Source organism: Dendropsophus ebraccatus, chromosome 6, assembly GCF_027789765.1.
Source record: "Dendropsophus ebraccatus isolate aDenEbr1 chromosome 6, aDenEbr1.pat, whole genome shotgun sequence".
NCBI classification, from domain to species: domain Eukaryota; kingdom Metazoa; phylum Chordata; class Amphibia; order Anura; family Hylidae; genus Dendropsophus; species Dendropsophus ebraccatus.
Window position 1 is genome coordinate 57,991,347 of NC_091459.1, and position 66,259 is coordinate 58,057,605.

The following is a 66,259-nucleotide window of genomic DNA, read 5'->3' on the forward strand; positions in this document are numbered from 1 at the left end:
AATGCTGTAGTTGAACATACTCAAACAGGTGTCTGGGCAAGGGGGGTGTGGAGGGGAGAATGTCGGATAAGGGTAGCAGTGCTCCCCGTTTGACCACGTGATGAAAGCGGAGAGGGGTGTCCCTAGGCACGCCCAAAAAGGTCCGGGACATACCTGGTTGAAAGTCAGGGTTATCTGTGACGGGTATTTTTAATTTTTTTTTATATTTTTTATTTTTAAATTTCCCCTGCTTAAATTTCAGCAAAACACCTAAAGGGTTAATAAACTTATAAAACGGTACTTTGAATACTTTGAGGGGTGCAGTTTTTACAGTGGAGGGATTTTCGGGGATAACTAACATACAGGCCCCACAAATCCACTTCAAAACTGGACTGGTCCCTAATAAAATGAAAATTTGAAAAATCACTGCAAAATTTCGAGGCCCTAGCAAGCAAAAGGAAGTTCACCAAATGACGTCACCATAAAGTAGATATGTTGTAGATGTTGCAGTAATAATAGGTTTATGTGGCATGCCTATCTTTCTTAGGAAAAGAGAATTTTGAATATAAAGAAATGTACATTTTTTGCGCAAATGTGTTTTTTTCCCAAAAAACCTTCTGAGTGTATCAACCAAAGTATACCACAAACATAAAGAGGAATATTTCACGAAAAAACAATCTCAGAATAACCATGATAGTTAAAAGTATTGCAGAGTTATCACTACATAAGTTAGATTTGAAAAATAGGCCCTGGGCATTAAACGGGTCGTGTGGCGGTAAACAATTATTCACAGAATAACACACATTACAAAGTTATACAACTTTGTAATGTATGTTATGTCTGTGAATGGCCCCCTTCCCCGTGTCCCACCACCCCCACCCGTGTACCCGGAAGTGTGGTGCGCTATACATACCTGTCACGTGCCGACTCGTCTCCGATCTTCAGTCAGCTATGTCGTCTTCGGCCGAATCCCTCCGTCCGTCCTGAGTGCCGGACGCCCTCTGCCGCGTCATCGGCTAACTGCTCAGCCAATTATAACTGTGCTCAGCCGCGATTGGCTGAGCCAAACTGTGCTCAGCCAATCGCGGCTGAGCATCTGATGACGCTGAAGGGGGCGGCCGGCACTCAGGACCGACGGAGGGATTCGGCCCGGCCGTCCAAAGACGACATCGCTGACTGAAGATCGGAGACAAGTCGGCACGTGACAGGTATGTATAGCGCACCACACTTCCGGGTACACAGGTGGGGGTGGTGGGACACGGGGAAGGGGGCCATTCACAGACATAACATACATTACAAAGTTGTATAACTTTGTAATGTGTGTTATTCTGTGAATAATTGTTTACCACCGCACTACCCCTTTAAGGCCAAAACAGGCTGCAGAGGCAAGGGGCTAAAGGGGAATATAACCTGCTGATAGCCCCCTATTGCTATATCTCTTACCTTCTCCTCGGCGCCGTTCTTTTGCTGTTAGCAGTGTAATGCTCGGTCCAGAGCACCGTTAGGAGCACTGCCCTGCCCCCAGAGCACTGATCCAGGTCTACCCGCTTCATTGATTATGATTAGAAGGAGTGGGCCGGCTCGGTTCTGTGGTGGTGGGGCGCTCCTGACCGACAATTACACTGCTAACAGCACAGGAATGGCACAGAGGAGGAAGGCAAGAGAAATACCATCTTTCTCCACGCCATGCCTAATAGGGGGCTATCAGCAGGTTAGTTCCTCTTTAAAATGTGTTGTTGTCTTGTAGACACCATGGTTGACAAATGATAGGGACTGGTCAAAATGTGTTCCTATGTATGCTGCATTACCATAATGCTAGGCCTCTTTATCTTTTTGCAGGATTTTTTGGGATACACTCCTCAGCCATGTGCACCATTTCTTCACCAAGCACCAATCTACTATTAACAAATTTGAAAAGTATAACAAAACAATAACAAACTATGACAATTTGCGCATGGCTTCTCTACTGCACCCTCTGCAATAAGACCAGTGGTCAGTGAGCATGTATGCGGTCGCACAAGGACACAAATGAGCACAGATCAGTAAGAGCAGTGCTTGTTTGCAGTGCCTTTTGACAGCACAACAATCAAGCAGCCATTTAAACTGACAGCACAGAGACAGTAATTTACCAGATAACACAGCAGTATGCACTTCTCATCAGCACTGCTGTGTGATTCGGCATACCGCTGTCTAGCTGTCCCATCCTGCTGTCTGGCCTCCTCTGGCTGTCAGTCATTCTGGAGGAGGCGGTGGCCTGAAGATACTGACGGTGGCCAGAGGGCAGGATGCCAGATCACACAGCAGCGCTGAGGGTAAGTATGTACTGCATGTGTGATCTGGAAACAGACAGCACAGATCTATGCATGTCCGCGCTGTCGGTTTCCCTTTGCTGTTAGCTGCACATCTGTTTACACAAGAAAAGTCTGCCCGAAAAATGTGATCAGCCGAGGATCGGGCGATTTCCTTCTCCTCAGCTGATCATTGTCACGTTTACATGGGACAATTAACAGCCACGTTAGCGTTTCTAATAAGCCTGTACCTCCCATATTCCTATGGTGTACAGCTTCTGATAAAGTCACAATGTAGATCTGATGCAGTGTAACCATAGAATAACCATAATACAGCTACTCCTCAGCTACTTGTGGTTTGGTTTTCACATTCGATTTGTATGGAAGAATCGTTCTAGAGGAAAGATTGACACTGACCAGAGCTGGATCTTGCCCTCTTTGTTGTATGTATGGACAGGAAGGCTCGCCCATGTGATAAGACTCCTCGCTTGCTGTGACTTCATTACTAGAGGAGCTAATTAGGTCTCCCAGGGTCGCACTGACTGTGCAGGAAGGAAAGGCCATGACGTAGTTGTTTCCACTGTAAGAAAAAAAACTTGTCCTGTTCTAAATCTCTTTGCTTTCTCTCAATACGACGGCCGAGAAGGTAAGAATTATCCTTTGCTCTAGTTACTAATGATTGCCTAACATATATTACAGGATGGAAATAGGATGGGATATGTATAGATGAAGTATGGGCTAAATGTGCTTTATGTACAAAAACAAGGATGCTGATAGATACAAAGGAAAGTGCTCAGTAAGTCATGAATGATGGAAGTACTTAAAGACTCCTCTAAACTGTGGATGAGACTATCCTTTTTTCTATCTTGGATATAGATGCCCTAACACATAAGGGCCCACCGAGGGCAATAGGTTTTAGAACTCTTATACATTGGTTACCAGATGCCTTTTTTACATTTTTATGTTATTTTTTTCCCTTATATATATCAGTTCTCCTTGCAAATATTGGGAAACCTGTGTGTCACCCAGCTCTTTCAGACCTTCAATGACATGCACACCTTTGTTGGTCCATCTTATGCTATTAGAAATGCAGATTCAAAAGGCATTCTGGGTGTGCAGAAAGCTGGGTGGTAGATTAATTTCAGTGGAATACTGTTTTTTAAAGACATAACATGTTCATACTTTGTGGCTTGTAGCATTTTGTATTGTACGGTATTTCTTTGTTATGTGACAGGTAAAGTAACAAATAAGGCGAAAGCTACAATTATGTTCTCCCTCTGTCAGGGGTGGACACAGACTGCATAGGGCCCAGCATAAAATGTGCCTGGGCCCCCTAAAGCACACCACACCACCACACTCCTCCCACACACAAGCATATATGAAACTATGCTCATCTAAATGTGCTCAAAAATGGCCACCTTTGCAGTGTTTTATGCATGAGTATTGTGCAAAAAAATCTGACTTTAACACTGGTTATCTGCACTGGCATCACAATGCATAACTTAGATACTCTAGTATTACATAGCATGGCTTAGATAAACTAGTATCACACAGAGGTGGCTTACATACACGAATATCACACAGGGTAGCTGCCTATGGTGGGGACCAACTCCCAAAGACGCACCCTGACACACATGTACACACACAAATACATACACACAAACATTCATACATACATACATACACACACACACACCACTGACAGAAACATATATACAGATACATCACTGACACACACACCCATTTGGGCCACATCCACATGCCGTTTTATATATATATATATATATATATATATATATATATATATATTATATTTATTTTACATTTCCAATACAAAATCATCCTCAATACAAATCCAACACAATACAATACAAGTATCAAACGATCCATCAGATTACAATAATTTATGCTGCGTTTACACAGACCGATTATCGTGCGAATTTGCACGATAACGATTGAATTCGAACGATAATCGTACGTGTAAACGCTGCGAACGATCAAACGAGAAATCGGTCATTTTGATCTTACAACATGTTCTAAAATGGTCGTTCACAAAAAATTCGCATATTGTTCCGTGTAAACAGTCGTTCATCGATTTTTCCTATGTGCGATCTCAAAACGATCGCAAAACAAATTTTCCGTACGATATATCGTACCGTCTAAACGCTGATCGTTCTAAAAAAAAATTGTTACTCTGACATCATTAATCGTACGATCGGGCGAATTATCGTTCCGTGTAAACACAGCATTACATTTATAAATTCACATTTATTTCCAATATCAACATATTAATTTAAGTGATTTATTCCAACTAATGTGAATTTCAGTTACTAAACATAGTATACTTTAATATTGCACATAATCCCTCCGCACCCGCCCCCCGAGTGCCAAGGGAGAAAAAAGAAAAAACTTTATAAGATCACTACCACTTGTGCCAATAAAGATGAAACATTGCTTCCGCCTTTATCACCTTTAAACAATGTTACACCATTCCTGTATTGACGGTGAGCCAAGGGAAAGCCAATTTCTAAGAAATGTCAGTCTGGCAAAAAATAAACACTTAATAACAAAACCAGCGTCAAACACATTTGGCAGGTTCGGGGTTCCCCCAGAACCGCAATATATATGGAGAGAAAAACAACTTATTTTCAGTCTTGTATTCTAATATTTTGAGTACCTCGCACCAAAACCTCTGAAGCTCTGTACATGTCCATAATGTGTATTAAGTCTACCTTCCTCTATTACATCTCTGACAGTGATCATTATGTCAAATTTTTTTTCTGTTTATTACATATCTTTCTAAATTCAGGAATATAAACGTTGTCCCAGAGTGGAGTGTGGACTGAGTAACCTTACATCTCTTTTTTACCCCGGTCCAAACTTGGTCCATGAGTTGACATATCGTATTATCTACAGCATTACCCGTTATTACTCTCTCTCAATCTGCTGGATTCAAGTAACTCAAATATATTTGAGGTGATAAAAATATAATTATCAAGTGTTTGTAAAGGTCTATAGTATGACCCTTCATCATACATGATAATTGTGTTGCCAAAAAACGTTCTCACGTTAGGGAGCGAATATCCCCTCTTATCTCTATGTGCACTAAGGATACTATATTCAAGACAGACTCTTTCCCTTCCCTAGATTAATCCTAATAGCACTTCAAATCGCTTAATGCAACTCCAATCCAAACAGGAGAGGCACTAAACATGAAGAACATCTGAGGAAGAACCACCATGCTAATTATTGCCACCCTATCGGCCATAGATAGTGGCAGTTTCTTCCAGATAGCAATTCGTTTTTTCAGGCTAAATAATAGTGGGTTTAAGTTCATTGCTCCAAAATTTTCTCCTCTCGCTGTAGTTCTAATACCCAAATAGTCTGAACATTTCGAAATGCGCAAATCCCCCATAGGATGTGTAATTTCCTGATCTATAGGTAATAAACAAGATTTCCTCCAATTAATTGCCAATCCTGGCATAGTCCCACATACATCTAACACAGTGTTTTTCAAATCCAGTCCTCAAGACCACCAACAGGTCATGTTTTACGGATATCCCATACAATGAACAGCTGGGGCGGTTACTAGTGCACTGACTATAATTATTTCACCTGTGAAATCCTCAAAACATGACCTGTTGGTGGGTCTTGAGGACTAGAGTTAAGAAACACTGATCTAACATTTCTATTATTTTGGGGATAGCTCTCTCAGGTTCCAATACAAACATTAAAATATCATCCGCATACATCAGAATATTATTAGATTGACCTCTAACCCCAAATCCCTTTATCTCTGGGTCTTGCCATACCCACGTTGCCAGAGGCTCAACATACAAAGCAAATAAGAGAGGGGTAAGTGGACAACCTTATCGGGTCCCCCTACTAAGAAGAAACAACTGTGAGGGAGCATCATTAATCAAAAGTCTAGCCAGCAGGGAATTATACAGCGTTCTTATCCCACCCACAAACTGCCTACCTAGTCCTACCTTAGCCAAAACTTCCTAAAGAAAATCCTACTCCACCCTGTCAAATGCTTTAGTGGCGTCCAAGGACAGGATGGAGCAGGAAAGCCTCCTTGCTACGGACCCACTATATCTGTTATCACTTCAGCTAACCGCCTGGTAATTACTTTTGCTAACAATTTTACGTCTGTATTTAATAAAGATATGGGCTGGTTGCCCCCCATGTCAGTAGAATCTTTATCTTTCTACCTTATCAAAATTATTTGAGCTTCCCTCATAAATAGTGGTAACTTCCCCCTCTGGCAGAATTCATTTAGAACCTCTAGCAGCATCGGCAGGACAACACCCAAGAGCAACCTATAGACCTGAAAGGGTAAGCCATCCCCACCGGTGCAGAGTTCCCCTTACAAGATCTCAAAGCATCCTCCTGCTCTTGAAGAGTTATATCCTCCTCTAATAAATTCCTTTTCTCCTCTGTAAGGGGGGAGAGATGGACACTCCTCAAGAAAGCATCAATCTCTCCCACCTCAATCCTGCTCTCTGAGCTATAGAGATCCGTAAAAAAATTCAAAAATTCTCGTTCTATCTCCATCCTGTCCTGAACCAGCTGGCCCTTACTTCCTCTAATCGCCAGTATCTCCTGTTTACTCTGCTGTTCTTTAAATATATTCGCTAAGATTTTATTAGGCTTTCCCCCAGCGACAAACCTTGTCTGTCCCCGAAAGAGTCTTGTGCTGGGCTTTCTCTTTAACATAAATTTCGTAGTTCTTTTGTGCCTGCTGCAATAGTGACCATTGCGTTTGAGTTCCCAACTGCTCGTACAGCACTAATGCTTTGTCTACCTCAGATACAAGCTCGTTCTCCCTTTAAGCAAATTGCTTTTTTTCTTCAACAGATCTGTTTAAAAAGAATACCTCTAAGAAAGGCTTTAAGGGCATCCCAAACCACCAAGAGATCAGCAGAATTTTTATTGATCGCCCAAATAGCATTTAGTTCTTTCTTAATACCCTCAATATCTAACATAGAAAACCAGTACAGATTTATTCTCAGGGTAAACAAACCTGTACCGAGTCTCTGTTGAAATCTCTACCAAAATAGGAGTGTGATGCAAGATAGTCTTTGGCTCCATTTTAACGTTCTTGTGTTTCAAGGCAAAGCTGTTACATAATACTAGATCAACTCTTGATGCTGTGTTATATGAAGCACTATAACATGTAAAGGCAATGTTACCAGGGTTTAATTTACGCCGTACGTCCACCCATCTCATTTTTCTACAAAATCTCATTAGCGGGGAGGTCACCTGGTGATTACTGCTCGCTGGATGTCTTTTCCTATCTAGAGCCTGGTTCACTACACAATTGAAATCCCCTATAACATAAATAGCCCCATGTTCCTTGTTTTTAGTTAACTCTGCAAGGGTAATTAAAATATAATTTTTATACAGTGGGGCTATATAAACTGATGCCAAAATAGTCAACCACCTGTTCGCCATATAAAAACGAGAGAAATAATTTGACAACAAGAAACAATATATGCTTGGGAGCATTTTATTTTAGTGATACGTTCTCTTATAAGAGCCTGACATTAATAGAAGCTGCTGTAGAACATCTTTAGAATCAAACCTGTCAATCACTTGTGGCAACACCAACATACACAAACACACACACACACACATACACACCACTGTCACAGACACTGCTGACACAAAGATACATACATACACACACTTGGCTGACACACATACAGTAGACACACACACACTGATATATGTACACACAGATACAGTACATACATACACACACTTAGGCTGACACACATACAATAGACACACACACTGACATATATACACTGATACAGTGTAAGGAGAAGTCCGGCGAAATTTTTTATTAAAGTATTGTATTGCCCCCCAAAAGTTATACAAATCACCAATATACACTTATTATAGGAAATGCTTATAAAGTGCTTTTTTCCCTGCACTTACTACTGCATCAAGGCTTCACTTCCTGGATAACATGGTGATGTCACGACCCGACTCCCAGAGCTGTGCGGGCTGTGGCTGCTGGAGAGGACACTGAGCATCCCTCTTCTATCATCCTCTCCAGCAGCCACAGCCTGCACAGCTCTGGGAGTCGGGTCGTGACATCACCATTTTATCCAGGAAGTGAAGCCTTGATGCAGTAGTAAGTGCAGGGAAAAAGCACTTTATAAGCATTTCCAGTAATAAGAGTATATTGGTGATTTGTATAACTTTTGGGGGGCAATACAATACTTTAATAAAAATTTTTGCTGGACTTCTCCTTTAAGTAGGCATAGCCAGGAGTCCACTGTGCCCTGCCACTCTTCTGTGCGCTGGTCCCTCCTCTCCCTGCCTGCACATGCGCTGCTGTATATAATTATTGCCAGTGTGATCATTGCTGCCTGCACTGCAGTTGGATACAGCGGGATGTTAGCAGGGTTTGGCAGTGTAAACAATATACAAGAGGGCAGGCATCTGGCACACAGGGAAGTTACAGGCCTAGGGACAGCGGACCCTAGGGCACGCCTGTTTGACACGCATATGAGCCATAAAACAGCAATTTTTGTGAAAATGAAGCCAGGGACAGCATGTATAAAAGCATAATAGGCATCAGTTTGTTGTACTTTATACATCACTGTTGGCATTTTACCACCATCATTGTGGGTGATAGATTTACTTTAAATAAAAACCAAAAGGAAACTGGGCACATGTTTTATATTTTACTGATGCTTTTTTATTGTATGTGTATAGAAACCATGCAGAACACCTATTTTAAAGGGGTACTCTGGAGAAAGAAATTCAGATCAACTGGTGTCAGATTGTTATACGGAATTGTAAATAACTTCTTTTTAAAAATCTCCATTCTTCCTGTACTTATCAGCTGCTGTATGTCCTCCAGGAAGTGGTATATTCTTTTCAGGCTGACACAGTGCTCTCTGCTGCCACCTCTGTCCATGTCAGGAACTGTCCAGAGCAGGAGAAGTTTTCTATTGGGATTTGCTACTGCTCTGGACAGTTCCTGACATGGACAGAGGTGGCAGCAGAGAGCACTGTGTCAGACTGGAACAAAAAGAAACCACTTCCTGCAGGATATACAGCAGCTAATATGTACTGAGAGACTGGAGATTTTTAAATAAATCTATATAACTTTCTGACACCAGCTGATTAAAAAAAAAATCTCTTTGAAATTCAAATGTTGATAAAGAGTGTAACCCTTTTTGGCTGAACATCACATAGCCTGAGCAGGTTTTCTTCAGTTGTCTTCCGCACACATATAGCAATTCTTTAGGGTATGTGCACACTGAGTAATTTTGACGGAAACTCTGTTGCGGAATTCTCAGCTCGCTCCTGCTCGCGGACCGTGGTGGGTGTGAGCTGAGAATTCCGTAATGGAGTTTACGTCAAAATGACTTAATGTGCACATACCCTCACATAGTATATACAAATGGTATGTGTAAAATCATTCTTATTCTTCCTGCCATTCTAAAACAGATGAACTATTATTGATGTATCTGATTTCATCTTACAGGATATCCAGCTGCAGAACTATCACAGCCTCTTATCTCTGCCTCACAGAATGCAGATTCTGCTAGATTGTGAGCAGGGAGTCGTTTAACTATTATCTGTCTAAATAATTCATGCAGCTTTTTTGCTATAATCTTATGCTAAGAAACATAAAGGGACAGATTTATCATTGTGCTCTAAGAGAAAACCTCAAAAAAATTGCATGTGGTGTAACCCATCTTTTTATCACAGTTGGCAGTGGCCAGAACAATCATTTTGCAATGTAAATAGGTTTTCTGCCTGCCAGCACAGGCTTAGGGTATGTTCACACAGAGCAAATGTGGTGGAGTTCCGCCGTGGAATCAGTGTCAGACGGCATCTCTATGTGCCCTCTGATAGAGAAGCATTCTGACACTGAAGCAGGCTGGATTTCACGGTGGAACTCCACCACATTTGCTCAGTGTGAACATCCCCTTAATAGGGCACTCCAGTAAAAAATTTCTTTTTAATCAACTGGTTTCAGAAAGGTTGTATAGATTTGTAATTTATCAGCTGCTGTATGTCATGCAGGAAGAGATGTATTCTTTCCAGTCTGACACAGTGCTCTCTGTCCTCTGTCCATGTCAGGAACTTTCAGAAAACCTCCCCTGCTCTGGACAGTTCCTGGCATGGACAGAGGTGGCAGCAGAGAGCACTGTGTCAGACTGGGAAGAATACACCACTTCCTGGAAGACTGGAGATTATGAAATAAAAGTAATTTACTAATCTTTATAACTTTTTGTCACCAGTTGATTTAAAAATATTATTTCCTTTCCTCTGGAGTACCCCTTTAAATATATATTTTTTTATCTGCATAACCCCTTTAAGTTACAGGATAGCTATTTCCAATAGGTGACACTAGAGAGACAGTTTTCTAGAGGAGACATTTTTTACAGGGTTTTCCGGAAAGAGAAGTCTGAAGAAATCTTATATGAATGAATGAACTAATGATTGTGCGTACATACAATTATTATTTTACAGATTGTTTTCTATACAATGCAGTGAAACACAATTGCTTATACTTGTAATGTATTAACAATAACACTGTAGCTGCTGAACAATCGCATTGAACGATCTCGGATCAGCAGCACAGCCGGTGCAGGAGAGCGGACTGACTTTCCGCTTTTCAGACTGTTGAAAGAAAAACCTTTTCAGTTGGTCTGCAAGCTGCGTCTGGTGAATGACTCCACTTAGCTGCTTGCACATTATATCATTATATTCTTGGCACATTATCAGGAGTAAGTGGTTATGTTTCCCACAGCTGCATTATGTAGCTCAATTTAAGAGCAGAAATAAGCTCAAGTTAACGACACAAAACTACTGCGCTTTCTTCTCCGCTCTGAAAGGCTCATCATAGTCTCTTTTTGATTTACAGAACATGTTTGGCATTTGGCTGAAGACACCTGCAGCAGCTCATATTATCTAATGGCCTGAGCATAATGCTAGAAGAGACATAGATAATCAGGATCTGGCAGTAGACCACTCCAGTGTCCTCCCATGTGACACAGTTGTTAGACATTCATTTGTCCTGTGTGTACTGATGCTGTGGAAGTCGTGCCTCATATATCTGGCTACTCTTTCCTCTGTCCACTGTCAATAGATCATTACGTGAGAAGTCAACAAGAAGGGCTGCGCTACTGGTGGACGGATCTCAGGACTTCTCAGGAGATGGCTCTTGACTTCAATCTTAGCTTTCTCAAGGAGCTTGAGAGAGAAAGGGTTTTGGAGGTCCTGTACAGAGACCAGATTCTTCAGAAAGCAGAGGAAGAACGAATAAGGTAAAGTGAATCCTCCTATTCTAATGTTTTTGGAATGTTTTAGCCCAATTGTAAGCTACTACTGTGTTTCCCCAAAAATAAGACTGTCTTATATTAATTTTTGCTCCCAAAGAAGCACTAGGTCTTATTTTTCCATGAAGAAGAATTCACATGTCAAATGCACACCAGGGACAGAGCATATGGTGTGGCTTCTTCAAGCCACCAGGGGGAGCTCACCACAGCACACTCGTACAGCACAGCATAGACAGTGTATGGTATGGTGGCAAGTGACGGGATAAGGGCAGACTGTGTGCAGCACTACATCTGGCAGTAGGGGAAAACAGGTATAGTGGCAGGGGTCAGGCCTCTTGATGCCCTGCCTGCAGATTTACAAGTGGCAGCCGCGAAAGGGAACATCTGGGTTGGCGGCATGTGACGGTCTTCATGGCCTGCATACAGCTGCTCTGCAATTGATGGTGAAGGTAGGGGACAACAGTGGCAGTCTAAAAAGAATCACAGCTGAATGCCCTGGTGTTCTGTTTGGCAGGCATGCTTCTTAACAAAACCTTTGCTATGTCTTACTTTCAGGGGAGACCTTATATTTAGGAATTCAGCAAAACCTCGACTATGTCTTATTTTCAGAGAAACAGGGTACTATCATATTATCATATCATAGTATATTAAACACTAGATTGTGTGTGAGTGTTCTATGGGAGAGTTCAGTCCTAAACAGTATAGACTCATGTTACATAGTACAGTGAAACTTTGGATTACAAGTAACTTGGTCCGAGAGCATTTTACAAGACAAGCTAACTGTATAAAAATTTTAACATGGTAAACTAGCGAGATTTGGTAATATGAGCACATACCCCTGTGTCCCATCCTGTTACTGTACTGGGTAAGAAGCCCTCTCATTTAACCCACTGCTACCTGATCGATTTTACCAGTAATTAGACACCTTCTGGCTCTCCTCTGATGCTTGTCACCATCAGGGACCCTGTAGAACTTTGAAGATCCTCCTGTGGAAGCGAGCAGCTCGGCTTTATCTTCTCTCCCTGCTGCCGGAAGACTGGGTATAAATTAGGCTGCGGGCAGAGGAGATAAAGGCTTTTAGAACTCCTACTCCAGTGTTCTGGCAGTGGTATTTATGAGCTGGTATTTGATTTTTTTTTAAATATAATCTGTCTGTTTTGATTATTTGTCTAAATATTTGCATAGTCCAGGATTTTTGTGTTATTTATCATATGCACAAAAATTTTAAATTCACATCTAGTGGTTCAGGCCTACGTCTGTGAACCTGGTGAATACTTTTCACTTGTTAGATAAAAAAAATGCAGTGCACAGTTGTTCATAAATTCACCAAGCACAAGGAAAAATACTAATGACTAAAACTGGTTAGGAAAATCGCAGCTTAGACTCAACAATAAACTTCCCCCGTATGCTTTTATTCTTATAGCACCAACCAATTCCACGGCACTTTACATAGTTTTGTCAATTTGGGACCTTGTCCCCATTAGGGATCACAATCTAAATTCACCTTTCTGTATGTTTTGGGAGGAAACCCACACAAAGTCAGAGAGAACATACAAACTCTTGCAAATGTTAACCACTGAGCCACTCTGTTGCCCTTATTCTCCAGTTAAAGATATTAGCAGTCAATATTTATGTAAAACTTTCTTAATATAACTTTTGGCAGCCTTTTATGTATAGTATGGAATCACCATGCAATAAAGTACTAAATATTACAGCTCTGCAAGCAGTCCAGTGTAAATCTCCTAAATACCAGGGGGAAAATATTGTCTGCTGCTGCTGAAAGGTAACTACATTAAAATAATACTTAGGAGAATGGAAGGACAGATGGACAGCTTTATTTACATGTTTCAGACTGCAAAAGTATCACTCAGCTGCAACCCAGCATTCCCAGCAGCATTCTCGGAATGTATCATCACTTTGCTATATTTCAGATTTTGCAGTATCAGCAGTGGTCTCGGAATGTATCATCACTTAGGTATATTCCAGCTTTTCCAGTATAAGCAGCGGTCTCTTAATGTATGATCAATGAATAGTAACCCATAGCATGTCAGTGTCAGAACATATCATTAGATATTCCCAGTCAGTGTTGTCATCTCAGAACATACCATTAATAAGTTTTCTCTCAGCAGCAATCTAGTACATTCACAAAATCACATTCAGGTTAGGCTATGTTCACACAGTTTTTTTGGCACTCATTGTTCATTTGAGCATGTTGGACCTTACATATGTAACATAACAATGTGATACCAACTGCTAGACTGTCCCTGCGATGAGAAACTGGTGGTATCAAGATAATGGTTTGATAATGAAGTTGGGGTATGAAAAGGAATCTAGAGACTCAACACCCAAAGGGACTCAAGACACGAGAAGTGGCTCAATAAAGGCTTGCAGAGGGAGGTCTCTTAACTTGGAGAGTTTGGTAGCTCTGAGGGTGCCGGGATCTCTAAGACAGAAAGATTTGGACATGTATAGAAGTAAGATCATTTGATCTGGGACAGGGATACCCTTCAAGTGAGTCAGGCGCAGGTGTAGACATCAGGTGCACAATTAATCCAGGCGAATGTACACTTGTTCACCTTATCCTCACTCACTAGAAAGTGCGCCTTCTCTCCTTTCTTTTTCTTAACCAATGAGAGCAGTCCCTAGTCCACTTTCTGCTAACATACATTGGGGTGGACCTAAACCAGTCTTAACCGGGCTGAACCTGGCATCTGGTCAGTGCACATGTCTGCTAGTCCCGCTTCCGCTGGTCAGGCCATCTAGCCAGCCCTTAAAGTGTCACTGTTGTTTTGCAAAAAGTCATAGAGAGTGAGGTAAAGGGAAAATTACCATATATTTTAACTCCCAAGCGTATAAGCAGGATCTGCTTTGTGCTTTACCAGACTATGGGCGACATGTATCATCACCAAAATGCGTATTTTTCGGCGGAAATGGGCGATTTGCGAATATTTTATTTGCAAAACGGCCATTTGCGAATAAAATATTCGCAAATCGCCCCTATCCACCGGGTACGCCGGGGTGGCGGGGAGGGGGTGTGGAGGGGGCAGAACTGGGGGCGCTGACTCAGAGTCCGCAGGATTTATCATTTTTTACACCAAAAGATATGCCGAAAACCTACTCCACCTTTCAGGTGACGTAGGTTTTCGGCTGTGAGCACCGACGCGCATGGGATTTATGTAGAGGCAGTCCGCCTCTACATAAATCTCCGTAGCGCCGGAGATGCTGGGACATTTTTAAGTCCGACGTAAAAAACGCCGGACTTAATAAATGTCCCCCTATGTGTTTATTGGATTTTTGCGCAAGCACTGCTCAGTAAAGTTCTTCACATAATTCTAGTGTCAGAAGTCATTCACCTGCACTTTGTATGACCGAAGCAGCTCATTGAAACTGAGTGTGTGGTACACGTGGGATGCTAACATTGCTATTCTGCCACTTGACTGTGCAGTATTGCACCCAGCTAGCTCTGCACTACACCACCAATGCAGCCTCTCATGCTCTCCACATCCCATTTCAAAGTCTCACAAAAATCTAGCAGATCTCAGTCTTATGTTGCGTTTACACGCACGATTAACGCACGATTAACGATTTCGAAGTAACGATTTTTTTTTATAACGATCAGCATTTAGACGGAACGATATATCGTACGGAAGATTCGTTTTGCGATCGCTCACATAGGTTAAATCGGTGAACGACTGTTTACACGGAACGATTTGCGAATTTTTTGCGAACGACGATTTAAGAACATGTTGTAAGATCAAAATGAACGATTTCTTCGTCGTTTGATCATTCGCTGCGTTTACACGTACGATTATCGTTCGAATTCGATCGTTATTGTGCTAATTCGCACGATAATTGTTCCATGTAAACGCAGCATAACAAATGCTAATATCCAGTAGAGTTCCCTAACAGCCTCCCTGTGCAGACTCTGTGCCTCCTTTTATAAGCCTAGTAATGAGCGGCCTACAGCAGATGAGGCCAAAGTGAGAACCTGGCTGGCAAGGTGAAGAATGACAGGCTCCATTACCAACCTGTACGTTACTCCATAAAAATCCAGGCCAGTAAACAGACATTACCAGAAGCCCTTTAGCATTATTCGTTCCAGGACCATGCTTGTAATGCAAATCCACTCTTCAACCAAAGAAAAACAAAAACAACTAAAACTAAGATTTAGAAACAGCAAAATATGTTATATTACAAGTTACTGTACAGTATAGCAATCAGAATGTGGAGTATAATGTATAGTTAGGGTACAAACACACACAGCAGATACGCAGCAGATACGCAGCAGATTTGATACTGTGTTCAGTTATTTAGATCTAATCTGCTGCGTATCTGCTGCGTATCGCAGCAGTAAATACGCAGCGTATATGCCGTGTGTTTGTACCCTAAGTGCATAAATCCGAAAGCACAGCAGCAGTTTGTAGCTACAGGATGGAACTGCAGAAGACTGCAGGGAGTATTACATAGTTAATAGTTACATAGTTAATACGGTTGAAAAAAGACACATGTCCATCAAGTTCAACCAAGGAGGGGATGGATACAGGGAAGGGGGAGGGGTGATAGGTTCTATACATATGCATTTATATTATTTTGCTCTAAGAACTTGTCTAGGCCGGTTTTGAAGCCCTCTACTGTTTTTGCTGTGACCAGATCCTGTGGTAGACTGTTCCACAGATTCACAGTTCTCATGGTAAAGAAGGCTTGTCGCCTCCGGAGACTGAACCTTTTTTTCTCCAGGCGGAGGCAGTGCCCTCTTGTCCTTTGAGGGGGTTTTACCTGGAACATCTTTTCCCCATATCTCTTGTAGGGGCCATTTATATATTTATTTAAATAAATTAATCATATCTCCCCTTAAACGTCTCTTCTCCACACTAAACAAGTGTAATTCTTTTAATCTCTCCTTATAACTAAGATTCTCTATTCCCCTTATTAGTTTAGTTGCCCGTCTTTGTACCCTCTCCAGCTCTAGAACATCCTTTTTATGAATCGGGTTTCAAAACTGGACAGCATACTCCAGATGAGGCAGGGTATGAAGGGTATGAGCATGAAGGAATGAGCAGGACAAAAGTGGGCACAGTATAGCAGCAGATATTCCCTGTCCGGGGAGAGAGGGGTTACAGCTATAAAGAGATTACCTCCACAGTACTATCCCCTGATGTAAGCCCCAGCCTGAAGTGGATCTGCTGTGATTTGGAAGGTGAGGGAGACTTCCTGGGTCAGAGTACAGTGCTGTAGACCCCGCTATGCAGGCCATGCCCCTCCCCCACTCACGCTGCCACCCAGTAAGGGAGCTCTTAAACCAAAGCAATGCTCTTAAACCAAGTAACAATTTAAAAAAAACTGTGAGCTCTTAAACCAAAAAGATCTTAATCATCTAAGATATATATATATATATATATATATATATATATATATAGTTCAAACATTTTATTGAGTTTTCACATAATATAACATTGGTACTGAAGAAAAGTATCAGTAGCAGTATAAATTCACGAATATACATAACTAATAAAAAAGGCCGACAACAATAACTAAATCTTACTCCACTTATACATAGAATATAGATAGTAGATATATGGTGCTATTTATCACAAGAATGAAGAGTACAAATACAAAGCAAAGCTTGCAAGAATGGATCTAGGGTGCCGGCAGCCGACATCTTATAATACCAGGTGGTTGAGGTAAAGTGAGACATGATAGGACGTCTTTCTGCCTGCGAGAAGCTATGGATTAGGAATAGTTTCCATTTCTTAAAGAAGGAAGCTGTAATGGCCTCCTTATTGCGTACAGTGTCCAGCATCTCCCAGTGCAAGGTTTCCTATAGAATAGAGGTCAATTCCGAAATAGTCGGTAGGCTAGGCTGTAGCCAATGGTTTAATAAACATTGAAGGGCTAGTAATAGGGAGAGATGTACCGCGGGGGGGGGGGGGGGGGGGGGGGGGGGGCGTTATAGGATGGTGCGACATGGGATCATCCACAGGTCCAGTGTCACCATGGAATATATAAGTTATCGGATCTAAAGGAACTGTAAGCGACCACACGTCACGTATTAAGGATTTTACTAGGAGCCAATAGGATTGTACTGATTTACAAAGCCACAAACAATGGAAGAGGTCCGCCTGCGGCTCATCACATTTGGGACATTTTTTGAGATAATGTTCCAGAGAGTAGGTAAAGGAACGGTCAAAGGCGTGTACTGCTTTATGGAGGATTCGGAAATGAAGTTCTCTTAGTTTTACACTGGGATATGCTGTTCGGACTGAATGAATCCCTTTAACCCCTTAAGGACAGAGCCAATTTCGATATTTGTGTTTTCGGTTTTTCCTCCTTGTGCTTAAAAGGCCGTAGCACTTGCATTTTTCCACCTAGAAACCCACATGAGCCCTTATTTTTTGCGTCACTAATTGTACTTTGCAATAACAGGCTGAATTTTTGCATAAAGTACACTGCGAAACCAGAAAAAAATTCAAAGTGTGGTGAAATTGAAAAAAAACAAACGCATTTTGTTTATTTGGGGGAAATGTGTTTTTACGCCATTCGCCCTGGGGTAAAACTGACTTGTTATATATGTTCCTCAAGTCGTTACGATTAAAACGATATATAACATGTATAACTTATATTGTATCTGATGGCCTGTAAAAAATTTAAACCATTGTCAACAAATATACGTCACTTAAAATCGCTCCATTCCCAGGCTTATAACGCTTTTATCCTTTGGTCTATGGGGCTGTGTGAGGTGTCATTTTTTGCGCCATTATGTGTTCTTTCTATCGATACCTTGATTGCGCATATACGACTTTTTGATCGCTTTTTATTACAATTTTTCTGGATTTGATGCGACCAAAAATGCGCAATTTTGCACTTTGGGATTTTTTTGCGCTGACGCCATTTACCGTGCGAGACCAGGAATGTGATTAATTAATAGTTCGGGCGATTACGCACGCGGCGATAGCAAACATGTTTATTTATTTATTTATTTATTTACTTTTATTTATAACCTGGGAAAAGGGGGGTGATTCAGACTTTTATTAGGGGAGGGGGCTTTTTACTAATAATGACACTTTTTTTTTTACTTTTACACTTATACTAGAAGCCCCCCTAGGGGACTTCTAGTATAAGTGCTTTGATCTCTCATTGAGATCCCTGCAGCATAGATATGCTGCAGAGATCCATGAGATCGGCACTCGTTTGCTTTCGGCTGCTGCAGCCGGAAACAAACGAGTGCCGAGCCGGGGACGGCGCCATCTTGGAGCGGTCCCCGGCCGGCTTCAGTTACGGAGATCGCTCCTCCGGGATAACATCCCGGAGGAGCGATCTCCTCCACTAGACACCAGGGAAGTGCTGCGTCCGGTAATCGGATGCAGCTGTCATGTTTGACAGCTGCATCTGATTACTGTATTAGCCGGCACGGCGATCGGACTGTGCCCGCTAATACCTACGGTCCCGGGCTACAAGTGGCACCCGGGACCGCCGCGGTTCAGAGCGGGGTCGCCGCGCGGCCCCGCTCTGAACTCCCTTACCGGCATCAGGGCGTAAATTTACGCCCGATGTCGTTAAGGGGTTAAGCAGTTTATTTTCTAAATTTTCCGAGGACAGACAACCATTTCTTCAGAAAAGGAGGAGAAGACTTATTAATGGAAACCGAGCAAAGGAGGTGGTAGAGTTGTGATAGGGGTAAGGGTGCAGGTAGGGAAATACTAAGGCTTGTCCAGGTTTTTCGGCGGTTGCAATAGAGGAAACGCGATTCAGAAGGAATTTTCGTATTCGGGTGTCATTTCTAAGTTGGTCTGAGGGCAGGTCGTATTTTACCTGGGTCTCAGGCCAAGACAGAAATGTTCCGTTTTCTAGGTCTAATAAATGGCCGAGATCGTGGATCTGTTTATGTTTCCATATGGAGAAGTCAAAGGTGATGGATCCTTGTGGAAAAGAAGGGGAAGACCATAAAGGGAAGAATTTAGATAAGCGAAAAGGTAGATTGTATCATTTACGTACATGTTTCCAGGATGCTATAGTGTCTCGGAGGAGGATGTTTTGATTCAGGAGAAGAGGTAGCTCAGAGATTGTAGAATGTAAGAGAGCGGATAGGGACCAGGGACGGACCAGGGAGGATTCTAAGGTGTAGTTAGAGAAATAGGAGGTCTTATGGAGGCAGTCTCTGATGTGTCTGCACATGGCAGCTAGGTTATATAGACGTATATTAGGTAATTGGGTGCCACCCTTGATTGATGACATACATAAGGTATCATAGGCTATACAGGGCCTCTTAGATCTCCATATGAAGTTAGTAAAGAGGGATCTGAGTTTTGTGACGTCTTTATGTGTAATAAGGAGTGGGATCATTTGCATTGGGTAGAGCAGTTTAGCGAAAGATATCATCCTAATTAATTGTATGCATCCTAGAATAGATAGGGGTAGATCTTTCCATTTTTTTAATTCATTTTCTATTTTTTTAAAGAGAGGGAAGTAGTTAAGAGAATAGATAGAAGAGGAAGAATGGCCAATCTTAATGCCTAGATAGGTGAGGTAATGTTTGGCTATTGTGATTCCTTCAGGGTAGTTGTCTTGGGCTAGATGTGGGAGCAGAGGCAAAAGTTCACATTTTGAAGCATTGATTCTAAAGCCAGTGAATGATTTGAAAAATCGAAAAATATTATTTTTATAACCCCAAGGGGTCATGCACACATTCCATGCACAGTCTGTAAATACTGACAATGTGCTACAGAATGGGTTTTGGAACTCCTGATATCATCAGTCGTTATGATGCCGTAAGCTGTGTGAAACTGTTAAAATCTTCACGCTACTGTACTGACACATATTAAATAATGATACTGGGAGTTCTGAAGTCTGATCCAAAGCATACCTCCATAATGAAGTCTAGGGAAGGAATTTGTAAATGACCCCCTAGCTGTCATATAATGGCAAAAAGACAGCCACAAATAATAAGCATGAACATTATTTGCGTCCTGTAACAGGTTACCATACAGTAATCCTTTACGCATCTGTCTTTCTGTATTAAATGACTGATGTTCAAAAAGACAGACACAAAATGACAGTGTGTTTTTTTCTGGAATTGGACAACCCATTTAGAGATAAGCGTGACATTGTCTTTAGATGAAAGTAGCCATGTTTTTAATCCTGTACAACCCTTTAAATATAGCAGCACATTCCTAGTGTTCAACCATGTCTATGTTTTTTGATTTCTCACGCAGAAAGCTGAAAACGCATTTACAACAACTTCGATGGAAAGGGGCAAAAAGTGCAAGTAGAGAATACCAGGAGCGATCGTGTGCCCGATGTCAGAAAGCTCTTGGAAGGCTGCTGGACAGAGGTGCCGTCTGCAATGGCTGCAGTCACCGAGTGTGCCAGGAGTGCCAGGTGTACCGCTGCAGTATTGTATGGAAGTGCACCGTCTGTAATGCTCATGGGTAATGAATTAATCACTGCTTGCATGTGGCCAGGTGAACAATTTAAGTTGGCAATAGTGTGCTCAAAAACGCTGCAGCCAGATGTTAGCTGAGAGTAAATGTGGACTTTTTTGTTTTGTGAAATTGCAACAGGCTATGCATTTGGCATTTGCATTTCTCCCTTATAGATGACCCATAATGTACCATTAGGCTAGAGGGTCTAGGGGGTTTTATGAAGTGAGCTTAGTAGCTGAGCTTGGTTCATAGGGGGCGAGAACCCATTGCTAAAAGCACCTGGGTCCTCGCCCTTAATGACCGGCAACAGCAATTACACTGCCATCCGTCATTAACCCTCTAAACACTGTGATCGTGCTGCGGAGTTTGAGTGCGAATGACAGAAGCCGCTCCTGTCACTCTCCAGTCGTGATTCCCGCAGGGGTCCCGATTGATTTCCATGACTGCCGGAGGTCTAATACTTACCTTTGTGCAGTCGAATCCCTGATCTTCTTTGTCAGACTCTATAGGAAGATCACAGATGACACTGATAAATGCTATTCAATGGCATAACATTGACCAGTGTATGCAATCTAATAATTTTTGGTAAAAGCTCCCGGGGGACATGAAAAGTTTAAAAAATAATTTGCTTTTTTTAATTAAAGGGGTAGTGCGGCGGTAAAGAATTATTCACAGAATAACACACATTACAAAGTTATACAACTTTGTAATGTATGTTATGTCTGTGAATGGCCCCCTTCCCCGTGTCCCACCACCCCTACACGTGTACCCGGAAGTGTGGTGCGATATACATACCTGTCACGTGCCAAATCGTCTCAGATCTTCAGTCAGTGAAGTCATCTTCGGACGGCCGGGCCGAATCCCTCCGAGCGTCCTGAGTGCCGGCAGCCCTCTTCAGCGTCATCGGCTGCTCAGCCGCGATTGGCTGAGCATAACTGTGCTCAGCCAATCACAGCTGAGCAGCCGATGACGTGGCCGCATCATCAGCTGCTCAGCCGCGATTGGCTAAGCCAAACTGTGCTCAGCCAATCGCGGCTGAGCAGCCGATGACGCGGCAGAGGGCGGTCGGCACTCAGGACGGTCGGAGGGATTTGGCCCGGCTGTCCGAAGATGACTTCAATAATTGAAGATCGGAGACAATTTGGCACGTGACAGGTATGTATAACCCACCACACTTCCGGGTACACGGGTGGGGGTGGTGGGACACGGGGAAGGGGGCCATTCACAGACATAACATACATTACAAAGTTGTATAAGTTTGTAATGTGTGTTATTCTGTGAATAATTCTTTGCTGCCGCACTACCCCTTTAAAGATTTATCTCCTGTAATATGTCTGTGGCAGCTAATTACTGATCTTATTACTGGGTGGGTTTTCAGGAAGACTTACGCAGTCCGTGTGGTTTCTTCTAGCCTCTCTTCTGAGTACAAGATATTTCACAAAATGAAACCAAATTCTGTGGTTTACAGGAACACAGTGTCTCACAGCTATGATGCTCTACAGAACCATTTACATCCTTGTCTGGGTTTCAGAACTTTCCCTTTTTAGTGCATTATAGAGAAACATAGAACATTGTTGTCAGAAAAAGCCTCCCTGGTCCATCTAGTCTGCCCTTTTAGTATTTCCTTTCCTATTATGTTAGGATATATATATATATATATATATATATATGTTTATCCCAGGCAGGTTTACATTCAGTTATTATAGTTTTACCTACCATATTTGCTTGAAGTTTGTTCTAAGCTTCTACTACTCTTTCAGTAAAGTAACAAAGGGGTATTCCCATGTCAACGAACGTAGATAAACTTGTAGGACTCATCAAGTTGAATATTTTGGCTAATGTATTTAGCAAACTTTTCTCCTTCTCCTGATATGTAGCTCTTTCCCTCCCATTGTTGACAGCTTATTGTCTAGGTTACAGACCTCCACTCTGCTCTAAAAGCATCAGATCGACATATGCTAAACTGTGGTCTTCTGCACTTCTGAGTCCTGCACAATGAAAATGTACCATTAGGAAATGGAGTGAATGTAGTCAGTAACAGATGTTCTGTTTATTAAAGGGGTACTCCATAGAATTTTCTTTTAATCAGTTGGTGCGAGAAAGTTATATAGATTTGTAAGGTCCTGACATGGACAGAAGTGGCAACAGAGAGCACTGTGTCAGACTAGAAGGAATACACCTCTAGCAGGGCATACAGCAGCTAAGCAGATAAGGAGATTTTTAAATAGAAATAATTTACATATCTATAGAACTTTCTGAGAACAGTTGATTTAAAACCATTTTTTCTCTGGAGTACTCCTTATTCTAACCCATTATCAAGTCAATGGAATGCAGTATATATTGGCATTCCTTTTTTGCTGGCATATGCTAATGATGTAAAGGACTCAAATGGAAGACTTGATAATGAATAACTACATGGTCACATGCAGGAGATTTGTTGGAATCATTTCTGTTATTTTCCCATTCATCTTAATAGGACCTTCAGAAATCCAGACACATTCTGCAGAAACCATCCCATTCAGATTGATGGAAGTGGTTCTCAGTCACAGTAATGTCTGCATACATCTGCTTCGTACTTTAATCATGTATTTACACCAGCTGTTTTTATGTTTTATTTTCATTTATGCAAGGGAGTATGGAGAACATACTGTATAGCACCACAGCTGCATGTATAGGAGGAAAGGATGTGGACACCTATTCACTATGATATAGGATCGTATGGTGGATTTATAATATTCGTGCTATTTACTTAACAGGGAAGTCAAAATAAAAACTGGGGAATGGTTCTATGAAGAAAGAGAAAGAAAATTCCCATCTGCAGGTAATATTCCTTCTATACAGGATACTGCTTGCTGGGAAAATTCTAAATGCCATTGGTTTCACTGGACCATTCTATTTGTTAGAATTATGAATAATATACTGGTACTGAGTTTCTTAAAGAGGTACTCTAGGCAGTGTTTTGTAATATATACTTGGAGATGAGTCGTTTTAAAAAAATAAAGTACCCTTACCTCCCTGGCTACCGCAACACCTCTGGTATCTTACCAATCTGTCCCACTGTTGGGCCACTTCTGAGACCTGTTGTTGCAACAATGTCCCAGCAATGCCACAGCTCCAGGACCCAGAAGCAGCCAAACAGCGTGATGGATTGGTAAAATACCGGAGGCACCATGGCGGCCAGGGAGGTAAGTTCACTTTATTATTGCACTTTATTATTTTCAAACAACCTATCCTAAGGCATACAGTATATTATAAATGGATCCCGATCTATTAAAAGCAGAGGCATAGCTCTAGAGACTACAGAGGTAACAGCTTTATTCTAGTACTGATGTGGTCTTAATCAGTGGGGGTCTCTTTGCCACAAGACACCAGCATTAATAATAGTATTTTGCAGGTAGGGAGGCCTGTTACAGATTTTCCATGGGGGTTCAAGAGCCTTAAAGGGGTATTCCTATGAGACTAAGTTATCCTCTATCCATAGGATAGGGTCCATAGGATAGGGGATAGTAAGCTGATCTGTGTGGGTCCATGGATTCCCACCAATCTTGAGAATAGGGACAAAACTGTCCCAAATGTGGTGTAGTGCCCTTGGTACGCTCCATTCACCCCAGAGACATCCTCCTCTTCTCAGTGGAACTCTTATTGTATGTAAATACTATGTAATCAGCACAGAACTGCAAGCGGAGTTCGCACCACTGACTCTGCTTGAAGTTCTGTCTGTCCCGTTGATTCAATAGGATTTCTCACGTGAACTCCATCATCCGCCCAAAGAATTGACATAAAATTGAGTAGGCTTCAGACATCCTATTATATCAGTGGGACAGGCGGAACTTCAAGTGGAGTCCGCAATGTGAATTCCGCTAGAAATTCTTTGCTGATTCCATAGCATGAACATACCCATAGGGTTTGCATCCCCACTGATCACCTTGTTATCCCATAATGTGTGTATAGGCGATTACTTCTTCAGATGGGGAAAAAAAAACCTTTAAAATAGCAGACCTGTATACACACTTATTTTTTCAACCTTGAAATAAAATAGATAAACAAGAATGTGGTGCTCTACCTAATCAGCATGGAATAGAACTCACAACAAGATCTTGTACCCAGAGATATCAAATATCAAATGAGTTGGCTCTCAAGGTGTCTCTAAAGTATTAAATAATATATGACAGGATGATAAAATTGTACACAAAGCAAATTTTCCCATAAGAAATTATAGAAATACAGACAATTGGTTCCACACCCCAAAAATAATGATTTATTATTCTGAATAACATGTAAAACAAATGAAACAAACATTCAGAAACAGCAGAATCTGTGATATCATAAGTTACTGTACAGTAATGGAGAGGATGGGAAACACAAGGGCGGACAGAGACTGCAGGGAGCATGAAGGAATGAGCAGGGCAGATGTGGGCACAGTATAGTAGCACTCACTGTCTGGGAAGAGAGGGGTTACAGTTATGAAGAGATTACCACCACAGTCCTGTCCCATGATGTAAGCCCCAGCCTGAAGTGGATCTGCCATGATTTGGAAGGTGAGGGATACTTCCTGGGTCAGAGTACAGTGCTGTAGACCCCGCTATGCCTCTCCCCCACTCGTGCTCCCACCCAGTACAGGGAGCTCTTAAACCAAAGCAATGCTCTTTAACCAAGTCACAATTTTGAAAAAACTGTGAGCTCTTAAACCAAAACGCTCTTAAACCAAGTTACACTTAAACCAAGGTACCACTGTATATATAACATGTATAAAATGTAATATGGGAGTTTCACAGTATATGAACAGTAAGTTGACAACCAGAAAATATGACTTTTGCAGAGTATACTTGTAAAATGATAAAAACACCTAGATGTGGTATATTAATGGTATGGCCAAAAAATATAATAATAATTAATAATAGTATTGGATTAAAAATAGTCCTGTATATATGTTGCTGGATCGTTCTAGTATAAATTGTGCATATATGAAAACAATGTCTAGTTAAATATTCTATACAGAGAATGTCCATATGTTGCTCTAACAGAATGCGCTGTCCTGGATGGGATCTCGACTGTCTTTTAATACACAGTGATAGGTTCGGGACAGTGGTGTGCTTCTTCAGTGCCATGGAAGATCCTCCTGCCGCTTGTATGATCTTGCTTACATTTGTAGATAAACACTGGGCGGCAGATCGGAGGAGTGGTAGGAGTGGATATATACAAAAGTATAATGGGTGATGTCAGCTCACCTGTCCTTGTCCCAGATCTGATAATTGGATTGATGAGGGGTGCACGGATCCCGGGTAGCCAGCCCGCAGAAAGTATTCCACAAGAAGGAGTGGATATACTCGTAACTGTCACTTCGCAGGCTTCATAGGATTCTTCACTGTATAGAAGAGTCATGGAAAACTGGTTTATTGTGCGACCTTGCATGTGTATGTTGGAATACGGCACAGATATAGATGCTGAGTTCACTGGAACTATGTTCTGAAGGACTATATAGCTGTGAAATCACTAGACGCGTTTCTGAGTTATCTCAAAACTTTCCTCAGTAGTGCTGTAAGAAACTTACACTAAACCAGTTCTCCATCTACTCCAGTCAATCTACTCCTGCCACATCGCTGCCTCTCTGATCCGCCGCCCAGCATTAATCTGCAAATGTAAGTGACATCATACAGGATGGCAGGAGGATCTTCCACTGCAGCGGTGAGTGCACCTAGGACAGCGCATTCTGTCAGACATGTGGAAGGGGTGAGAGGTGGATTCCATTAATCAATATTTGATTATTTGTGGTGGTTCCCTAAGTTTACCACCCAGGTAAAGTAACTCTCTCAGGTGTCACACCAAGTGCTTTCAGCTAAAATTTCCACTACAGCCAATAGAAGTCTCACTTTCCTTAGGCACAGCTGCAGTGTTTGACCAATCATAGGTGCACTCTCTCTGTATACCACTTTTTCTCCTTCAGTTCCTGTCACACCACCCTATATAAGGTAGGAGTTTCCTGGTTTAGTGCAGTGCTAAGGGAGTTCTGTTCCAGGCAGGTGTGGTAACCGGACACTAGAAACAACCCTTGCCTACGCTGTGGATTCTACAGTTACCCCCTAAAAGGTAAGGCAGAGGGACTGATCCCCAGTAAGGCAAAGTTGCTACAAGCCGAGGCGCCTTGCTGACAGACGCTTGTTCACCTGGGGATAACTGCAGTGGGAGCCAGAGACCTAGGACTCATGCTACCTCACTTGGCGGTCTCTGATCTAGTGCAGGCAGATACAGAAGATATCTAAACGTCAGTACAAGAAGTTGTTCAAGTGTATTCTATTCAACCTACATCTATTCATCTCGGAGGAGTATTGACTTTCAGCTGTGCATAAAGACAGTTAGGGGAGAGTGAAGCTCCAAGTAGTGATGGTGCAGAAAGGCACCCATCATCCCAGAGTGTGACACCTGACAGTTTCCTTTCAACAGGTGGCATAAGACTTAGTGGCACACCTATACCGAGATGTCTTTTTTTGAACGCTTGACTCCAAATAACATCTGTTCTTATGGAATATTTGAACTCAAATGGCCAAAAAGTTGTTGTGAGAACATAGCCTATAACCGTCCCACATATTTTGAGGGAGACTTAAAAAGAATCCTACCTAGAGTATCCACAATATGTTACATGTATACTAAAAAAAGATGTTGGGCTGAAGCCAATTTGTATCAGAAGCAGAAGGAAAAAAATGAAAGATCCCAGAAAGATAGTAAAATAGCCGTTTTTTCCAATATATGTTCCTTTATTAGACATTGAAAATAGCATAGTTCCTCTTCAAATATAGAATCAGATACTGTAAATTAAACTTTAGTAATGATTTTCTTTTAAAGCTATATCTGTAGGATAATCTGATAAAAAAAATTACATCTTATTCTAACATGTTAGTATCTACAACTGGAACAGTTGCTTAAAGAGGTACTCCGAATGGGATCCTTTTTTGGCAATGCTTGGGTACGGGGTGGGTGAAAACAATAACATCCACTTACCTCCCCGGCTTCATTGCTGTCACCCACATTTTGCTCTTCCAGTCCCCTGTCACTTCCTGGTCTTAGATGGGACTTGAGAGAGGACATTTAACTATTTTAGTGGTGTCCGCCTCTGCCACTGAAAGTCATGTCTCAAGTGCAGTTTCAGACCAGGAAGCGGCCAGACTACAAGAGGACCGCAGTGGCATAATACAAAGGGCAGCCAAGGAGGAAAGCGGATGTTATTGTTTTCACCTACCCAAGCATTGCCGAAAAAGGGCTCCCAGCCTGGGTACCCCTATAATTGTATCAGGTTCAATGCCTATACAGCACGTGCCATCATTTTTCAGGAAATGTTAATCAACAACATAAAATTCAAGACTGTGATAAAAACAAAAATTGCAAGCATAATTGCAGCCTAACCCTCCAACAAAAAACAACCACTTACCAATCAAACAAAACCTCTTGCTCTATACATTTGTCATTTACAACTGTAAAATTATGTTTAGACAGTGTTCACACACAGTAAAATTCTGCCAAAATACAAAATCATTTTGAGATACAATTACAGCTGTATCTTTAATGTAATATTGTGCTTAATTGAAGTCAATGGGAAGTTAACATGCAGTGTAAACACCGTATAGAATAACAGCCGTTAATTGATTATGGCCATCCAAATAATGAACATCTGTCAGAATTTTAGTCTGTATTTCTGTCAGTATTTTTGTCAGTTTTGTAGCCAAAATTTGGAGTGGAAAGCACACAGTTTCTGTATTTTCAAACCATTCCTGGTTTTGGTCGAAAAAAGACTGACCAAAATACTATGTGTGAACATAGCTTAACAATAAATATATATAATGTGTCTTCCAGGGAAACATGAAACAGTTGGTTCAAAACTCTTGAGGTCCTATCAGAAGATGAGGTAAGTAAAGGCAATTAAAAAAATCTGACAACAAATCTTCAAAGGTAGAAACAATATACAGCTCAGTCATAATATGCAAACCACTGACCAGTGAAATCATTATGATAGTTAGACAACTGGGTCAGGAAATCCCCAAGAGGGTTAGTCTTGTGAGGTGTTCTTAGGGTGCAATGGTTAGTATCAGAGCCGGCACCTGGCTTTTCTGGGCCCTTGAGCAACAGAGCCTCAGTCCCCTTTGTATGACATCATTATTAGATCTAGCTTTAGTCTCAGCAGACCCCTACTACTAAACAAGATGCTAGGAAAGCTGGGTGACCTCCATTACACAAGATGCTAGAAAAGCTGCGTCACCTCCATTATACAAGATGCTAGGAAAGCTGAGTGACCCCATTATACAAGATGCTAAGAAAGCTGGGTGACAAGGATCGGAGCTGTTTTGGCAGCACTATGGGGACTCAAACAATATCAGGCAGGTACTGTAGTTCTATTGTTATGGCTAATTGCGGTAGTTTGACATAACCTCTATACTTTTTGACGTGTAAAATCAACCTGATCAGCCGATGATTAGCTTGTTAGTTGGCTGATCACTATGAGGGTATAAACCCACACACCGTATACGCAGCAAATACGCAGCAGATGTCATGGTGAAGATTTGATGCTGTGTTCAGTTATTTAGATCTAATCTGCTGCGTATTTTTCATGCGTATTTGCTGCGTATTTGCTGCGTATCGCAGTAGTAAATACGCTGCATATACGGTGTGTGGGTTTATACCCTTACACAGGGCAGTGTCAGCCTGTTCTGCCAGTAGTCGCTCCGTGTAATAGGGTAGTAGTAAACAGAGGATTTTCAATATGAAGGTCATTTTCACGGTAGATCTCCTACTACTATTCTATTTACAGTCATTGTGGATGTTTCTGCTAGAATATATAAAAGTCAATGCTAAATACTTATGTTGTATTTTCTACCTAATTTCATGTTTTAGTAAGATCTCCGTTGTTCCACCCACTCCACCCCCTTTCCATGAAGTGAATCCTGGGTATAATTCTGTGGTAACGTACAACACATTTCTTTTTTTTTTTTGTGGAAAATATTGAGCTCTATAATCAGCAACAAATTGTAAACATGAATAATAACATGAACAATACAGTATATGATAAAGCTGTACAATAATACATACAGTATATGATAAAGTTATACGATAATACATACAGTATATGATAAAGCTATACGATAATACATACAGTATATGATAACAAAGCTATACGATAATACATACAGTATATGGTAACAAAGCTATACGATAATACATACAGTATATGGTAACAAAGCTATACGATAATACGTACAGTATATGATAAAGCAATACGGTAATACATACAGTATATGATAACAAAGCTATACGGTAATACATGGGGGGAATGGGACCCTGCTCTGCGTAGTGTTGTGCGGCAGTTAGACAGCCCTGCAGTTCCTGACACAAACGTTGGTGGCAGCAGAGGGGTCATGTCGTCAGTGAAAGTGCATATGTAAATAAAAAAAATATACGTTTATGTTTAATTATTTTATATAAAAAAATGAGATATAACTCTATTAAAGCAATCTATTAGCTATAAAACATACATTTTTTCACTTTCCAGAGTGATTTTTTTTTATATTAGAATACTCCTGTAGTTAGGTCGTCTCAATGCCAAATATATATATTTTCCAGTTCCCACATTTGTATGACCACACCAAGCACTGAATGCTAAAGTTTAGGCCAGTGCTTCTCAATTCCAGTCCTCAGGCCTCACTAATGGTGCGTTTACACAGGCAGATTTATCTGACAGATTTTGGAAGCCAAAACCAGGAATGGATTTGAAAAAAGGAGAAATCTCAGTCTTTCCTTTATGACCCGTTCCCTGTTTATGGTCTGTTCCTGGCTTTGGCTTCAAAAATCTGTCAGATAAATCTGTCTGTGTAAACGCACCATAACAGGTCATGTTTTAAGGATTTCCTATACAAAGAACACCTGTGATAATACCTGATGCACTGACTATAATTATATCACCTGTGAAATACTAAGGAAATCCTCAAAACACGACCTGTTGGTGAGGACTGAGGACTGGAATTGAGAAGCACTGGTTTAGGCGATATGATCCTGGCTCAGATGGACGGGTATATGTTCTGTGACTTTTTAACTTGTTCCTATTCATTTTCTCTCTGTAGTTTTGTCATGTGACCCATCATGTCATATTTGAAAGCATTACAGCATGTTGGTAGCAATTTTATAGCTGAGATTTCTGAAAAATTAGGCTATGTAACCAGACAGTATTTTTGCCCAGTATTTTGCAACCAAAACCAGGCGTGGAGTGAAAACACAGAAAGGCTATGTTTACTGTCGAAATTTAGCAGATGGCCGCCATTTAATGCCAAGTAATTGCTGTTTAAAACAACGGACATAAGGGTCCATTTACACAGACAGATTATCTGATAGATTATGTGCCAAAGATTTGAAGCCAAAGCCAGGAACGGACTATAAACAGAGATCAGGTCATAGTGGAAAGTCTGAGAATTCTCCTCTTTTCAAATCTATTTCTGGCTTTGGCTTTAAATCTTTGGCAGATAATCTGTCAGATAATCTTTCTGTGTAAACGGACCCTTATTTGCCATTATATGGCGGCCATCCACTAAATTTCAACAGTGTGTGAACAGAGCATTTCTGTGCTTTTAATCCACACCTGGTTTTGGTTGCAAAATTCTGGGCAAAAATACTGTGTGGGAACATAGTCTGAAACTGAAAGATTACCTTCAAATGGAACTAAATTGTGTTTTTCAGGAGCTCACTAAATCAAAAGGCTTCAATAAATCTGTGGAAAATATCTTCTTTTCTCTCACAACCCAAGTAAAAAGTAAGTAAAAGTAAGACTGGTCAAAAAGGCAAGTTTGGAGCTGACCAGGTGATTAGGAGCGAGGGATCAGTGATACATTTACCTTGTAGTAAAAGAAACACACCATGAAAACAAATTGCACAATCATTTTTAAATCTATTTTTGACCTTGGCTTCTTACATCTATGTCTGTGTCTCTGCACCCCACCATAGGCTTTTCCAGTATCCCAGGGAAGGAGCACAATCAGGTGACTTGCCTGCAGTGAGATCCATATCAATGTAAATAGGTTAAAGGGGTTGTGCGGCGCTACACATTTATTCACTTTAATAACACATATTACAAAGTTATACAACTTTGTAATGTGTGTTATTTAAGTGAATGGCCCCCTTCCCTGTGTTTCCCCCACCCCCGAAGGTGTGGTGCATTATACTCACAGCATTACTGTCGATCCTGGCCGCCATCTTGGGATAATGACGTAATCTTCAGGAGGCTGAACCGCTCCAGCCGTCCCTCATGCCGTCCCCCCTCTGGCATGTCATCAGCTGCTCAGCCGTGATTGGCTGAGCATAACTATGCTTAGCCAATCACTGCTGAGCAGCTGATGACCCACCGAGGTCAGCAGTAATGCGGTGAGTATAATGCACCACACTTCCAGGGGTGGGGGGAACATGGGGAAGGGGGCTATTCACGTAAATAACACACATTAGAAAGTTGTATAACTTTGTAATATGTGTTATTGAGTGAATCAATGTGTAGCGCCGCACTACCCCTTTAAAGGGTGTATATCTGTGCAGTGTCCTGGTACCCGTATCCCAGCTACTAAAACTATGAAGTTGTCATGTGGCTGAGGACTGTCTCATGGTACCCAGGACTATCTGGGTACCATGAGACATGTTTATGCTGTTATTTTGCTTGTCAGGCAGGGTTCACACTTCCTTTAACATATCCATTTTTTAATGGTTACTTTTAACGTACACAAAAATGTGGTCAACCATGCTAAAGGAAAGAAGAAAAACGCATCTGTTGTGATCCGTTTTATTTTATAATGGAAGTCAAAGGAAAAATGGATCCTAATGGATTGCACACAATTGCACCTGTTTTTGTATCTGTTTTTTTCAAAAGATATATACTGTACTTCAAACGGACTGCAAAAATGCAGTGTGAACCCAGCCTTACACTGCTAAATACTGGTTGTACTGCCTGCACTGAGGTATTATGCACATGCAAAGATTTAAAGGGGTAGTGCGGCGCTAAAAAGTATTCACAGAATAACACACATTACAAAGTTATACAACTTTGTAATGTATGTTATGTCTGTGAATCGCCCCCTTCCCCGTGTCCCACCACCCCCGTGAATAATTTTTTAGCGCCGCACTACCCCTTTAACATAGCTCTGTATTGTCACATGTCAAGGAAGGAACTTGGTCACATGACCTTCTCTGACTATTTTTATTTAGATTAGAACCTAAAAAAGCTATACTCACATACCCTCCCCAGACTTCAAAAGCTCAGTACATTATTGTGTATTGATTTTCATTGTCAGCTAAAGAAAAGGATACATTTATACTATTTAATCTCTCTTTTTCCATTAGAAATTTCCAAGTCCCAGAATGATATGACTGATAAATTCTACCTAAGCACAGATTATGGGAAGAGTTCAGATGGAAGAAGAAAAGAAAGGAGAAGCCATTCAGACACTGCCATCCATATAGCTAGTGAGGTATAGAATGAAGCACATAATGAGACATGAACCATGAAGGCAACATGGGCTTTTCTGCCCCATGTACACATGTTTAAAGGGGAACTCTGTTGACATTTTGTTTCAAGTCAACTGGTGTCAGAAAGTTATAAAGATCTGTAATTTACTTCTATTTAAAAATCTCCAGCCTTCCAGTACTTATCAGCTACTTTATGTCCTGAAGAGAGTAGAGTATTCTTTCCAGACTAAAACAGTGCTGAGCTTGCCCAACAGTAGAATGATAGAAAAACTAATAAAGGAAGAAGAAAGGGAGAAAGAAAGACCATATAATTAGGGGAAGTAGGAAAGATGGATAGGGAAGGGAGGGTTAGACCTTGGAGCCGATCCATTAGAGAGAAATGGTGGCAAGTGTCAACAGGTCCTTGTATGCAGGGCCGCCATCAGGAATTTCTGGGCCCCGTACATTCAAAGTGTCTGGGCCCCCCAGTCGTCCCCAAAAAAACAACTTTGAAAAACCATATTTAAATTACCCCATGTAGTCATGTGGGCGGCCCTCAGTGGCAAAGTAGTCATGGCTCACACAAAAATATCTTCTCTATTTACACCTGTAATTTCCCGAGTGCCAACGTCATTGCTGGGTAAAATAAAAGATTGACAAAATATCAGGGCTTACCATGAAGAGATGACCCCCATTAATATAACACACATACATCGTATACACACAGCACATACTATATATATTACATACATCATATACACACAACACACTGTATACATTACATACAGTCACACTTTAAACAGATATATACACGTATGTACATTTTATATTTACATCCATACTACTAATACACAGGGCCAATTCTAGCTTTTCTGCTGCCTGAGGTTAAAATTAAAATGATGTTCTGCAGCAACTGAAGTGTGTATTATGATGTTCTGCTGCAACTGAAGTGTGTATTATGATGTTCTGCTGCAACTGAAGTGTGTATTATGATGTTCTGCTGCAACTGAAGTGTGTATGATGAGGTTCTGCAGCAGCTGAGGTGTATTATGATGTTCTACAGCAGCTTAGGTTTATGATGAAGTTCTGCAGCAGCTGAGGTGTATGATGATGTTCTGCAGCAGCTGAGGTGTATGATGAGGCTCTGCAGCAGCTGAGGTGTATGATGATGTTCTGCAGCAGCTGAGGTGTATGATGAGGTTCTGCAGCAGCTGAGGTGTATGATGAGGTTCTGCAGCAGCTGAGGTGTGTATTATGATGTTCTGCAGCAGCTCAGGTGTATTATGATGTTCTGCAGCAGTTGAGGTGTATGATGAGGTTCTGCAGCAGTTGAGGTGTATGATGATGTTCTGCAGCAGCTGAGGTGTATGATGAGGTTCTGCAGCAGCTGAGGTGTGTATTATGATGTTCTGCAGCAGCTCAGGTGTATTATGATGTTCTGCAGCAGCTCAGGTGTATTATGATGTTCTGCAGCAGCTCAGGTGTATTATGATGTTATGCCGCAGCTGAGTTGTATTATGAAGGTAAGCAGACATCATACTACACCTCAGCTGCTGCAGAGCCTCATCATACACCTCAGCTGCTGCAGAATCTAATCATACACCTCAGCTGCTGCAGAACCTCATCATACACCTCAGCTGCTGCAGAACCTCATAATACACACCTCTCAGCTGCTGCAGAACTTCATAATACACACATCTCAGCTGCTGCTGAACCTCATAATACCCACATCTCAGCTGCTGCAGAACCTCATAATACCCACATCTCAGCTGCTGCAGAACCTCATAATACACACCTCTCAGCTGCTGCAGAACCTCATAATACCCACATCTCAGCTGCTGCAGAACTTCATAATACACACCTCTCAGCTGCTGCAGAACCTCATAATACACACCTCTCAGCTGCTGCAGAACTTCATAATACACACATCTCAGCTGCTGCTGAACCTCATAATACCCACATCTCAGCTGCTGCAGAACCTCATAATACACACCTCTCAGCTGCTGCAGAACCTCATAATACCCACATCTCAGCTGCTGCAGAACTTCATAATACACACCTCTCAGCTGCTGCAGAACCTCATAATACACACCTCTCAGCTGCTGCAGAACCTCATAATACCCACATCTCAGCTGCTGCAGAACTTCATAATACACACCTCTCAGCTGCTGCAGAACCTCATAATACACACATCTCAGCTGCTGCAGAACTTCATAATACACACCTCTCAGCTGCTGCAGAACCTCATAATACACACATCTCAGCTGCTGCAGAACTTCATAATACCCACATCTCAGCTGCTGCAGAACTTCATAATACACACCTCTCAGCTGCTGCAGAACCTCATAATACACACCTCTCAGCTGCTGCAGAACTTCATAATACACACCTCTCAGCTGCTGCAGAACTTCATAAGCCTCTCGCTTTATAAAGAACCAAGCATCATCTTTTAGCTATAATTGTACAAGTTTCAGCATACAGCACAGAGGGGCTGAGGATACAGATATCCAGTGCTGTGCTCACCATTACTATCTGGTGTGCACAGGGTGGTAGCCTAACCCCCACTCCAGGTGACCCCCCAACTCTCAAACAAACACACACACCTCACAAACCCACACACACACAACTCACTAACACACACAACTCACTAACACACACTTACATTCTCTTCAGGGAAAGTCTGGGGCAGCATGAGGTGCAGTCATCTTCTTCTTCTCTCCTGCACACAGCCGGCCCGGGCCCCTCCCCCTCCTGCTCCTCTTGTCCCGACAGAGAACGCAGCCAGAGAAGGTACCGAGGTGGCTGGGGAGGGGCCCGGGGGGGAGTGAGGAGGGGGCCCTGCTTGTGTCTTCTCTCAGCTCTGCTCGTGATAGATGCTGACAGACAGCAGGAGCTGTGTGTGTGTGCAGTACAGTTGTGAGGAGCTTCAGCGGGCCCCCTGAATTCTAGTTTGGGCCCGGGCCCCATACAACTGTACTGCCAATACTGCCCTGATGGCAGCCCTGCTTGTATGCATCCGATTACTGAAACCATGCCCAAGGCGACCAGGTACAGTGAAAACTTTTATTGTCGGAGTGCAAGTTAGAGGTGAGGTCCTCCATCTGCATTAGGTCGTTCACTTTCGAGACCCATAGTGAAAGGGCTGGAGCAGAACGTTGTTTCCAGCACTGCGGAATACATGACCTGTCCGTCATCACCAGGTAACTAAGTAAGGAGTGTGTGTATGCCTCTCGGGTGATCTCGCAGTGATGAAGGAGGAACACGGTTGGGCCCATCTGCATGGTGAGGCCAGTAACCTCTTGGGTAACCCTTGTCACTTCCGACCAAAAGTGCTGGAGTTGCGGGCACTCCCAGAACACATGCAGGAATGTTCCTTCACAAAATATCGCCGCTTGTAGTCTGTTTAAGTCTGTTGGTGCACTGGAGATGGGCCCAGCAACCCTAGTGCACCAATGTCTCCTCCTTTGGGTGATGCACATCTGCTGTCTTCTCTCTGTCCCTCCTTCTGTATAATCCGGAAGCGGCTTTGAGGCAGCCAGCATTTCTTCTTAAAGTGTCACTGTCGTGAATTTTTTTTTTGCAGAAATCAATAGTCCAGGCGATTTTAAGAAACTTTGTAATTGGGTTTATTATCCGAAAAATGCATTTTTATCATGAAAAAGCAGTTTGAAGCTCTCCCCCCTGTCTTCATTGTTCTCCTATGGAGAGAGCTAAAGAAAAGACCAAAACAGGACAACAAAGAGTTAATCTACAAATCCCTCACTCGTTATCTGTTCTGACCATCACCAGTGACCTGTCTGAGCTCAGATTACAGCTGTCACCCAGCTCCGTGCCTGTAATCCTCTGTTATCTGCTTTCTGCTGCCGGCTAACTCCCTCCTTCCTCCTCCCCCCTCCCCTCTCCCTAGAGCAGACAGGGTACGTCTCCTGCAACAAGTCACAATTTTCAGATTTTTCAGAGTGGATGAAAAAGAGGAAGGAGGGGGGGACCTGGGAAAAGGCTTTTTACATGCAGATAATGGAAGATTTGGCTAATAAACCCAATTACAAAGTTTCTTAAAATCGCCTGGACTATTGATTTCTGCAAAAAAAAAAAATACGACAGTGACTCTTTAAGCATCCATCGTCTGTGTTTCTGTGCTTAGAGTGGGGTATAACCTTGTGTAGTAAATACTTTGCTCTGATGACAGAGCTCATAGGCAGCATGAGATCTCATGCAGAGCCAGGCCAGGGCCGGACTTCATACAGAAGGAGAGACAAAGAGCATGCAGAAGACATGTGCCACCCAGAGGAGAATACATCGGTGCACTGGGGTGCGAGGCCAGCCTATAGTGCATCAACAGACATCATTCGCATATTTTAAAAAAGGAGCAGATCTCAGGAAGCAGGTGGCAGGTTGAAAAATTGAAGGCAAAATCAGTATCTGCATGGCGGTGCCTATCAGGTCGTATGAAAATATTTGTATGTTGTTCAAAGTAGGACATTTGCTTTAAAGTGAATGTACCAGTTTTTTTCATACTACCTTGTCAGAGCCAGCATGTACATCCGGGTGGTGCAGTCCATTTTGTAAACCGCCACCTGGTTCCCTTCTGCGCCACTTTCTGATATGCTAATCAGGCCCCAATGTACGGATATCCCCTCCCCTCTGTGACACGCCTCCATTAGAATCAAGTCTAGCCTTGTCACAGAGGAGAGGGGCTATCCATACACTGGAGGCTCCGGCCTTTTCTCCAGTGCATAAAGCAGCCTGATTAGCATATCAGAAACCAGCGCAGACGGGAAACTGGGCAGCAGTTTAAAAAATTTACCACGCCAACAAGGCAGTATGAAAAATATTTTTCAAGACTCAAACTGGTACATTTCCTTTAACATTAACCCCTTAAGGTCAAAGCCAATTTTCGTTTTTGCTCTTTTGCTTTTTCCATTTTATGTTTAAAAGTCCATAGCGCTTGCATTTTTTCACCTAGAGACTTATATGAGCGCTTATTTTTTGCAAAACCAATTTTGCTTTGCAATGACAGACATTATTTTTCCATAAAATATGCTGCAAAACTTGAAAAAATCATTTGCGCTGTCAAATTGAAAAAAAAAACGAATTTGTTTTGATTTCGGGGAGTTTTGCATTTACGCTGTTCGCCCTATGGTAAAACTGACTTGTTATGCATGTTCCACAAGTTGTTACAATTACAATGATATGTAACATGTATAACTTTTATACTATGTGATGGCTTTTAAAAAATTCAAACCATTGCTAACAAATATGTTCCTTAAAATCGCTCTATTCCCAGACTTATAGCGCTTTTATCCTTGGGTCTATGGGGCTGTGTGAGGTGTCATTTTTTGCGCCATGATGTGTTCTTTCTATCGGTACCTTAATGGCGCATATACGACTTTTTGATCACTTTTTATTACATTTTTTCTGGATTTGATGCGACCAAAAATGCGCAATTTTGCAGTTTGGAATTTTTTGGCGCTGACGCTGTTTACCGTGCGAGATCAGGAATGTGATAATTTAATAGTTCAGGCAATTACGTGAGTGGCGATACCAACCATGTTTATTTATTTGTTTATTTATTAATTTATATTTGTAAAATGGGAAAAGGGGGGTGATTTGGACTTTTATTAGGGGAGGGGATATTTTATTAATAAAAACACTTTTTTACTTTTTTTTTTACATCAACTAGAAGTCCCCCTGGGGGACTTGTATATACACAGCACTGATCTCTCATAGAGATCAATGCTGTGTATATACACAGCAAAGATCGATTACATCGGTCATAGATTGCTTTGGCCTGCTGCAGGCCACAGCAATCTATTGCCGAGCCGGGATCAGCGTCATTGCGACGCTGAGGCCCGCCAAGGGCAGAAGAACGGATCTCCCACCCGCGATCGCGTCGCAGGGGGGGGGGGGGGGGGGGGGAGATCCGTCCCACTAGACACCAGGGACGTGAGGTCTGAAGCACTTCAATGCAGCTGTCAGGTTTGACAGCTGCATTGAAGTGCTTAATTAGAGGCACTAAAGTGCTAATAGAGGCACTGCCCGGCTGCAGATTGCAGCCGGGAGCGGTGCCGTTCAGAGCGGGGTCCCGGTGGAACCCGGTGGGTTCAGACCCCGGTGGAACCCGGTGGGTTCAGACCCCGCTCTGAACCCCCCCCCCCCGAGGGTCGCTGAGGGGTTAATCTGTAAGCTGCTGTTAACTGTTCAAGCTGCTGACACTTTTAGATGTGTTAGGACATGTGTAAGGTGTTCGGATAAGGAGACACATTGTACCTTTCAAATATTTGTCTGTGCTTCCAGAACATAATAAATTAATTTTATTCTTCAGTGCAAGGGGTCAAAGAGGCTTTCCCAAGCTCCTGAAGTGCTGCAAACTGTAATATTTCCTCCCTTCCCCTCACATGCATGTCTGTCAATTATGCAGGGTCAGGTATTAAAGAGGAGAAAGGAGGTATTCCACCTTGTTGCACTTCAAGAGCTTGGGAAAGTATCTTGCTGTAGAAAAAAAAAATCATTTTTCTATGTTCAGGAAGCACAGACAGATATATCAAAAGGTACCATGTGTCTCATTGTCCTAACAGCATCTAACAGTGTCAGCAGTTTGGAATGTGAATTGCATCTGGCAGATTTTCTTTAAAGTCAGATGCTATGACCAAGTGACTGCAAGGACAGATATCTTAACCTTAATATCTTATTTCTTTTAATTTTATAATATATGTTACCACAGCTAGAAAAGTCCAGAAGTCTACACCAGCTTATTCACAAAGCCAGAGAGGAAGTCTATGACGTCAAGAATAATGCATATCCAGAGGCAAAGGAGAGTGATGACCCAAACCGGCCAGTGTTTTTTGGAAGTTTGAAAAGGGTATTTATAAGAATGTGTAATAACTAAATTGTGTAATTGTGTAAATAGTCACTGTCGTCTCAAACATCTTCCCTCCATTTGTTAGCATACAGTATGTGATCTGTAGCTTATATGTAAATTTCTCCTACCAAAAATGAATTCTTAAAGGGGCATTCTCACCTTAACTTTTTTAGCTTCCGAGGGTGGTTGGAAAGCCAAAAACAGCAGGTGAGTTACACAATAGCTTTAATAGCTTTAACTTTAATGGCAGATGCACAAACGATGTAGTGCGGTAGTGCAAAGCATGATCTGTGCTGTTTATGTAGCTCCCAAAGTTACACAGACTTCGTAGCTCGTGGTACTATGCCATTTGCGCTACTCCCATTAAAGTAACTGGGAAATTGCATAATTAGCCAATTTCAGCAGTTTTTGGCTTTCCAACATCTCTGGGGGCCTTGGAGCCAGAAAGGTGAGATGGGAATACCCATTTAAAGGGGAACTCCAGGTAGAGGTTAAAAAAATGAAACTTCTGCAGAAACATAAAGCATTACTTACCTATCTATTCCATTTTTAAAACTACCAAAAATCCATTTGTTTTTTTTTTGGGGGGGGGGGGGGGGTTGTTCTGTTTTGTGTTTCTGCACTTCCTGGTTTATCAGTTGTACACTGTACTACAGGTTCCAGAATGCAATGCTTTCCCTCAGCTGTTCATCACAGTCCTCCACCCTGCCTAATCCCCGCCCAAATCTATTGCAGAACATCTAGGCTGTGTTCACACATTGCAGTTTCATTGTGTTACTAAGTTGCAGTATTCTATCATTTCATTGTTGTACCGCCCACACAGCACGCTGTATTCTTTACCTGTAACACCACACAACACGCTGTATTCTCTACCTGTAACACCACACTCCACACTGTATTCTCTACCTGTAACACCATACAGCAAGCTGTATTCTCTACCTGTAACACCACACAGCACACTGTATTCTCTACCTGTAACACCACACAGCACGCTGTATTCTCTACCTGTAACACCACACAGCACACTGTATTCTCTACCTGTAACACCACACAGCACACTGTATTCTCTACCTGTGACACCACACTCCACACTGTATTCTATACCTGTAACAGCACACAGCATGCTGTATTCTCTACCTGTAACACCACACAGCACACTGTATTCTCTACCTGTAACACCACACAGCAAGCCGTATTCTCTACCTGTAACACCACACTGTATTCTCTACCTGTAACACCAAACAGCACACTGTATTCTCTACCTGTAACACCACACAGCACGCTGTATTCTCTACCTGTAACACCACACAGCACGCTGTATTCTCTACCTGTAACACCACACAGCAAACTGTATTCTCTACCTGTAACACCACACAGCACACTGTATTCTCTACCTGTGACACCACACAGCACGCTGTATTCTCTACCTGTGACACCACACAGCACGCTGTATTCTCTACCTGTAACACCACACAGCACGCTGTATTCTCTACCTGTAACACCACACAGCACACTGTATTCTCTACCTGTAACACCACACAGCACACTGTATTCTCTACCTGTGACACCACACAGCACTCTGTATTCTCTACCTGTGACACCACACAGCACGCTGTATTCTCTACCTGTGACACCACACAGCATGCTGTATTCTCTACCTGTAACACCACACAGCACGCTGTATTCTCTACCTGTAACACCACACAGCACACTGTATTCTCTACCTGTAACACCACACAGCACGCTGTATTCTCTACCTGTGACAGCACGCTGTATTCTCTACCTGTAACACCACACAGCACGCTGTATTCTCTACCTGTAACACCACACAGCACACTGTATTCTCTACCTGTAACACCACACAGCACACTGTATTCTCTAACTGTGACACCACACAGCACACTGTATTCTCTACCTGTAACGCTGATATTGGAATAAAGTAAAGAACTTCCTGATTTTTTTTCTCTTTTTATTTCCAAGCACATATTATGATCAAGCATCTTTTATCTTTGAAGTTGAGCCCCACAATAAGGCTCTGGCCCTCTGTGCTGTTTAGCATCATTTACTTGTGTTACTACATCATTTTTGTAAATACGCTGCAGTACTGCAATGACACTCCAACATGTGTGAACACAGCCCTAATTTTACTGCACACTTCTGCACAATTAGAGAAATCAGTGCAACACCTGCTTCTGGCCAATCAGAGATGCTGAATCACTCAGGGGATTGGTGGATCCAGCCGCGCCTCCTGGGACATCACGCCCTGCCCCCTGTCTGCATCATCAGCCTGATCTCAGCAAACACACACAATGTGAGACAGAGGCAATGGAAGATTTGTCTCCTAGGGGGGATAGCAGAAGGAGCAGGAGACAATTTCTCCTACTGGATTTCTATCAGCTACCAGTGTGACAGAACCGCACAGATACGGTAATACATTGTATAGACAAATATATTTAACTTTTAATGTACTTTCAATAGAAAACAAGTTTTTCTTATCCGGAGTTTCCCTTTAACCTACAAAAACAGAAAGCCTTGGCCACTAGGGGTCACTCTACGAAGCAGTCTACTGTTCACTGCAAAGCCAGGAATTGATTTGAAAAGATGAGAAATCTCAGTCTTTCCTTTATGACCTGTCCTCTGTTTATAGTCTGTTCCTGGCTTTGGCTTAAAAAATCTGTCAGATAAATCTGTGTGTGTAAACACACCATTAGAGATTGCTACTTTCTATGCTCAGGCAGCGTGTGAAGGACGTCTAACTAATGTTGAATGTGTTCTGTACTTAAATAGTCCAGCATGACCAGCATCAACAGTGCCGGCACCGATGTGGGCAGCATCGACAATGCCAACGTCACTGGAGAAATTGAATTTGCAATTTCCTACAACCTGAAAACCTGCATGCTGGAGATTTCAATCAAAGCATGTAAAAACTTATCCCATGGGGAAGAAAAGAAGAAGAAATGTAATCCGTAAGATGTAGCACTGCACTTCACATACCACAATGTTCCCTTTCTCAAAGGGGTACTCTAGAGAGAAAAAAATGTTACTAAATTAACTGCTGTCAGAAAGTTATACAGATTTGTAATTTACTTGTATTTAAAAATCTCCAGTCTCTAAGTACTTATCAGTTGCTGAATGTCCTGCAGGAAGTGGTGTATTCTATCTAGTCAGACCCCGTGCTGTCTGCTGCCACCCCTGTCCATGTCAGGAACTGTCCAGAGCAGGAGATTTGTTACTGCTCTGGACAGTTCCTGACATAGACAGAGGTGGCAGCAGAGAGCATTTTGCCAGATTGGGAAGAATACACCATTTGACAAATAGCAATTGATAAGTACTGAAGGGATCGAGATTGTTAAATAGAAGAATTTACAAATATATATAACTTCCTGACAAAAGCTGATTTAATAACTTTTTTTCTGTGGAGTATTCCTCTAATATTTCTTTGTATGAACTGTACAGCACTGAAAAGCATCAGCTATTTTTACATGAAGCAAAAGACTCGGTGAGCTGAGGGGAGGGTTATTAGACATGTACAGAAAAGCACATGTTCAACATTCACATAACAAATCTCAGGCAGGGATTAGGTCAGATTACCTGAGTATGAGGATGGAAAGAAGGTGACCCAACAAAGTATTAAGTAGGTGGCACATATGTGTGTTTACATGGTATTTTGTAGCCCCTGCCTTGGTAGCAACAATCTGAGTAAACCCCATATATTTATCCCATGCACCTCTCTCTACATGGCTACATTACATGCACTCCTCTCTAGATGGTCACATTGCCTGCACCTCTCTCTAGATAGTTACATTGCCTGCACCTCTCTCTCTAGATGGTTACATTGCCTGCACCTCTCTCTATATAGTTACATTGCCTGCACCTCTCTCTAGATGGTTACATTGCCTGCACCTCTCTCTATATAGTTACATTGCCTGCACCTCTCTCTAGATGGTTACATTGCCTGCACCTCTCTCTTGATGGTTACATTGCCTGCACTTCTCTAGATGGTTACATTGCCTGCACCTCTCTCTTGATGGTTACATTGCCTGCACTTCTCTCTTGATGGTTACATTGCCTGCACTTCTCTAGATGGTTACATTGCCTGCACCTCTCTCTTGATGGTTACATTGCCTGCACCTCTCTCTAGACGGTTACATTGCCTGCACCTCTCTCTAGATGGTTACATTGCCTGCACCTCCCTCTAAATGGTTACATTGCCTGCACCTCTCTCTAGATAGTTACATTGCCTGCACCTCTCTCTAGACGGTTACATTGCCTGCACCTCTCTCTAGATGGTTACATTGCCTGCACCTCCCTCTAAATGGTTACATTGCCTGCACCTCTCTCTAGATGGTTACATTGCCTGCACCTCTCTCTATATAGTTACATTGCCTGCACCTCTCTCTAAATGGTTACATTGCCGGCACCTCCCTCTAGATGGTTACATTGCCTGCACCTCTCTAGATGGTTACATTGCCTGCACCTCTCTCTAGATGGTTAGATTGCCTGCACCTCCCTTTAGATGGTTAGATTGCCTGCACCTCTCTCTAGATGGTTACATTGCCTGCACACCTCTCTACATGGTTATATCGCCTGCACCTCTCTCTAGATCAGAAATGTCAAACCCTGGCCTGCGGGCCAAATCTGGCCCGCAGTGCCATAATTTTTGGCCCGTCAGGCAATTCAGAGTTTGAATTACATCTGGCCCTCCATGTCTACTATAAACGAGACTATGGGGCAGGGCTGGTTACTGAAGTAGACTAATGGGGAGGGCTGGCTACTGTGGTAGACTATTGGGGAGGGCTGGCTACTATATAAGAGACTATGGGGGAGGGCCGGCTACTGTAGGAGACTATGGGGAGGGCTGGCAACTGTAGTAGACTATTTGGGAGGGCTGGCTACTGTAGTAGACTATTTGGGAGGGCTGTCTACTGTAGTAGACTATTGGGGAGGGCTGGCTACTATATAAGAGACTATGGGGGAGGGCTGGCTACTGTAGGAGACTATTGGGGAGGGCTGGCAACTGTAGTAGACTATTGGGGAGGGCTGTCTACTGTAGTAGACTATTGGGGAGGGCTGGCTACTGTACGAGACTATGGGGGAGAGCTGGCTACTGTACGAGACTATTGGGGAGGGCTTGCTACTATAGGAGACTATTGGGGAGGGCTGGCTACTGTAGGAGACTATTGGGGAGGACTGGCTACTGTGAAAGACTATTGGGGAGGGCTGGCTACTATAGGAGACTATTGGGGAGGGCTGGCTACTGTAGGAGACTATTGGGGAGGGCTGGCTACTGCAGGAGACTATTGGGAAGGGCTGGCTACTGTACTAGACTATTGGGGAGGGCTTGCTACTATAGGAGACTATTGGGGAGGGCTGGCTACTGTAGGAGACTATTGGGGAGGACTGGCTACTGTAGGAGACTATTGGGGAGGGCTGGCTACTATAGGAGACTATTGGTCAGGGCTGGCTACTATATGAGAATTATGGGGAGGGCTGGCTACTATATAGGACCCTTGGGGGGCTGGCTACTATTTGGGCACTACTGGGAGGGCTGGCTACTATGTTGGACAATTTTGGTTGGCTTGGCTACTGCATGGGGCAATATTGGGGGGGGGGGGGTTGGCTACTACATGGGTTGCGGTTTATTCATATCATAGCGATTTATCATGTTATGTATCATAGTGCAAAGTGCTGGGAGACGCACACCACTGACAGTGCCAGGACCACCGTATTCGTGCTTCAATAATGATCATGGTTGGCCCGCGACTTTGTCCAATTTTTTTTATTTTGGCCCACTGTGTATTTGAGTTTGACACCACTGCTCTAGATAGTTACATTGCCTGCAGCTCTCTCTAGATGGTTAACATTGCCTGCACCTTTCTCTAGATGGTTACATTGCCTGCACCTACATGGTTACAGTATATTGCCTGCACCTCTCTCTAGATAGTTACATTGCCTGTACCTCTCTCTAGATAGTTACATTGCCTGCACCTCTCTTTAGATGGTTACATTGCCTGCCCATCTCCTGTTGCAGTTGTAGACACTGATGCCAATAGAAGATGTATGTATATGACAAATATCATGTTTCTTTTTATTTTAGATATGTGAAGACTTATTTGCTGCCCGATAAATCTCCAACTAGTAAAATGAAAACCAGTGTTAAGAAAAACACAGTTGATCCGTCCTTTAATGAATGTTTAAAGGTAAACTGCTTATGTGATTGAAGTTTAGACTTTGGGCTTTAATTCTAGGGATTTAAAGATGCTGCATTCGCTCTTTACATTGAATTAGCCTTTTATTTTTACATAATTCCTCAATTGGACAAAATATAAAGATTATTTTAAAGGGTTAATCCAGACAGGGAAAATTGTCTATTAAAAATACATTGAAGGTTATGAAGATGTCTCTATGTAATGTATTACTGTGTCTGTGCAATTCTGCCTCACTGGTAGTTTATTGACATCCAGTAAGTGAAGAAAGTCCCCTGCTCCCTTTGCTGCCCCTTCCCCCTCAGGAGACAGGTCATGTGGCCACTGTCAGGGGCGTAACTAGGATTCATGGGGCCCCATAGCAATGAAGTCCATCTACGGCAATCAGAAGGACTCAGCACTGAGCGTTGCTTCCACATGCTTCTCTTTGATATATCTTCAAATCTGTGTAGGTCTCAGAGTGGAGATCCCAACTAAGTAAAACATATCACTGTGACATGTCAAAAATGTTGTATAATTATAGTTACTAAAGATGAGCCAACCGAACTTACTTAATCGAGGGAAGTTCGGTTTAGTACTGAGGTTTAGGACAAGTTTGGAAACATGGTGGATGCACCAAAAAAAAAACATTTCACCTGTTAGCGCTCCCCCGGTGTCCTCCTCTGGTGTTCTCCTCTGGATCTCTAGCCGCCTGCAGCCTGTTCAGCCAATCATACTGTAGAACTAACAGTGCTGGAAAGATCATCCGGCCGGTACTTAAGTAGTACTTAAGAGATGATTCGGGCAGAGATAGGCCATTCTGTGACCCGTCCGGGGTCACGGAACGGCTGGTCTCTTACATTGTGTGAACATAGCCTTAAAGAGGATCAAAAGAACACTAAAGGGCACCATAACTAGTATGTAACAGCAACTGACAAAGTGTGATGTTTTGCATGATCTAATCTGGGATGACATAGTTATATAGTTAATATCCTTTAACAAACATTCTAGTTATGTAATGATTAATATTGCATTACCATGTTAGATTACTTACTGCTGTATGTTTGTTTCCTCCATAGTATGCTATAGAACGCTCTCAGCTGGAGACACGAACTCTTCAGATATCAGTGTGGCATGCAGAAAGACTGAGGAAGAAGGTATTCCTAGGGGAAGTGCTTATTCCACTGGAATTCTGGAACTTTGAAGACAACGCAACAAAATCCTTTACTTGGTACCAGCTAAAAGGAAAGGTAAAGTACAGTACATCAAGTGCTCAAAAAAGACAAAAGTGTATACTGTGCTGTAGACTAAAAATATTTAGCTTTACCTCAGATTAAGTGTCCAGCAGGCAGATACATACTGTGCCCCCTGAAATTCATTATAATTTACTCTGCGCCCACTGAAATTCATATATTTCATACTGCCCCCCTGAAATATTCTATATTATAATTTGCACACACTTTACTTTTTTCAGCAACAGTGAAGGCTTTCTGTCTTTATTTTAGTAGGAAAAAGCTGCCTAACCTTAGAGATGTACATGCAAGGTGCCAAGAATTGGCTTAAAGGGACAGTGTCACATTTTTGATAATTTTTTTATGAAAAGTAAAAGTATAAATAAGTCTGTTGGATGTTTTTTTTTTAATGCAGTGTTTCAGTATTTTTTTCAAAAATGTATTGCTGCACAGGGGGCTGCCATGTTTATAGTGTCTGTGTGTGACGTCATTTCACGACACACAGACACTATACGGCACCTCCACATCATTGAAGTGAACCGACGGAGTAAGTCTGATTTACTTCACTGGAGGCTCCGTCACTGTGTACTGCGCATGTGCATAGACATGCGCAGTACACAGCTGCAGTACATGGGGCGGGTGGCGGCGCCATTTTATTGAGGTCCCAGCACGAGAACCGGGGAGGAGAGAGAGACCGCACAGAGCGTGTACAGGAGAACTGTGTGCAGCTCTCTCTCCCCCCCGCCCCTCGCCCCCCGCCGGAGGGAGAGAAATTAAATAAACTTTTGCTTTGGGTGCCGGGACATTGCTATCACCCAGCAATGTCCCGGCACCAGTCACCGCAGCTCTCTCCTTCTTTCCCCCAGCAGCAGCTCAGCAGCGTTCTGTGGGGGAACGGGCTTGGAGATGCTGTGGGGGGAAGATGGAGAGAGTAAGGCTGATGGCAGGGGGAGCAGGGCACAGCAGCGTCTGCTGCATGCTGTACCCCCTGTGGCTGCCAGACCCGGGAGCGCCGGCATCACGATGATGATGGGGGCAGAGGAGGTGAGGGGATGATAGGGGTGACGGAGGAGGTGAGGGGATGATAGGGGTGACGGAGGAGGTGAGGGGATGATAGGGGTGACGGAGGAGGTGAGGGGATGATGGGGCATCGGGGGGTCTAATCGGGGCAGAATCTGGTGGCCGGTGGACGCCGGGGCTGCCCCATCTCCCAGGCCGCATTCCACTCCTGTCACAGCCCGGAGCAGGGGAGCCCCGCGCACCACCAGTCCTCGCCGGCCCGGTTCACTGACAGCTGCCCGGATCCCTCTCAGGTCTGCAAAGGATTATTCTGCCCTGATTAGACCCCCCGATGCCCCATCATCCCCTCACCTCCTCTGCCCCCATCATCCCCTCCTCTGCCCCCATCATCCCCTCACCTCCTCTGCCCCCATCATCCCCCTCACCTCCTCTATCACCCCCATCATCCCCTCCTCTGCCCCCATCATCCCCTCACCTCCTCTGCCCCCATCATCCCCTCCTCTGTCACCCCCATCATCCCATCCTCTGTCACCCCCATCATCCCCTCTTCTGTCACCCCCATCATCCCCTCCTCTGTCACCCCCATCATCCCCTCACCTCCTCTGTCACCCCCATCATCCCCTCACCTCCTCTGTCACCCCCATCATCCCCTCACCTCCTCTATCACCCCCATCATCCCCTCCTCTGGTCACCCCCATCATCCCCTCACCTCCTCTATTACCCCCATAATCCCCTCACCTCCTCTGCCCCCATCATCTCCTCACCTCCTCTATCACCCCCATCATCCCCTCACCTCCTCTGTCACCCCCATCATCCCCTCACCTCCTCTATCACCCCCATCATCCCCTCACCTCCTCTATCACCCCCCATCATCCCCTCCTCTGTCACCCCCATCATCCCCTCACCTCCTCTATCACCCCCATCATCCCCTCACCTCCTCTGTCACCCCCATCATACCCTCACCTCCTCTGTCACCCCCATCATCCCCTCACCTCCTCTATCACCCCCATCATCCCCTCCTCTGTCACCCCCATCATCCCCTCACCTCCTCTGTCACCCCCATCATTCCCTCACCTCCTCTATCACCCCCCATCATCCCCTCACATCCTCTGTCACCCCCATCATCCCCTCACCTCCTCTATCACCCCCATCATCCCCTCACCTCCTCTGTCACCCCCATCACCTTCTTCTCACCCCAGCCTCTCTGTCCCCTGTCACCCCAGCCTCCCTCTGCCCCCTGTCACCCAAGCCTCTCCCCCCCAGTCACCCCAGCCTCCCTTCTCCCTGCCACATCAGCCTCTCCCTCCTGTCACCCCAGCCTCCTCCAGCCTCTCCCCCCTGTCACCCCAGCCTCCTCCAGCTTCTTCCTCCTAACACCCCAGCCTCTCCCCCCCTGTCACCCCAGCCTCCTCCAGCTTTTCCCTCCTGTCACCCCAGCCTCCTCCAGCTTCTCCCTCCTGTCACCCCAGCCTCCTCCAGCCACTCCCCCCTGTCACTCCAGCCTCCTCCAGCCTCTCCCCCCGTCACTCCAGCCTCCTCCGGCCTCTCCCCCCTGTCACCCCAGCCTCCTCCAGCTTCTCCCTCCTGTCACCCCAGCCTCCTCCAGCTTCTCCCTCCTGTCACCCCAGCCTCCTCCAGCTTCTCCCTCCTGTCACCCCAGCCTCCTCCAGCCTCTCCCCCGTCACCCCAGCCTCCTTCAGCTTCTCCCTCTTGTCACCCCAGCCTCCTCCAGCCTTTCCCCCATGTCACCCCAGCCTCCTCCAGCCTCTCCCTCCTGTCACCCCAGCCTCCTCCAGCCTCTCCCCCTTGTCACCCCAGCCTCTCCCCCCTGTCACCCCAGCCTCCTCCAGCTTCTTCCTCCTAACACCCCAGCCTCTCCCCCCTGTCACCCCAGCCTCCTCCAGCTTCTCCCCCTTGTCACCCCAGCCTCCTCCAGCCTCTCCCTCCTGTCACCCCAGCCTCCTCCAGCTTCTCCCTCTTGTCACCCCAGCCTCCTCCAGCCTTTCCCCCATGTCACCCCAGCCTCCTCCAGCCTCTCCCTCCTGTCACCCCAGCCTCCTCCAGCCTCTCCCCCTTGTCACCCCAGCCTCTCCCCCCTGTCACCCCAGCCTCCTCCAGCTTCTTCCTCCTAACACCCCAGCCTCTCCCCCCTGTCACCCCAGCCTCCTCCAGCTTCTCCCCCTTGTCACCCCAGCCTCCTCCAGCCTCTCCCCCCTGTCACCCCAGCCTCCTCCAGCCTCTTCCCCCTGTCACCCCAGCCTCCTCCAGCTTCTTCCCCCTGTCACCCCATCCTCTCCCCCCTGTCACCCCAGCCTCCTCCAGCCTCTCTCTCCTGTCACCCCAGCCTTTCCCCCGTCACCCTAGCCTCTTCCTCCCTTCCCTCCCAGCTTCTTCCCTCCTGAGTGCATGAATGAGCTGCCTGTATGAGAGTGCATGTATGTGCTGCCTGTATGAGAATGCATGTACGTGCTGCCTGTATGAGAGTGCATGTACGAGCTGCCTGTATGAGAGTGCATGAATAAGCTGCCTGTATGAGAGTGCATGTATGTGCTGCCTGTATGAGAGTGCATGAATGAGCTGCCTGTATGAGAGTGCATGAATGAGCTGCCTGTATGAGAGTGCATGTACGTGCTGCCTGTATGAGAGTGCATGAATGAGCTGCCTGTATGAGAGTGCATGTACGAGCTGCCTGTATGAGTGCATGTACGAGCTGCCTGTATGAGAGTGCATGAATAAGCTGCCTGTATGAGAGTGCATGAATGAGTTGCCTGTATGAGAGTGCATGTACGAGCTGCCTGTATGAGAGTGCATGTACGAGCTGCCTGTATGAGAGTGCATGAATGAGCTGCCTGTATGAGAGTGCATGTACCAGCTGCCTGTATGAGAGTGCATGTACCAGCTGCCTGTATGAGTGTACATTAAGGATCAGCAAATGTGCAGCAGTAGCGAAACCCTTCGCTATGCTCGGCCGTCAGCCGACTGCATTAGAGCTCCGCTTCAGGTGTTAGGAAAAGCTGGATACAGTCCTGGGAGAAGTTCCCCAGAGCTGTACCCAGATTTTCTAGACACCTGGAGCGGAGCTCTAATGCAGACGGCTGACGGCCGAGCATAGCGAAGGGTTTTGCTACTGCTGCACATTTGCTGATCCCAAGTGTACAGGAATGAGCTGTGAGTGTAATAACCATACTATGTGCATTCGGGGGATGGGCGATGAGAAGTGCGGGAGGTGAGTGTGGGCAGGCGAGCTGTATGTGGTTTTGCAGCAGGTTGAGGTGTATTAGGAGGTTCTGCAGCAGCTGAGGTTTATTTAGAAAGGCTAGGGACACGCTTGTATCTGTACTGCTGTGCAGACAACAACAAAATGGCACTGCCTAGCAGTACAGATAATAGCACCTTTCCCCTCTTTGTTTCCCTGTGAAAAGAGGAAGGAGGTGCTGATGTCACAGCAGTTGAGCAGGGACTGCCTCTTTTTTTCAGCATCCGTCTTTCAGGCTGCTTTTACCAGCAGTTTCCTGCTGGAGCTCCCCCTGGTGGCCATCACTGGGAAATATGGAAAATTAGATTGTTAATTTTTCATATTTCCTTACATGAAAGAAAAATGAAAAACACATATAAATTAACAAAAAAAAAATAACAAATTTAGTTTTAACACTTTCAATTTTTTTTTTCTTTTCGACACATTCCCTTTAAGAGTAAGAGAGTGGCCTAAAGCTATCTAGCCTGAGTTAAGGGGACAACAGAGTGCAGTTTGGAACTAAAATCTATTTACAGCTGTTGAAATATTACGCTCCCTGCTGGGGAGCTCTGCTACTCCAAGGGACTGTGCTTATATGTACTTTATGTCTCTGCTAGCCCCACTTATCACCCCAGAACCATCTCACCCCTATCACAAAACATACCACTTGCACACGCTCACAGCTATATGTCCTTTACAAGTATACTGGAAAGATTATTTTATTTTTTCTTACTGGATCACAAGATTGTTTTAAATTGCCCCCAATCACAAAAGATCCCCAATAATACAGGAAGACTAAAAGGTTCTACACTTTATGATACATTCCATATACATTGACAGAGAATTCCAAATTATTTTCTCTAGCATTTAGCTGCCACTGGGGGGGCGCTAGGACCTTACCAAGGACATATTTATCATTGAGTTCAATATAAGATATAGGTAGGCAGATAGATAGATAGGAGATAGATATATCATAGATAGATAGATAATGTAGAAAATACTCCGCAGCACTTCCAAGTGCCTTAAAAATGGCTTATGATACGCCGAAACGTCATATATCCCCCTTATGAAGTTTGCTGTGTATTGTTTTGGATTAAATTCTACTACACGTTTGCATCAACTTTGGAAGTGCTGCGGAGTATTTTCTACATTAGCTAACGTATAATCCTTGGTCTGGGATTAGTCTGCTGGCACCCCTTTGCTTGATTCTGTTGTGCTGCTCACATTTCACAGATAGATAGATAGAAGATTGATAGATAATAGATAGAAGACCATATCATAGGATGCTACGGACATCTCACAACTTTTCCCATTTACTAATGTTGAAAAATCTTCAATTTATCCAATAGCCAAGAAAGTCTGAAGAGCTGACACTGCAATATTATGGAGAGTTGTGTGTGAGAATAAGGCTGGAAGTACCTCAAGTTTCTAGAGCATTCCTGTATGAGCATACATCAGATGGTAAGGTGGGGGGTCTAGGATATGATTCACTATTATGGTATAATATATTTCATTTCCGATCATCGTCCATCCCACAGGCACTGATGCAAGAAATATTGAGGTGGTTCAGCTCCATCTTGTAATAAAAAGGGCCAGCAATTTGTCATTGAGACCAGACGGTTTTCTAAGCCCTTTTGTTCGGAGGTAAAATGACATCTTGATTGCCGAATTTTGCTCAAGTTTCACCTATACAGAGAAGTTCATATACTGTTGTATGTTTATTGGTTTGGCTAGTTGTCTTGTTCTGCCCAACAAACAAGATGTAAAGCAAAGGACCCCAGTGCTGAGACGACAACCGTGTCCAGAATGGAACCACACAATCATTTTTAATATAGCAAATCCAAGTGATCTCCGGACGTCTCGACTGGACCTCACTGTATGGGATCAGGGTTTGAATGAGCGATTTCTTGGTGGAACCACTTTAAGTACAGGTAAAGTACAATTTTTTGGAGCATGATAGTCTAAAAATTATATATAATTGCACTTTATTTGGGTTGTGTTCCTGGAAAGTATCTGCATTACCAAAACACACATTTGTTTGACCACAATCCAGACACAATATTTGAAAATTCCATGTAGGCATCCCCATTCTTAAATAGCCCCCTCACCCTTGAAGGCATTCCCCATCAGTTAGCCCCCCTCCCCCATGTAGGCATCCCCTCAACAGTTAGACTCCTCTACCTATGTAGGTATCCCTCCTGTGTAAAAAAAAATAAAAAATAAATTGTACATACTCATCTGTCTGTAGCACTGCAGTCCTCCAGCATCTGCTTCCTGTTCTGTGAACAAACAAGTGATGTCACTCATGCACGAAGTGTTGGGGGGGCAAAGGCATAATGATGTCTGCGGCCACAAGAGTGATTGACAGGGTAAGGAGCCAATGACTGCTCCCTCTGTCAATCCCAGGCCCGATTTTAACTCTGAGCATTCATCAGGAGTACTCTGAGCCAGGGTTTAATAAGAAGTGGGACAAATGGGGGCAGTCACAGGATGCCGGCACATCACCCCAATATAGGGAATGTTCCACTGGATCCGGGGTGGTTGTCAGATTCTGCTGGTGCCCATCTTGCAAACCTCCCACTTATAGAAATACTCCCAACAGAGCAGTCTGTCAATCATGACGATGATCCCATTCATATATGGTGGCTTGCAGAGTTTGCTGCAGAATTCCAAAAGCACAAGTCAACCCCATAAAAGCATAAATCCAGCGATCCATTCAAACTCTCTTAGGATATGCAGCTCAATGCGTACATTCAAAACTGTAAACTAGGATTAAAAAAGTGTGCTCTATTATCTTCATTCACACACAGTATTCCTTTCCCTGCTGCTTATAGAAGAATGGAAACTCACAATGCAAAAGAAAATAGTTATTATTATTGCTCTTTAAAAGTTACAAAAGTAAATACATACATAGATACAGCCATTTCTGAATATAGCAAGTTCTCTTACAGGTGAGGAAGATGGCGCCAATGATGGCCACCAATCAGCACATCTTCTATGGGAACAGCTGCTCAGCACCCCCAATGAATGGATGGAAGAGACTCTTCTCTTACAAGCCAACAAAGGGACTTTTCATTTTTGACCTACACATTGCAAGAACACGTGCATTACATTGACGTATTATTACTTTATCATTGTTTTAACTTACCTTTACAGTCTTCAAGGGTAATTATTCAAAAATATCTTAGAATTGGATAAAGAAAAAATATTAAATATTTATTTTTATAATTTTTGATTAAGCTATATATCAGAGAATAGAAAATTCAAGTTTGGCGGCATTGAAAACAATGAGCCACTTCTAAAAGAGCAAGTAATAGTGACCTTGTTCACACAGCATGAAGCACCGGCCGTTCTGTGTGTCAATGAAGATCATCCTGACTGGTACTGAAGTACCGGCCAGAAGATCTTCATTTGTGCTGAATTGGGATGTGGGCGCATCCTTGTGCACCCACATCCCAATTCACCATAGCCGACAGCTGGAGACGCACGCTCCATTGCGAGACCTGTCAGGCTTGCGAGACCTGTCAGTTTTCGTTTCAGCCACTAGGGATCGCGGCCGGAGCGTATACTTAGTGTATACACTCCGGCCGGGATTCCATTCATTCTGATACATATCTTTTGCATTAATCATTGCTGTTGTTGCAAATTGCAACAACAGCCGTGATTTATGTAAGAGATAAGTTGTGTGAACATAGCCTTATGCAGGATACACCAATAGATATATAGGGGGAAACTGGTATAAAGTAGAATTGACTTACTTGCCCCTAGCAACCAATCAGATTCCACTTTTTCATTCCTCACACACTCTTTGAAATATTAAAGGTGGAATGTGATTGGTTGCTAGGGGCAACTAAGACAATTTTTATTTACACCTGTTTGATAAATCTTCCCATTTTAAATGTTGATTTTTTAAGGTTCCATGGTATTAAGAATTCACTTAACTTCTTCCAACTATTGCCAAATTTTTGACAATTTTTGTGATACTCATAAGGTCTGCTTTAGTAAATACTTGTATTCTTCATAAATTACCAATGCTCAAGCGACTTTTCATAACTGTTTATAAACCTCTGTTAATTCTGCTGAAGATGTATGAATAAATTAAAAACTAAGCCTTACCAGTACCTTGTCGATATGATACATGCTTAGATAATCTGACCCAGACTGGACATTGTAAGAGCATGCAGGGACATGGCTGTAACGCTGTTGGTCAAGACTCACTGGCAATGTCGATGCGACATCCTATTCACTTTTCTGCTGTTCTCCATGCTGGTCCTCAGGCTGCTTGTGTCTTCCAGTGTCTTCTTCCACCTTCTGCTGCAATTACACCTCTAGCCACTAAGGTGCACAGGCGGCCAGCTCTTCTGGATTTATAGAGGTAACTTGTATCCACCTGCTACTGTTGACTGCCAATCCAGAGCCACCTGCACCTATTTAAACCAAGCTTCACCTGATCTTTTCTGCCTGAATGGAGTCAACTGGTTCCGGACTTTTTTTTCTGTGTAGTGTTTTTTTTTTTTTGCTCTTTAATGTACACTGTGCACCCCATCTTGACATTAAAAAACTGAAATGTAGATATTTTTGCACATTTATTAAACAAGAAAAACTGAAATATCACATGGTCATAAGTATTCAGACCATTTGCTCAGTATTGAGTGGACGCACCCTTTTGAGCTAGTACAGCCATGGGTCTTCTTGGGAATTTGGAGATTGTCTGCTATTCTTCCTTGCAGATCCACCCCGGTTCCCTCCGGTTGGATGGTGAATGTTGGTGGACGTCATTTTCAAGTCTCTCCAGAGATTCTTAAAGGGGTTATCCAGTGCTACATAAACATTGCTACTTTCTTTCAGAGACAACATAACTTGTCTCCAGTTCAGGTGCAGTTTGCAATTAAAGGAGTAATGCGGTGCTCACTAAAATAATAAAAACACTCATAAATGTATCTGCCGCACTACCGGGAGCCAGGTCCTGCCGATACCACTGTCCGATCTGTACTTGTGTCTCTTTTCAAAGTCCCTCACTTCCTGCTTGACGCGTGCAGCCAGGCTTGGACTGGCCTACAGGGGAACAGGGGAATCCCCCGTTGGGCCCTACCACTTGGTGGGCCCCTGGCAGGAGGTGGGCCTCCCTGTCTGACTCTTTCTACCAGAGAATAAAAACAATTTCTATGCTATAGAAGCAAAGACAAATATATGTAAGGTACCATGTGTCTTCTTGACCTAACAGCATCTAACAGTGTCAGCAGTTTGGAACGTGAATTACAGCTGACAGAAGTCTCGTAACAAATGATAGTCAGGCAGTGGAGTGTGGGAAGATAATAGAAAACTGTACTCACCAGTCCCTGTGCCCCTGGACCGCGCTCTCTCCCACAGCTGCTGGAAGTTTTTCAGTAATTTTCAAACAGATTCTGTGTATGTCACGGCCCCAGCTCAATGTAACATACTCCCCTGATGGATTGCCTGCTCAAACAGACAATAACTGCAGCGGTGTCCATCCCCAGTCAGTGATTGGCTGAGCGGGCACATTAAGGAAGAGCTTTGGGGGCACAGGGATGGGTAAGTATACTTTCTTTATTATGTTCCTGCACCCCCCTGCCTACCTGAGATTTGTTAGTTTCATGGGACTTCTCCTTTCAAGAAACTTAAGTGGCACGTTATGGTGTTTGCATAGACTGACTGAAGAGTTACTAGTAGTGAGCCAGGAATCGCTGGTCACATACACAGCTCTGTGCAAGGTCACTATAGTAATGTGAAAGGATTGGTGCTTATTATATCTGGTGTAAGGTATGGTGGGCCCCAAGAATCAAATTCCCAGGTAGGCCCAAGGTGGTACTCCCCCTAAAATCCATAGGATAGGGGATGTCAAGCTAAGTAAAAATTCTTTCAAATCAACTGGTGTCACAAAGTTATATAGATTTTTTATTTATTTCTACTAAAAACCCTGAAGCCTTCCAGTACTTATCAGCTGATGTATGTCCTGCAGGAAGTGGTGTATTCTTTCCAGTCTGACACATTGCTTTCTGCTTCCACCTTTGTCCATGCCAGGAACTTACTTTGGACAGTTACTTACTTTGGCAGCAGATATTAATGGGTCAGACTGGAAAGAATAACCACTTCCTGCTGAACATACAGCAGCTGATAAGTACTGGAAGACTGGAGATTTTTTTGATAGAAGTAAAGTACAAATTTCTGGCACCAGTTTATTTGAAATCATTTTTTTGCTGGAGTTTCCCATGGACTATTTTACTTTTAAACAACTTGACAGCCCCTTTTGTACAGTCAGTGCAGTTTCTCCATTGATCAACTAATCGGGTGATCACCGATTTCCTATGACAGCCTGGGAAATGTAGTAAAACTCTTTGGCTGCCCTTTCCACATACAACGAAATCAGATTGTCAGCTGTCTCATTCATGTTATATATGGTATATATATGGTATATAACTGTATACCAGTGGTTTTCTAAACTGTGTATAGAAATGTCTGTGAACCACAAGTATCCCTCCAAAAAGTTGGGAGATATAGAGGAAGGGCTGACTGCAAAGCATTATGGGAAAGCTTGATGTTATGTGTTTTCAGTTATCATCATCATCATAAGATTTTACAGCAATGGAGCACCTTTATCAACCTGCCAGAGACAAAACACAATCTGATTCGCCTATAGCAACCAATCACAGATCACCTTTCATATATTAACAAGCTCTTATAAAATTAAAGCTGAGCTTTAATTGGTTGCTATGGGCAGATTAGACTGTCTAAATTGTGCATGGCAACCAATCACAGTTCAGCTTTTATTTTACCAGAGTAATATGAGAAACGAAAGCTGAGCTGTGATTGGTTGCTATGGGCCACATCAAACCATATTATTTAGTGTTCTTAGTGTGGCCTCACCATAGGCTGTTTGCTTGGTCACAAGTGTGTTTAGTGACCTCTGCAGTAAAGCGCATCACCAGTCATTAATGGGTTAATGCTTCAGATGTGTTTACCTGCAGTAACCATGGCAACCATGCACTATGATGACAAGTGCTTATGTCATAAAGAAGGTTCCATAAAGCAATGCACCGCACCCTGATCAGTGCCATTTTGGATGCGCCAGAGGACCTTGAGCTTAACGAATTTACTGCCCCCTACCCTTGATGAAATTTGGAGGTTCTAGCAGGGGACCTGGATCTGTGAAGGAGAAGAGATACAGCCGCCTAGCCATCAATAAGGTGACAGATATTGCAGCCTCATCTCTCTCACATCCAGTTTATTATACTTATAGTATTACCCTCTAAGTCCAGGGGAGGGGCAGCTCTCCAGCCATGGCTCCCTCGAGGTTTCCCCCACAGGGGGTTTTCCTCGCCTGAGTGCTGGAGGGTGACTCTTCGTGAGTCGGGGGTCTGCCATTTTCAGTGTCATGTAATTTTAAATAAAATTGGCACCCTTTGACACCTGATTACAATGTGTTGTGTCTTTATTTTGCGTTCTTTGGTTTAACTTGGGGGAGTTAGCGGTCCATCACACATTGCAGAGTCATAAAGCTGGACATCTGCCTGCTACACAGATCTATCACCTGCACAATGCGCAAAAGTAGTATAGAGCGGTGGCTGGTGGAACTCCTGCTTGTATGTGCATATCCCTGGATTAAAGGAACACTCAAATCTTGAAGAAAAAACATGTATCACAAGGCTTATACCTACATCTACAAGGCTTGGCAAAAGGTTTTATCAAGTGACAGGGTCACACCAATCAGCAACACGGACACCACCGTACATATACATCATATATACATAACCCAGTGGCTTTTGTGTGTGTGGGCAGGATCAGGGGCAAGGCAGAGTATTGTGCCCCCACACCCATACATGCAGGTGTGGTCTAGGTAGCTGCCCCCCTGCAAAATCCACAGGATAGGGGATATCAAGCTGATTGGTTGGGGTCCCAGTGGTTATAAGAATGTGGGAAACATATCCCCCTCAAATAAACAGTGGGGACAGTACTCCATTAATTCTCTATAGGTCTTGTTATCCCTTATCCTGTGAATAACTAGGAGAGGGGTATGTTCTCATGTACTATATGGCTGGACTCAGACTAGGCGTTTTTCAGAAATATGTCATATGGCATTTTTGGGGTTCAAAAACGCAGAGACCAGATGTTAGTCAGTGGGGAAAATCGAAACACAACACCCATAGGGCATTTTTCTGCTATGCTGTTTTTTTTTTGCATTTTGCCACAAGCTTCTATAGGGGGGGAATATTGTCATGTCTATATGGAAATTTGTGTTTTTTCCCCAGTTCTTCAACATAAAACCTGGAATCACATGATAAAGAATCACATGATTTGTACCGAAAAAGCCCCACAGGGGATAAAATTAGAACTAAACTTTACACTAAAATGAGAACATGGCAGAAAAAGTGCCAGAAAAAACACCAAAAAGCAGGAAGATGTGCAACAGTCTTAATCTTGGTTCACATTTGTAGTGAATTTAGTAGAATTTAGTAGATTTTGTTCAAATCAACTGGTGTATAAAGATTGGTATTTAACTTTTATAAAAAAAAAAACAAAACAGTACTTATCAGCTGCTGTATGTCCTGCAGGAAGTGGTGTATTCTCTTCAGTCTGACTCAGTGTTCTCTGCTGCCACCTCTGTTCATGACACAAACTGTCCAGAGTAGAAGAGGTTTTCTATGGGGATTTGCTACTGCTCTGGAGAGTTCCTGTCATGGACAGAGGTGCAGCAGAGACTGTGCACTATGTCAGCCTGGAAAGAACACAGCACAAGTAATTTACAAGTAGTACAGTACTATGTTCACGGTTCGTCCATGTTGATGTCGATTTTTCCCACACCCGTAGTTTCAGCCGCACATGTACGGCGGCATACGAAATGCGGCCAGACTCATACGCAGTGTGAACATAGCCTAAAAATGCACCATATTAAGGTTTCCTTCACACCACGTTTTTATTCTTTTTGCTCCATGACCTCCATACCTTCCCATATAGTTATGATGGAGGCCACTTTATACCATCTGTTCTACGTAGACTCCCAAAATTCATACTGAAATACCTCCTATTCTTGCTTTTTTTTTAAATCACCCCCCCTTTTCCTATGTTATAAATACAAATAAATAAATATAAACATAGTTGGTATCGCCGCTTGCATATTCTCCCAAACTATTAAACGATCACATTCCTGATCATGCACAGTAAACGGCGTAAGTGCAAAAAAATACGAGGGCACTGGTACAGGTAAGTATACTTTTGTTATTATGTTCTTGCCTTCCTCAGATTTGTCAGTTTAAAAGGGAACTCCGGATAAGAAAAACTTGTTTTCTATTAAAAATACATTAAAAGTTAAATATATGTGTCTATACAATGTATTACCGTATCTGTATGGTTCTGCCACACTGGTAGCTGATAGAAATCCAGGAAGTGAAAAAAAATGCCCCCTGTGCAAATCCACATTGTCTCCTGCTCCTTCTGCTATCCATTGTCTTCCATGCCTCTGTCTCACATTGTGTCTGTTTGCTAAGATCAGGCTGATGATGCAGACAGGGGCAGGGCGTGATGTCCCAGGAGGCTTGGCTGGATCCCCCAATCCCCTGAGTGATTCACCATCTCTGACCAGCCGGAAGCAGGTGTTGCACTGATTTCTCTAATTGTGCTGAAGTGTGCAGTGAAATTAGGGCTGTGTTCACACATGTTGGAGTGTCATTGCAGTACTGCAGCGTATTCACAAAAATGATGCAGTAACATGTAAATGATGCTAAACGGCAGAGAGGATCAGAGCCTTATTGTGGGACTCAACTTCAAAGATAAAAGATGCTTGATCATAATATGTGCGTGAAAGTGAAAAGAAAAAAAAAATTCTAAAAGGTCTTTACTTTATTCCAATATCAGCATTACAGGTAGAGAATACAGTGTGCTGTGTGGTGTTACAGGTAGAGACTACAGTGTGCTGTGTGGTGTTACAGATAGAGAATACAGCGTGCTGTGTGGTGTTACAGGTAGAAAATACAGCGTGCTGTGTGGTGTTACAGGTAGAGAATACAGTGTGCTCTGTAGTGTTAAAGGTAGAGAATACAGTGTGCTGTGTGGTGTTACAGGTAGAGAATACAGTGTGCTGTGTGCTGTTACAGGTAGAGAATACAGTGCTGTGTGCTGTTACAGGTAGAGAATACAGTGTGCTGTTACAGATAGAGAATACAGCATGCTTTGTGGTGTCACAGGTAGAGTATACAGTGTGCTGTTTGGCGTTACAGGTAGAGAATACAGCGTGCTGTGTGGCGTTACAGGTAGAGAATACAGTGTGCTGTGTGGTGTTACAGGTAGAGAATACAGCGTGCTGTGTGGTGTTACAGGTAGAGAATACAGTGTGCTGTGTGGTGTTACAGGTAGAGAATACAGCGTGCTGTGTGGTGTTACAGGTAGAGAATACAGCGTGCTGTGTGGTGTCACAGGTAGAGAATACAGCGTGCTGTGTGGTGTTACAGATAGAGAATACAGTGTGCTCTGTAGTGTTAAAGGTAGAGAATACAGTGTGCTGTGTGGTGTTACAGGTAGAGAATACAGTGTGCTCTGTAGTGTTAAAGGTAGAGAATACAGTGTGCTGTGTGGTACAGGTAGAGAATACAGTGTGCTGTGTGGTGTTACAGGTAGAGAATACAGTGCTGTGTGCTGTTACAGGTAGAGAATACAGTGTGCTGTTACAGATAGAGAATACAGCAAGCTGTGTGGTGTTACAAGGTTACAAGTAGAGAATACAGTGTGCTGTGTGGTGTTACAGGTAGAGAATACAGTGTGCTGTGTGGTGTTACAGGTAGAGACTACAGTGTGCTGTGTGGTGTTACAGGTAGGGAATACAGCGTGCTGTGTGGTGTTACAGATAGAGAATATAGCGTGCTGTGTGGTCTCTACAGGAAGAGAATACAGTGTGCTGTGTGGTGTTACAGGTAGAGAATACAGCGTGCTGTGTGGTGTTACAGGTAGAGAATACAGCATGCTGTGTGGTGTTACAGGTAGAGAATACAGTGTGCTGTGTGGTGTTACAGGTAGAGAATACAGCGTGCTGTGTGGTGTTACAGGAAGGGAATACAGTGTGCTGTGTGGTGTTACAGGTACAGAATACAGTGTGCTGTGTGGTGTTACAGGTAGGGAATACAGCGTGCTGTGTGGTGTTACAGGTAGAGAATACAGAGTGCTGTGTGGTCTTACAGGTAGAGAATACAGCGTGCTGTGTGGTGTTACAGGTAGGGAATACAGTGTGCTGTGTGGTGTTACAGGTAGAGAATACAGTATGCTGCGTGGCGTTACAGGTAGAGAATACAGCATGCTGTGTGGTGTTACAGGTAGAGACTACAGTGTGCTGTGTGGTGTTACAGGTAGAGAAAACAGTGTGCTGTGTGGTGTTTCAGGTAGAGAATACAGCGTGCTGTGTTGTGTTACGGGCAGAGAATACAGCGTTCTGTGTGGTGTTATAGGTAGAGAATACAGTGTGCTGTTACAGATAGAGAATACAGCATGCTTTGTGGTGTCACAGGTAGAGAATACAGTGTGCTATGTGGCGTTACAGGTAGAGTATACAGCGTGCTGTGTGGTGTTACAGATAGAGAATACAGTGTGCTGTGTGGCGTTACAGGTAGAAAATATAGTGTGCTGTGTGGTGTTACAGATAGAGAATACAGTGTGCTGTGTGGTGTTACAGGTAGAGAATACAGCGTGCTGTGTGGTGTTACAGGTAGAGAATACAGTGTGCTGTTACAGATAGAGAATACAGCAAGCTGTGTGGTGTTACAGGGTTACAAGTAGAGAATACAGTGTGCTGTTACAGGTAGAGAATACAATGTGCTGTGTGGCTTTACAGGTAGAGAATACAGCGTGCCGTGTGGTGTTATAGATAGAGAATACAGTGTGCTGTGTGGCGTTACAGATAGAGAATACAGCGTGCTGTGTGGTGTTACAGGTAGAGAATACAGCGTGCTGTGTGGTGTTACAGGTAGAGAATACAGTGTGCTGTGTGGTGTTACTGGTAGAGAATACAGCGTGCTGTGTGGTGTTACAGGTAGAGAATACAGTGCTGTGTGGTGTTACAGGTAGAGAATACAGTGTGTTGTGTGGTGTTACAAGTAGAGAATACAGTGTCATGTGTGGTGTTACAGAAAGAGAATACAGTATGCTGTGTGCTGTTACAAGTAGAGAATACAGTGTGTTGTGTGGTGTTACAGGTAGAGAATACAGTGTGCTGTGTGGTGTTACAGGTAGAGAATACAGCTTGCTGTGCGGTATTACAGGTAGAGAATACAGCAGGCTGTGTGGTGTTACAGGTAGAGAATACAGTGTGCTGTGTGGTGTTACAGGTAGAGAATACAGTGTGCTGTGTGGTGTTACAGGTAGAGAATACAGTGTGCTGTGTGGTGTTACAGGTAGAGAATACAGTGTGCTGTGTGGTGTTACAGGTAGAGAATACAGTGTGCTGTGTGGTGCTACAGGTACAGAATACAGTGTGCTGTGTGGTGTTACAGGTAGAGAATACAGTGTGCTGTGTGGTGTTACAGGTAGAGAATACAGCGCATTGTGTGGCGTTACAGGTACAGAATACACTGGGACCACAATGAAATACAGTGGCACCACAATGAAATCATAAATTACTGCAAATAATTCAGTAACACAATGAAACTGCGATGTGTGAACACAGCCTAGATGTTCTTCAGCTGCTTTGGGTGGGGAATGTGCAGGGTGGAGGACTGTGATGAACAGCTGAGGAAAAGCATTGCATTCTGGAACCTGTAGTACTGTGTACAACTGATAAACCAGGAAGTGCAGAAAAACAAAATAGAACAAAATCCCCCACAACAAATGGATTTTTGGTAGTTTCAAAAATGGAATAGATAGGTAAGTAATGCTTTATGCTTCTGCAGAAGTTTATTTTTTTTTAACCTCTACCTGGAGTTCCCCTTTAATGGGACTTCTCCTTTCAAGATACTTATGTGGCATCCTATACTGTTTGCATAGAGTGACTGACAAGTTACCAGCAGTGAGCCAGCATTGCTGGTCACATACACAGCGCTGTGCAAAGGTTTGGTTATACTGTATCTGGTATATGTAGGGTGGGCCCCTAGAATTAAATACCCAAGGTACCCAAGTCCGACACTGCATATACACCTCCTCTTCAACCTCAGCCTGAGATCGGGAACCACATATTTGTTCACTTCAACCTCAGCTGTATGTGTAAGATCAGGAACCCTGTATTTTTTCCACTTCAACCTTATGCCTAAGATTGGGTACCACGTATTATGTATATTGTATAGTCATCTATATCTTTTCTCTTCAACTTCGGCACAAAATTGGGCGTTTTTTTTGTCCTTGGCCAATCGCTGTCACTTTTACATGGGTCGGTCGCAGGAGCATTTCTTGCAACACTCCTGGCCAATAATCGGCCAGTGATAAAGGCCTTTAACTTTCTAGTACGAGTTGATTATTTTTCTCCAACGTTGCCCTTCATTTTATTAGAAAGTAAAGAAGTACTCATGGCTGAAATTGCCATTTATAAATAGTAATTAGTAATCGTTCTGTACATTTTAGGGTTCAGTGGTGTATACCATCTGTGCAGCCGGTTCTCTCTCAAGGGCATATCCCATTATGAAAAAAGGGGCAGCATGGGGTGCTGGGACAACTACTAAATTTGGGGTGAATGCAATCATGGAGAATAATACTAGATCTTTTATACATGTAAGTCTTCTGTACATGTAGAACATTACATAATTAAGCAGACATGATACCATAACATATATAGGTAATAGACTGTGCTTAAAAGCTTTATTTTAAATCATAGCAGCAAAAACACATCATTAGCACTGCTTCATATACTGTGTTGTGCCTTTGAATTTTAGTAAAGTTCTTAGCAGTATATAATGTATAGAAGTATAAAAATAGTTCATTGTCGAAAAAAGAAAAACATCATTAAATTTTAAATTGACAAGCCGTGAAATTTATCATCTGATAATTCTATCATTGTAAAAGTCAAAGAAAAATATTTTCCATTAGTACTTATGTATAGAAAATAACATAAGAATTTTTTTTTCAATACACAATTCAAACGTATTTCCCTTTTCTCTAATACAAGAAACAATTTATACCACAAAAAACTACTACTGCAAGGCTGACTCATTCTCCTTTAATGTAACGGCTAGATATATCAACTATAATCTACATGTGTGCCGCTATATATGAAATGATGGCCATGAAGATCTCAAGCCCACCACTCTGAAATGCTGTACAGAACAACTGCATATAA

General features: G+C 43.1%; 1 protein-coding gene across 1 annotated transcript; it reads left to right on the forward strand.

Annotated features, from left to right (window-relative positions):
* The first annotated feature begins 2,855 nt into the window (after window positions 1-2,855).
* On the forward strand, window positions 2,856-55,316 carry SYTL3 (synaptotagmin like 3). The gene is made up of 16 exons (XM_069973759.1): window positions 2,856-2,913; window positions 11,167-11,569; window positions 20,791-21,006; window positions 23,757-23,821; window positions 28,846-28,897; window positions 29,881-29,947; window positions 31,714-31,786; window positions 33,358-33,485; window positions 40,187-40,324; window positions 43,112-43,290; window positions 46,422-46,524; window positions 47,589-47,759; window positions 53,346-53,457; window positions 53,535-53,640; window positions 53,731-53,927; window positions 54,948-55,316. The coding sequence occupies exons 2-16, from the start codon at window positions 11,460-11,462 to the stop codon at window positions 55,076-55,078; spliced, it is 1,848 nt and encodes a 615-aa protein (XP_069829860.1). The 5' UTR covers window positions 2,856-2,913; window positions 11,167-11,459; the 3' UTR covers window positions 55,079-55,316.
* The last annotated feature ends 10,943 nt before the right edge of the window (window positions 55,317-66,259 follow it).

Coding starts and splice junctions, on each gene's coding strand:
- SYTL3 (XM_069973759.1), top strand. CDS start 11,460: ATGGCTCTTGACTTCAATCTTAGCTTTCTCAAGGAGCTTGAGAGAGAA. Junction 11,570..20,790: donor GCAGAGGAAGAACGAATAAG/GTAAAGTGAATC, acceptor TTTCTCACGCAG/AAAGCTGAAAACGCATTTAC. Junction 21,007..23,756: donor ACCGTCTGTAATGCTCATGG/GTAATGAATTAA, acceptor TTTACTTAACAG/GGAAGTCAAAATAAAAACTG.